The sequence below is a fragment of the Rana temporaria genome, chromosome 5 (genome assembly GCF_905171775.1).
Source record: "Rana temporaria chromosome 5, aRanTem1.1, whole genome shotgun sequence".
NCBI lineage: Eukaryota > Metazoa > Chordata > Amphibia > Anura > Ranidae > Rana > Rana temporaria.
The window spans coordinates 360,269,388-360,341,476 of record NC_053493.1 but is presented as its reverse complement, the minus strand read 5'-3'; the positions used below and the strand labels follow the sequence as shown (position 1 = coordinate 360,341,476).

Below are 72,089 nucleotides of genomic sequence, written 5' to 3'. Positions count from 1 at the left end.
ATCTGTCCATATTGCTATTCATAAGGAACCATTAAAAAGCTGCCGCACTTGTCACATACAAGACTGGAGAATGGGATACTCCGGATGTATGAGTTTATCTGTTGAGTTATGCGTGTATACACGGTCGGACTTTTGACCATACAAAAGTCTGCTGTGAGTCTGTCGGAAAGATAGAGAACAGGTTCTCTATCTAAGGTCCGTTAGACTTCCGACATAAAAAGTCGGACGTAGGCTACACACAGTCGGACTTTCCGAGAAAAAAAAGCCCGTCTGACTTTTTTTCTTGGAAAGTCCGCCCGTGTGTACAAGGCATAGTAGTAATTACACATGTTTTGGGGATACTATGGTCATGGACGAGCAATTTATTCATGGCATGAAGGGGCGGACGGAAAGATACAAGTTGGAAAATACAAATTGAGCTTTGAACAACATCGGTCAGCAGGTCAGGACAAAAAAAAAAAAAAAAGGCATTTCATAGAACCAGGTCCACTTTAAATAAATGTAACCATCAACGAATTTTTTTCAATGCGTTTACATTTGTAGTCAGGTAATGACTAAGCTCTAACATTTGCACGGAACACATCTACCTCTTTGTCCCCTGCTCCATCTATCAACCACTTGTCATATGAAGCTTCAAAAAAGGATTTTTGGAAGTGTAGCTGCCCGGAATTTTTTATTAATTGGCTGCGCTGCTATCAATATATCCAATCAGTACGCGAGACACCAGCTAAAGCTGGTTTGCTCATCCCCGGGGAGAAGAAAACCGGGTTCAGGTAAGTAAAACGGGGGCACTGGGGGGCTGCAGCACTACAGAAGCTTTTTCACCTTTGGGGGATAGAATGCATGAAGGTGAAAAACCAAGAGGGTTTACAACCCCTTTAATGCATTCTATGCATTAAGATAAAATAAACCTGTGTGTAGCAGGCACCCGAGCACCCCCGAATACTTACCTGAGCCCCAACTCTCTTCAGCGATGTCCACAAGTTCCTTGGCCATCCGGGTCTCTCTCCCTGATTGGCTGAGACACAGCAGTGGTGTCACTGGCTCCCACTGCTGTCAGTCAGGGAGCGGGCCAGAATCGGGGCTCAATGGATACATGGATCTGTGACTCGGCTCGGGTGCTCAGTTGCACTCGACAGGAGCCAGGAGAGCCCAAGAGGGAGCCGAGAAGAGGAGGATCCGGGGTGCTCTGTTGAAATCTACTGCAACAGAGCAGGTAAGATTAACATTTTTTTCCCCCCTCTAAAAAACAAACAAGAGACTTTACAAAACATTTTAATTCATCAGGTTGGATCTCCAGGGAAGGGAGCATTACTTGTGATAAGTTATCAAAATATCTCTCAGGATACCGACCTAACTACAGGAAACAAGCACAGGTTAAAAAGTTCCTTACTTGCTCCTGCCACGTTGTTCTTGTGTTTCATGGATATCCTGCATCAGCTCCCTGTTTTTGGTGTGCCCCTCTTATTCCCAGGAGGTGTTTGAGAATATCTCCGCCTCTCTATTGGCTCTCAAGCAAGATGGTTCTGCTGCCAACCTTGGGAGAGAATGTAGAAAGATGTTGGGCTGAGTCAGGCTATGCTACATTCACTGTGCCTTACCCATCCCATTGGTCGCATAGTGGAGTGTTGATCAGAGGGCCAGCCTGGCGGTTCCTGTGGGATCATCCATAGAGGATACTGGCTGGATGTTGCTGGCAGGGGTGCACATCCGCTGGGATTCTCCTCTGCCAGTTAGGCAGGTTAGAGTGGAGGGTTGCAGTACTTCTGCTATCCCCCCCCCCCAGTTCCTATCTAGAGATGTGTTATGTCAGGGCTATACACTGTTGCAGCACTTGAGGTGGGTGTGTTCAACAGTCTTTGGAAATATGTCACAACAAACTTGTAAGGCAGGCTTTAAGGCCCCTTTCAGACGTCCGCTCCGCCTGTCCGTTTTTACAAGTCCGTTAACGGACTTTTAATACATCCCTATGGGATCGCGTCCATTAGCGGATGGAGCATCCGCTAGCGTCCGCGTCCGTCGGGATCCGGTTTTCGGACGGAAGAAGACCCTATTTTTCTTCCGTCCGGCGGAACGGAACTGATGCAGACGGACAGACGGTCCGTCTGCATCTGGTTCCCCATAGGGCAGAGCGGAGCTGAGACAGGGCGGTCCCTGCACTGTGTGCGGGGACCGCCCTATCCGCCGACAGCTGAGCGGGGATCCCCGCTGAGCCGACGGAGACACACGGAGCGGACCCAGAAACGGTCCGCTCCGTGTGAAAGAAGGCTTAGGCTCCAGGAATAGCATGAGCAGCTTTTAGATAAAGAAAATGGAGGCTCTCTTGTGGAAAGCTTGGGAAGTAGGGGGCCTTAGCCTTTATGCTCTACATGGCAAACGCTTATGAATTTTGCCTGCAACAGTTGCAGGGCCACTTTAGCTTATCTGACTGACAGGTGAAGAAATATGGGACTCCTCTCTAAAGTGGTAGCCTACATGGCAAACACCCCAGCAGAGGCTGTCTGAATGGTGGTTCATACTATAGGATCAATCAACGCTACATGCAGGATGCTGCTTTGAGACAAGAACTGATGAGAGTGCATCCAAAAATTGATCTGTGCATTATCCCCTTCAATGGAAAACTGCTTTTCGAGGTAGACTTGAAGATACTGGAGAGATCAGCAGAAAAGGATAAAAAGGGTTTCTAGAGACAAATAAAAACTACAAGACACTTTTTCATCCCAACAAGTCAAACAGCTTTCAGACCAGAGTTTCTCAACCTTTTTAGTAACACCCTTTAAAATTAAGGCAAGGCATCCAATTCTAAAATATAAAAGACGTAAATAGTTTTACATAACGCAGCAACATCCACATATGTAGGACACCCAACATCAGAGGGGATTTGTTTTCTTCAAATACACCTTTGAACATTGGTACTGACCAGTATTCCAAGGCTTCACTTCTGCCTCAGTTTATCTCCCTCATTCAGCTAATGTGACCCCAGTGCTGATGGAAAGGACAGAGAAGGGACAAACAAGGATGTTGTGCAGGCGCTCGAACGCCTTTGGCTTTGTGCAACTATGCAGGCTTAAGCTACCCTCTGGCTTGTATACAATTTTTGGGGGAATTTTTAGGCTGTTTTGGACAGACAAAAATTCAAGGCAGAAATAAAAAACGAGTCTTCAACCAACTCAAAAAAGGAAAAAAAAGCTGATTCCCATTTCACACCGCTCAGTTCTGCTAACAAAGTCCATGTGACACTAGACTCAGAATTGGAGGGAGGATTAAAAGGGGGCAACTCCCACAAAGGGAAGAAGTCTGCTCAAACCACTTTGTACTGCAGATTTTCAAATCAAGATACACCAGTCAAGATCCAGAAACCCCCCCCCAAAAAAAAAAAAAATATTCCTTGCAACAAATTTGCCAAGGGATGCTACAAAGAACAAGGCGATGTCGTAAGTCAAATCAGTTCTGCTCTTTTTTGCAGTGCCAGCAGATAATCACCCAGATAACCCCGTCTCACCAGGGCTCAGGTTTTCACTCGCAAGTTTTAGGGGTACAACCTTCAGGGAAGCATAGTCTCATACTGAGCAAGACAATCAATTGCAGTAAGTTTAACGTTGAGAGCATATTCACTATAAAAAAAAAAAAACTTCTACCTTCGTAAGTGTTCTTGCTGACCTTGGATGTCAAGGATGCTTAGCTTCAAGTTACAACAGATCAGAGATATAAAAAGTTCCTCAAAATGTGTCATTCAAGACAAAATAGGTACTCATCACTTCCTATTTTGGTTGTGCCTTGGCTCTTTATGTATTCACAATAAATGGTCATCAAAGTCTACAATAGAGTGTCTACAATATCCTATCCTGACTTTTTATGTTCACCAATCCAATGGAGCTACAGAAAATAGACATGTGCAAAACCACTGCACAGAGCAGGTAAGTATAACAGTTTTTGTTTTGTTTTTTAACCAAAAAACAAGACTTTAGTACTACTTTAAACTAGAATTTGTCAGTGGTTTTAGCAGTACTTAAAAAAAACTCCTGAATACAGTTCATTGAAGTACCCGACCTCTAAGCTGGCCTAAGCAAGCAGGAAAGAACAGAATAGCATGCAAATTTAAGCAGGGCCTGTCATCTGTCTACTCGACGATGCCATCAAAGACTTGCATGTTAAAACACAGCAACACCCATACCTTGCATTGTGTTTTTTTTTTTTGCCAGATTCGGTGCAAGAATAAGCCGCCTTAACACACAATAACCCACAACAGAAGAACCCATGGATGTGAATTAAGCCTGAACATTCTTATAATATTAACTAAAACTTCTGTCTTTAGAAAGACTTCCCCAATTTCAGCAGGCTGACAATATTTGGCTTAAATAGTTTTCTTGAAGCAAGGCATCCCTCTAAAACTCAAATGTCATCTGTTTACATTTCAGGTTCATATGGTCACTGTTCAGTCCCATTAGGAATGAGCTCTAGATTACACAGTGGGGTGTATACAACTGAATTGTATAGATTGATAACATATAACAACATTCCAGTTCAAGTACAATCCGAGATATACAGTTGTGCTCATAAGTTTACATACCCTGGCAGACATTATGATTTATTGGCCATTTTTCGGAAAATATGAATGATAACACACACACACACACTTTTTTCACTCATGGTTAGTGTTTGGCTGAAGCCATTTAATATCAATCAACTGTGTTTACTCTTTTTAAATCATAATGGCAACAAACTACCCAAAAGTTTACTTACCCCAGTTCTTAATACCGTGTATTGCCTCCTTTAACATCAATGACAGCTTGAAGTATTTTGTGGTATTTATGGATGAGGCTCTTTATCTTCTTAGATGGTAAAGCTGCCCATTCCTCTTGGCAAAAAGCCTCCAGTTCCTGTCAATTCTTGGGTTGTCTTGCATGAACTGCACGTTTGAGATCTCACCAGAGTAGCTCAATGATATTGAGGTCAGGAGACTGAGATGGCCACTCCAGAACCTTCACTAATCTGCTGTAGCCAATGACAGGTCGACTTGGCCTTGCATTTTGGATCATTCTCATGTTGGAATGTCCAAGTACATCCCATGCGCAGCTTCCTGGCGAATGCAAATGTTGCTCCAGAATTTTTTGATAACATACTGCATTCATCTTGCCATCAATTTTGCCTAAATTTCCTGTGCCTTTGTAGCTCACACATCCCCAAAACATCAGCGATCCACCTCCGTGTTTCACAGTAGTAATGGTGTACCTTTCACCATAGGCCTGGTTGACTCCAAATGTAGCATTTATGGTTATTGGCAAAAAGCAAAATTTTGGTCTCATCACTTATTTTGGTCTTTGTGCCAGAAGGTTTGAGGCTTGTCTCTGTGCTGTTTGGCGTATTGTAAGCGGGATACTTTGTGACATTTACGTACTTATGGTTTTCTTCTGGCAACTCGACTATGCAGCCCATCTTTCTTCAAGTGCCTCCTTATTGTGCATCTTAAAAAACAGCCACACCACATTTTCTGAGAGTCCTGTATTTCTCCTGAAGTTATTTGTGGGTTTTTCTTTGCATCCCGAACTATTTTTCTGGCAGTTGTGGCTGAAATTTTAGTTGGTCTACCTGACCGTGGTTTGGTTTCAACAGAACCCCTCATTTTCCACTTCTTAATTAGGAGTTTGAAAACTGCTGATCAATTCCTTGGATATCTTTTTATATCCCTTTCCTGTTTTATACAGTTCAACTACCTTTTCCCGCAGATCCTTTGACAATTATTTTGTTTTCCCCCATGATACAGAATCCAGAAACATCAGTGCAGCACTGGATGAAACAGGCAAGGGTCTGTCGGGAGTCCAGAAACTCATTGACCTTTTATGCACACACACTAATTACAAGCAAACAGATCACAGGTGAGGATGGTTACCTTTAATAGCCATTCAAACCCCTTTGTGTCAACTTGGGTGCATGTTATCCGGCCAAAATCACCAGGGTATGTAAACTTTTGATCAGGGTCATTTGGGTAGTTTCTGTTGTCAATATGATTTAAAAAGAGTAAACACAGATGATTGATAATAAATGGCTTCAGCTAAACACTAAAAATGAGTAAAAGGAAACTTTTTGTGTTATTTATATTCTCTGAAAAATGGCCAAGAAATCATAAATTCTGCCAGGGTATGTAAACTTATGAGCACAACTGTATATTAAGATAGCTGTAGAGGGGCGTAGCAAAAAACTGTCCAGCACGATTTCACAAAGGTCACCAAGTCATCCCACCTATATACAAAAACACCATATTAAAAAAGTACAACTTTGTTTAAGGAGGACCTACTCCCCCCTATTGACGGTCACAAATAAAAAAATATTTTATGCTGGTCTGTGCCACACATGTCCAACTTTTTCAATACTGTAAAACAAGTCCCAAAACTGTAGAAACATAAACACGATGGAGGAAGTTTAACAGGTTACAAATAACCACATTTGATAGATTTAGCTTTTGAATACAATCCTTGGTAAGGTCTATACAAGCTGATGAAAGACACCGGAATTTCGGCCTGTCCATCCTTCTGTAAAGAACACCAAAAGAACAAAAAGTAAACAATAACATGTAATTGTATTCATAAATAGGAGCCTACTCTGTAGGATTACAAAAAAACAACCAACAATTACAGATCACAATACCAGCATATTGCCCATTTTACTTTTAACAGGGTAACAGCACAGATTCCCCTGCAGTGTTGTAACCGGTTGGGCAAAGTGCCATCACACAGGCAGACGTGTAAAGCTGGCCATAGATGGATCGAAAATTCAATCCATCCATGGCCATTCCAGTTTGAGAGAAGTCAACCTAGCGATAGATTTCTCTTGAATGGGACTGTTGGAAAATTTGTGTTTAATCAACTGCAGCTTCGATGAGTGTATTCTGACAGCGGTGGAGTCCCTGCTGTCAGAATACAATAGCACACTGGGGAGGAATCCTCCATCCACCTTAAATGTGTAGATGGGGGAATTCAGTTTCTTTTGATGAATGTATGACAAGCAGGAGTTGTAAAGTCTCAAGGTTTTTCACCTTAATGCATTTTACGTATTGAGGTGGAAAACCTGTGGTGCAGCTGCCCCCCCAGAGCCTACCTTTTTCTTACCTGAACGCGATCTTTCCAGTGACAAGAAAAAGTCCAGCTGCTGTCTCGGGTCCTCATTGGATAGATTCATAGCAGCAAGAGCCATGGGCTCCCGCTTCTGTCAATCAACTCCAGTGACCTGCTGTCTGTAAAAGGACGCAGCAGCACGACTCGGGACCATGCTCACACGAGTGCCTCCATGAAATGTGTCTCTCCGTGGGGGCACTCGATGAGGAGAAGGAGCGCCACACCCTGGGGTTGATTTACTAAGGGCAAATACTGTGCACTTGCTCCAAAGCATATATATATATATATATATATATATATATATTCACACATGTTTTTTTTTTGTGCTCGTTAAATGGGCTTCAGAGTCCTGGCCTTCAGTGTAGTGTCAGGAGGGGGATTGAAGAGGGCATGATCCATCACTTGGACCCAGGGAAGTTGATATAAAAATAAATAAAATTCCCCATTCCAATATAGATGCACTTCAATACTGTAAACAGATTTAAAGGTCAACTACAGATGTCCCCATTAAAGTGGATGTAAACCCGAATGTTTTTATTTTATTTTTTGCTGTCACAATGTAGAGTAAAAGACTTCCTATCATCTGTGTCCAGTCTTGCCACAAAGAGTTAATCCAGCTCTGAGCAATCCTCTTATTGTTCAGCGAAATTAAAAACGGACTAACAGAGAAAAACCTTGGTCCGTTCCGCCCCCTTGCTGTGCATGGCAGGTTATTTACATATCTCATGCACTAGCCTGGAGACGGGCAGTTTTTTAATTTCCACTCCCCACTCCATTTCTGAAGTCATGTGGTTACTTTTCTGGATTTTGACTGGATGTTAAGCCCTGTACACACGATCGGTTTGTCCGATGAAAACAGACCGATGGACTGTTTTCATCAGACAAACCGATCGTGTGTGGGCCCCATTGGTTTGGTTTCCATCGGTGAAAAAAAAATAGAACGTTTTAAATTTCTCCTATGGATAAAAAAAAAACGGTCTGTGCGGAAGTCCATCGCTCAGAATCAAGTCGAAGCATTGAACTTCATTTTTCTCAGCACGTCGTGTTTTACGTCACCGCGTTTAGGCAGGGCCGGATTTTTGACTGATGGTGTGTAGGCAAGACTGATGAAAGTTAGCTTCATCGGATATCCGACGAAAAAATCCATCGGATTAGATTTCATCAGATATCCGATCGTGTGTATGAGGCTTTAGTGATCACAGCAGAATTCAGTGTAATACATAGAGGTGGGCAGGGAGTCTACTGACATCACGACTCCACCCACCGAGCTCCAGACAACAGATCCACCCACAGAATCTGCAGTTTTTCAGTTCTTATAACAGACAGAGGGGAGACATTTGACAGGTAAGGATACATGCAGGAGGCATCTATATCCTTATAGATCAGCACTATGGCAGTAGTTTAGAAAAGATGAGAGTGCGTTTACATCCACTTTAAGCTTCTATTGACATTTTTTTTTTACATCCCTGAGGGCATAGCTGTCCAACCAGGAGGAAAGAGTAGGGCGTGGGCCAGCCGCACACCCATGCCTGTCGAGTGACGCATCCGACACCACATTAAAATCACCTAGCAGGAGCAGCGGACCCTGTGCCACCTGCACTGCAGCACTAAGGACCTCTTCCAGGACCTGGAAAGAGAAAGGAGGGGGGATATACACACATACCAATGTCACACACACCCCAAATATCTGACATACTAGGATAGCATATCTTCCCTTCGGATCAGTTTTAACTTGCAACACATGCGCAGCTGCCCTCTTAGTGATTAAAATGGCCACCCCCCTAGAATAGGTGGAGTACTCAGCGTGTATAACCCTCATAATATTAGCCTTTTTCAGCGCTAGAACCTTAGAGCCTTGGAGATGCGTCTCCTGTAGCATCATAATATGGGGTTTATACCTTTTTAAAAAGTCAAATACAAGGGAGCGCTTTATCTTCGAGTTCAAACCCCGTACATTCCAGGACAGTATATTTATCTTACCCGCCATTCAATGAGCAGACACATCAGTGATATGTGTTGAGGAACTCCCTGGTCCACCAAAGGAGAACCAGTACTTGCAACCTGTGGGGATCGAGAAAGAGAGAGACAGCAGCACACGGCACCAACCAACAGAAAATGAACAGTTCCCCACCCCCCACCCCGCACACAGCCCCAACATGCCATGTGCCTGTATCCCATAACCACAAAAACAAAATTACTCCAGGGGGTTATAAGGCCTCCACCCTCTTTCCACCAACACCCCCTAAGGAGCACGTAGTTCACAATGTCAGTGCCAAAGGCACAGAGTCGTTATTCCAACAAAGGGGGGGGGGGGAAAAGGAAGAAAAAGGGGCAAAAAAACCAGGAACCGATTCAGTCAAATTACCGGCAGGACCGGCAGGACCGGGCAAGGCATAGCCCAGGAAAAAATTTAACGTCAGAGCAAATTGCAGAGCGGAACAGATCCGCAAAAGTTCAAGTGCTGCAGGGCTAAGAGGTAACCAGTAAAGGCCCATAATAAGGGTCGGGCAAACGACAGTCTTTCAGTGGCCATTTCTCTGGCTAGGGCGCCCCTTAGTATCCAGCCATCTGGAAGCCTCTGTAGGAGAAGTGAAGAAGAAGACTTTACCCTCATCGACCACTCTAAGCTTTGCTGGATACATCATACTGTAGGCCATATGTGCATCCCTCAGCCTCTTCTTAACATGCAGGAAGCATGCTCTCTGTTTCTGCGTAGCTGCAGAAAAATCAGGATAGATGGAGATTCTGTTCCCATTAAATTGTAGATCACCTAGCGTGCGAGCTGCACGGAGGATATTTTCACGGTCCCTGAAATGTAGGATACGTGCAATCATCGGGCGTGGATGAGATCCCGGGGGGGGGTTTCGATGGTATACGGTGGGCCCTCTCTATAGCAAACAAACGGGAAAATGTAGTATCTGGGAAGGAATCTTTAAGCCACAGTTCAAGGAAGTCTTCAGGCTGCTTGCCCTCCACCTTTTCAGGGAAGCCCACCAGGCGTATGTTATTCCTCCTTTGGCGGTCTTCCATGTCCCATAGCTTGTCAGTATGAGCCCCCACTTCAGAGTGGACATCATGGAGTTTGTTTTCTAAGGGACGGACCACATCTTCCAGGTCACTTATCCTCCGTTCAGCTTCACCCGCCCGTTCCCTGATAGTCTGCATGTCCTGTTTAAGGAATGACATTTCTGTCTTAATGCCATCTATATGTTCGGTCAGCGTGGCCTGGCAGTTACAGATGGCCTCCATGATCTGCTTCAGGGAGGGCTCCCCCCCGCCTGTGTCAGGAACCTCATCCCCCTCCGCCTGCGGCTGCAATACGGCTCGGTGTGGGCCCTTCTTCTGTCCCTTAGTTCTGGGGGGCAGCTGGCTTACCTGGCTATCTGACAGAGGAGGCCAGTCATCGCCATCAGGCTGTGCAAAGCTGGGGCCTTGTTCCTCTGCCTCGTGGCCGCCGCCATCTTGGGATCCCCAGGCAAGCTGGGAGATACGTTTCCCGGGGGACTCCACCGGTGTCCGGCCGTATTTAACCATCGCCGGGTGATCAGCACAGGTCCAGGAGTCTGCGGCTACCGGTGTCAATGAGAAGTGACGGCTCTGACGCCCAGGATGTATGCAGGATCACTCTGCCTTGCACGGAGCTCCGGACCAGCGCTGCCTACATGTCGGCCGTTGGCTCCGCCCCCCTTCTATTGACATTTTCAGTATTACCTTTAAAAACGGGAATGAAAATCCTGTTACTTACCTCCTGTAATGTGACCCAACCATCTCCACCACTAGGTCATGTAATTGACCCCAAAAGGCCAACCATGTCACCTATTCCCAGGCTGCCTTGTTCTAGTGTACAGCACTACAGGAGAAGCTCTTAGCACAGAGGGCCACATTTCTTGTAGGAAAAAGGTAAGCTAAAGTACTCAGCACAAAGTACACATCCAAAAATTCAGGAATCAGGTCATCTAGAAACATGTTCCCAATGAACATGCAATGCACTCGGGGAGAGAGGTGGCCCGTTTCCATCTGCGCTCCAGTAGCAAGGCAGCTGTGCTATGCACCAGTCTAGTCACAGTCTAGCAGAGGATGCTACATTTCAATCTGCTGATTCACCACCAACATTGCATCCCATCATCAGCTGGCTACACTACCGCTAACACTTCCTTTTTTTTTCTCTTTGTTTGATACTTTGAGTTGTTGTGGACTTTTCCCAAGTGGAATCTATCAGTATAAATTTTTAAGCAATTTTGGAGAAGCATCGCTGTAGCTCAAATTACCAAGTTGATGATTCCAGTAATTACCGCTATACCCTAAAGACATTTTGTTTGGATTATGAGGGGCTTAAATTATTAAGGCATTATGAGAGGGCGGACCTAGATCCCAGTCTTACTTTTTTAGTTAATGCAATGTTGTATATTACCTTTGTATATTAACTTTTTATGTGTGTTTTTACTGTCTTGTAAATGTTTTGTAGGAACTTCTCCGCTTGGGATGGTGTAACCACCCCGGACAAGTTTGATATATTTTTTCACATTCACCAATAAAAGTCCTTTTGCTTAGAGCTGTTAGTTGTGGTTGATTCACCTACAAATTTTCTGTTGGGATCCTTAGTCACATGAAAGATAACTGGTTGCAGCCAGTACCACAGGGAAAATATGGAAGGCTGCTGCAGGAAGATTGGGGTCGATTTACTAAAGGCAAATCCACTTTACACTACAAGTGTACTTGGAAGTGCAGTCGCTGTAGATCGGAGTGTGACATGCAAGAACAAAGAAAACAATATTTTTGCTTCTACATGATTGTATGATGGAAAAATCAGCAGCGCTTCCCATTTCATTCTTCCCCTTCAGATCTACAGCGACTGCACTTCCAAGTGAGCTTATAGTGCAAAGTGGATTTGCCTTTAGTAAATAACCCCTAATGTGTTATGGGGGTCATAGACATACTCTGCTCACCAATTAATTATACAGACACTTTATATAAAAATAACAAATTGGACACCTGCAAATACTTTAAGACAAACTATCTTAAATTCACAGAACACGGCTTTGGCTTTCCTATTTGAACAAACATTACCAATGTAAGCTCAGATTAAAAAATAAATAAATAAAACACACAACACTGAGATGAGGTTACCGCGCTTGTAAAGGATTTCATTATACAACAAATATGTCAGAAAGTGAAGCACGTAAGGGCAACCAAACAAGTTAAAAGCAGAAACCACAGGTCATCTGGACTTTTTCCCATAAATTCTCCTGTTCATACAGGACAAGCTTCTCTCAGTATGCAAACCAAAGCTTAGTTCCAAGTCAGAGATCTGGAATGTGTTTAGTATCACTCAGTGAAACGTGCATGCTTTGCTGACATAGAGTGAAGAGGGGGAAAAGCATTTGCAGGATCCTTGTGGTTCTTTCCTGATCTTCATACCAAGAAAACCTGTAACAGTACGTCTCTACCCAGCCTGCACGCCAACTGCAGGCTCATTCAGGTAGCTACATCTTTATTATGCCTTGGGAATTTTGATATGCAGGGCTTTCGATTATGCAAATAGCGACTTTTCTTATAAGTCAGTTCATTAGGTTACCCTTACCTATTTTTTACTACAGGCTCTGGGCAACCACAAAGATTTAAACACCTGCAGCTGTACTTCAGTGGTTAGTTAGTTAACCACTTGACAACCGGGCCTATTTTGGCACTTCTCTCCTTCATGTAAAAATCACATTTTTTTTGCTAGAAAATTAATCAGAACCCCCAAACATTATATATTTTTTTTTAGTAGACATCCTAGAGAATAAAATGGCAGTCATTGCAACTTTTTTTCTCGCACGGTATTTGCGCAATCATTTTTCAAACACCTTTTTTTGGGAAAAAAAAAACGGTTTCGCGAATTAAAAAATAACAAAAACAGTAAAGTTAGCCCAATTTTTTTGTATAATGTGAAAGATGATGTTACGCCGAGTAAATAGATACCTAACATGTCACGCTTTAAAATTGCGCACACTCATGGAATGGCGCCAAACTTCGGTACTTCAAAATCTCCATAGACGATGCTTTAAATTTTTTAACAGGTTAATATTTTCGAGTTACAGAGATCTAGTGCTAGAATTGTTGCACACGCTCTAACACACACGGCGATACCTCATATGTGGGGTTTGAACGGCGTTTACATATGTGGGCGGGACTTGCATGCATGTTCACTTCTGCGCGCGAGCTACCGGGGATAGGGGCGTTTTCAATTTTTTATTTTTACACTTTTATTTTATCACTTTTATTTCTATTACAAGGAATGTAAACATCCCTTGTAATAGGAATCAGTGTGACAGGTTCTCTTTATGGAGAGATGTGGGGTCAATAAGACCCCACATCTCTCCTCCAGGCTTACAAGCATGAAATCGGTGAAAAAACATTCACCGATCTCACACCGACAGCCACGATTGCGGCTTTGTTTACTTTCGGGTACCGGGCGTGACGTCATAACGTCGCGCCCGGACCTCCGACGGTCATAGAGATGACTGTGACCGTCTGGTCACCAGTCATCCCTATGGTTCTTTAGCGAGCGCCAGACGATTCGCTCTTCGGGCCCCCGATGGCACGGGAGAGCCCGGAGAAGCACCGGATGGTGGCGGGGGACATCCCCTCCCGCTGCCTATAAGAATGATCAAGCATCGGAACTGCCGCTTTGATCGTTCTTATTGTGCACAGATTCGCCGGCTGAAGACGGTGATATCTGAATGATGCCTGTAGCTGCAGGCATCATTCAGATATCACCGCACAAAGGGGAGGACGTTAATTCTCGTACTGCGGTGGGCAAGTGGTTAAAGCAGTATTAAAGTGTTACTAAACCCAGGACCCTATTTTCACTATATCTGATCTCCCACAGTACAGGCATACCCCACTTTTAAGTACACAATGGGACCAGAGCATGTATGTAAAACGAAAATGTACTTAAAGTGAAACAATACATTTTTTCACTTCTAGGGTGTAGTGGGGGGTCAGAGACTGTAGTGGGGGTGTCAGGGGCTGTAGTTGAGGTCTCAGGGGCTGTAGTGGGGGTGTTAGGGGCACACCGGAACAGGGCGGGCTATGCTCTCGGAGCTTCAGCTCCTTCTACTGCGGCTGCAAAATGTCTGTACAGTACTTGTAAGGCACTTTACATACACTCACGTGTATGTCCTTACTCGCGAGTGTATGTAAAGTGAGTGTACTTAAAGCGGGGTATGCCTGTATACAGAAATGCTATTATTTTAGCAAATATAAAAACTGCCAAATACCTTTTCTCAGCAGTATTGTGACTTCTATCAGAGTCTAGTTAAAGTGGTTGTACACCCTGTGACTCCAATCCCAAGGTTTGAGCGGTCCTCGGGCCTTTCCAAACGGCGCCTTTCGGCTCTGGCGCCGCCCCCCCCCCCCCACACACCCCAAATGCGGTACTGCAAACCGCTTTGGCCTGAATCCTGCTCGAGTTGCAAGACAACACTCAAACAGAGTTAGGATTTTTTTAAATACAGTGCTCGTATTGCGAAACGCTCGTTAACCGCGTTACTTGCAAGTTCTAAGTTCCACTGTATTAAAGTGATTGTAAAGGTTTGGATTTTTTTTTTTTAAATAACAAACATGTCATACTTACCTACACTGTGCAACTCATTTTGCACAGAGTGGCCCCGAACAGCATTTTATGGGGTCCCCCAGCGGCTCTCTCGGCTCCTCCCCGCCTCAGATAACCCCCTTTGGGAAGCGCTCTCCATAGCAGCTGAGTGCAGGACTGGGCCTCGCGTCATTGGATTTCATTGACAGCAATGTGAGCCAATGGCTACACTGCTATCAATCTATCCAATGAAGAGCCAAGAAGCCCGGGCAAAAGAAGAGCGCATTCGCGACGTGGGACTTACCAGGGCTCAGGTAAGTAAAATGGGGGGGCTGGTAATCGTAATATGTTTTTTCACCTTAATGCATCCTATGAAAAAACATGAACATTTACAACCACTTTAAGACTTACCTGTAGGTGCTGGAAATATCCATTTACAAGAAATGTACGGCGCATGCACACTTTAGAAAGGGCAGATCGTGCCATTTCTAAAGGGGTCATGCCGTGACTGGAGGCTCCCGTGCGTATGAGCTGGAGTGACATCACACGAATCCGGCCAGTCACAGAGACGGAGGTCATGGCCTCGGAAGGAAGAGGGGTGAAGATGGACACTCGCTGCCAGTGGTGACATCGCAGGCTTCGGTTTCAGGTAGGTGACACATAATGGGCTACTATGCGATGCATACCTTTGCAGGGAAATAAAGAGGAAGTAAAACTCATCAGGGTTTACTTCCTCTTTAAAGCTTGTAGGAGGAGTTTTCTCCTACAAGCTTGTCCTATAGTCAAAATTGTCCTACGAGGAAAAAATTTAATAAAAAATCCCCCTTTCAAAAAAAAAAGGTAAAACTAACACTACCACATTTAATGATTGGCAGGCCGCAAGATTTCATTTTTGGCTTTGTGTTTAATTAACGCTTTAAATGTTAATTAAACGGATACATGGTAAATATCCATATTAGGATAAAGCAAAGACGGCCTAGATGAAAAGCTCAATATCCAAACAGCTCTTAAAAAAGGGGGGGGGGGGTCAATTTACAGAAACCTGACTTCAAAAAGAAGATCTGAGAAGCACAGTGAAAGCTATCATGTGTCCCAGCAGATGCTGGATAGTTACAGTTTGCATAGTTCTTATATTAACCACTTGGGATCCGCCTGCCGTCAATTGACGGCTACAGTGCGGATCCCAATTTCCAAACTGCCGTCAAATGACGGCCGCCCCTTTGGGCGTTCCCCGCGCGCGCTCCAGAGCGCGCTGCGGGGAAAATCTGTGTTGGCCGTGTCCCTCGGACACAGCCAATTACAGATCGCCGCGAACGGCCAATCAGAGTGGCCGTTCGCGAGGCGATCTGTGCGGCCAATGAGAGAGGATCTCATATGTAAACATATGAGATCATCTCTCATTGCCGTTTTACACAGAGACAGCGGTGCTGTCTCTGGAGAGGAGACCGATCTGTGTCCCTTGTACATAGGGACATAGATCGGTCACCCCCCCAGTCACCCCCCCTCCCCCACAGTTAGAACACTAAGCAGGGATACATTTAACCCCTTCCTCACCCCTAGTGTTAACCCCTTCAATGCCAGTCACATTTATACTGTAATTAGTGCATATTTATAGCACTGATCGCAGTATAAATGTGAATGGCGCCAAAAATGTGTCCGATGTGTCCGCCATAACGTCGCAGTCCCATTAAAAATCGCAGATCGCCGCCATTTCTATTAAAAAAAAATAATTAAAAAAAAATAATTCTGTCCCCTATTTTGTAAGCGCTATAACTTTTGCGCAAACCAGTCGCTTATTGCGATTTTTTTTTTTTTTTTACCAAAAATATGTAGAATACGTATCGGCCTAAACTGAGAAAAAAAAATGTTTTTTTTTTTTTAAATTGGGATATTTATTATAGCAAGAAGTAAAAAATATTGTATTTTTTTCAAAATTGTCTCACTTTTTTGTTTATAGCGCAAAAAATAAAAACCGCACAGGCGATCAAATACCACCAAAAGAAAGCTCTACTTGTGGGGAAAAAAGGACGTCAATTTTGTTTGGGAGCCACGTCGCACGACCGCGCAATTGTTAGTTATAGCGATGCAGTGCCGAAAGCTGAAATTTCACCTGGGCAGGAGGGGGGTATATGTGCCCAGTAAGCAAGTGGTTAAAAGATAAGGGAAATTATAGTTTCTCTTTATTGAGCACATTCTTCCATGTTATAAATGCAGTATTTATCTTAGATTTTTTATTCCGTTTTTAAATGCTTGCTCTTCCATAGTTTTGTTATTTATCAAAGCAGTCATTTGTGACCAGGGATCCATGGAATTCTAGGGTTCCTCTAGAAGTTGCTGGGGGTTCTTTAAATTTAATTTAATGGGGTCTACATAGTTCCACGGCCAACACCACCTAGCAGAGCCTACTAGCTGCATGACAATGATAATTTTATCAGTCTGTAAAGGTAGCTTTCTGACCACCACTGCAAGAAGCAGATCCCCCCCTAACTACAAAATCTAAGTGCCACTTTTTCCCCACAATGAACAGTTTTAAGCAAGGGTTTCCAAAGACCTGAAAATTATTTCAAGTGTTCCTTTGGGGTTATAAGCTAAAAAGCTACATTAGAAGTTTGTAGATTAACAAACTCTGCCTCACGTAAACCTTTCTCCTTAATAACTTTGAAAAAAAACCTCTCAACACGAGGTTGAAATTTCAATGTGTTGGCTAAACAATATACCGGTATTTGCATTCTCAGAAAGTAAGGAATGAGTAGCATACGAAACACGAAGCAGAGCCCAAGAATGTAATTAAATTATATACCGAGCTCTGGTGCAATTAAATTACAAAATTATACACAGAGATTAGGGTTGTCCCGATACCACTTTTTTTAGGACTGAGTACAAGTACCGATACTTTTTTTCAAGTAGTCGCCGATACCGAATACCGATACTTTTTTTTAAATGTGTCCCCAAATGCAGCGATGTCCCCCCACAGATGCAGCCATGTATCCCCCCATCCAGCCATTGTCTCCCCCCATGCAGCCATTGTCACCCCCCCCATCCAGCCATTGTCACCCCCCCATCCAGCCATTGTCACCCCCCATCCAGCCATTGTCACCCCCCATCCAGCCATTGTCTCCCCCCATCCAGCCATGTATCCCCCCCATCCAGCCATGTATCCCCCCCATCCAGCCATTGTCTCCCCCCCATCCAGCCATGTATCCCCCCCATCCAGCCATTGTCTCCCCCCCATGCAGCCATGTGTGTCTCCCCCCATGCAGCCATGTGTGTCTCCCCCCATGCAGCCATGTGTGTCTCCCCCCCATGCAGCCATGTGTGTCTCCCCCCATGCAGCCATGTGTGTCTCCCCCCCATCCAGCCATGTGTGTCTCCCCCCCATCCAGCCATGTGTGTCTCCCCCCCATCCAGCCATGTGTCCCCCCCATCCAGCCATGTGTCCCCCCCATATGCAGCCATGTGTGTCTCCCCCCATCCAGCCATGTGTCCCCCCCATATGCAGCCATGTGTGTCTCCCCCCATCCAGCCATGTGTCCCCCCCATATGCAGCCATGGCCCGCTTACCTGCTACCGCCGACTGTGTAAAGTACTACGGCCGGCCAGGAACATTACAGCTTTGAATAGCTTTGTAATGATTGGCGCCACGCTGCGTGTATAGACACTCCCCCTCGCTCGGGATTGGACAGTTCACCCGAGCAAGGGGGAGTGTCTATGCGTGGCGCAAATCATTACAGCTATTCAAAGCTGTAATGTTCCCGCCCGTATTACAGTCAGCGGCGTAACGGCGGCGGATCGCAGCGGCGAATTGCGGCTCCGGTGGCGGCGGCGCGGGGGGGGGTTAAGTATTCTATTTGTGTATCGGGGCGGGGTATCGGCGTCTGACTACCGCCGAAAAAACTCGGAATCGGTCCCGATACCGATACTAGTATCGGTATCGGGACAACCCTAATAGAGATGATTAAAAATACAATAAAGTATGTCTGATGACAGTGGCTGGGTATGTGGGTCATCACAAGTTTTATAAAAGTTCTTGATTCAGAATAGGTTACTTTAAGTTATAAATCTCTTATGGAAAGTACAAATATTAGTTGCAGTTTCTAGCCACAGAACCTTTTGTTGATGGTTCTACAGGACCTAAAAAGTGTGAAATGTTGGTCTTTTGCTCCAATAGCTCCCTGCAATAGAAAAGCATTCAAGAACATACAGGAGTAAATAAATAAAAAAAAGGGTTCTCGAGTTGAATTAAAATAACAATTTTCATAAGCATTTTCCAGCTATACATTTTTCTTCAAAACAAAAATATATCCATTACAGAATGATGTAACCCAAAGTCAAAGGTTTAAATTAGGCACCAAGCCCCCGGTTACACCAGCATGGTTCGTCATGTGATTTGACAGTTTCAAATCACATGACAAGTCACGCCCTATCGTCAACATTGGAAGCGGTTAAACGGGGACGCGATTCCGTCAGTGGCATGGATTTTGAAAGTAGTACCTGCACTACTTTTTGCAAGTTCAGGTGCGATTTGCATAGACATCTGTGCATGAAGTCACACGGAAATACTACTTTGAACTCGTGCTACTTAAAGTGAGGTAGCGCAATTTCAATGTCGCGATCAGTGTGACCAGGGTGTAAATGACAGTTTACAATACTCAAAAACATAAAAAAATTGCAAAGCGTCATTTGGCTTTTTGATACTGCCAGCACATTCTCAAAAACTCTGATGGGGACATCTTTGCATTTGAATTTTCAGACCAATATGCAGAGGTGTCTGTTCGGTATCTCCAAGGTAGATTTAGACATGCATCTAAGACCCCTTTCACACAGGGGCTGTAGCAGTGCTAAAGCACTGCTCGTTTTAGCGGCACTTTTAACCCCCTAAAACGAGCGGCACTTTAGCGCTGCCACAGCCTCCGTGAAAAACGGGTCTTAGATGCATATCTAAATCTATCTCAGAGTTCCCAAACAGACACCCCAGCACATTTGTCTGAAAATTCTAAGGCAACGATGTCCCCATCAGACAGTTTCTGAGAATATGCTGGCAGTATCATAACCCAAATGACACTTTGAAACTTTTTTCGTTTTTGAGTATTGTAACCCACCCCAAAGCTGCTGCTTGCAGGACTAATGCCAACGTCCTTCAAACGCACCTCCCCAGTGTGAAAAGTCACACTGAAATCAATGGGCTGTGGTTTTCAGGCGCTATTTCTAGGAGATAAAACGCCTGAAAACCGCCTCAGTGTGAAAGGGGTCTTAGTCGCTCTTGCCTCTGAAGTTCGATCTGCGCTGTAAAGGCTACTGACAGGCGGTGAGGAAACAAATGCATCAAACATTTTCACACAATTTTTTCAAATAAATGCACTGCAACTGCAAGCATTTGCTGCACTTCCTGCTGACTTCTGGGTAAAGTTTGGAGGGCTTGCCACCCATCATTAGCTACAATATGGGTCAACTTTTCTGTGTGCGTGAAGCATCGCAGCCACAGCATGTAAACACCTCGGCCTTCTGCACATTGCAGCTTAAGGACGGGGGCGATTTTTTGCCGCCCTCCAACCACAAGTTTACACAAGGGCTAAAATACAAGGTGCCAACCGGTGACCAACTACCAGACCATAGTTCTAACCAAAATATCACTTTTGGGTAGATTAATCCTTTAAAGCAGTGGTCATCAACCTTGTCCTGCAGGGCCCACTAACAGGCCAGGTTTGCAAGATAACTGAAATACATCACAGCTGATATCATTTGCTTCTCAGTGATTGCAGTATTCTAGTCTGCATCTCCCCAAGGTAATACATAAAACCTGGCCTGTTAGTGGGCCCTGCAGGACAGGGTTGATGACCACTGCTTTAAAGGTTGCATTTTTCCCAATTAGGGAGTTGAGAGTCCATAATTTTCCGGTACAAATGTGTTTCAGGACATAAATGATAAATCACAAAATAAAGACAGATACCCCAATTAGTATACAGAAAATGTAGGAGATTTTAATTTAATTTTACTCCTGACCCATGGCAATAATGGCTTTGATAAGAAAACGTTAAAAGAAATGTGGCAATTGATTGGTATTTAAAAACGATAAATCTGGGTTATTTAAATGCAAAGCCACATAAGAAAAATCATAATATGGTTTAAATATATAATGGTCAAAAGAAAATCTGAAGAATCTAAAACTGAAATTTTGAGTTTTGATCTACATTACAGAAAACTTCCTCTTGTGTCAGGTCTTGACTTGTATAGAATTTTTACATTTTCCTTACTAAGCTTCCTTTAATACTTTTCAAAAAGTATCCTGCAGAACTGCTATTCTGGGCCCTAAAATTGTTCCAGCTCATGTTGTATCCAAAGCAGCAGCCACAATCTTGGCTACAATTACACTGTATGGCAGGAATGGTAAAACATGATTGAGAAGGGCAGGAAAACAACCAGCCAAACACGTTCTACTGTTTTCTGAATGACTCATCTACATAAATATGTAAAAAAAAAAAAAGCAGAACAGTCACAATGGTGAATTACAATTTCATTCTGGGATATTACATTTAGGACAAATCCACGATTTTGCAATGTGGCAACACACCTTTTACAGTGCACCAACCCCCCCAATCAAATGGTATACAGTACATGCATTGAAAAAAAAAAAACTGGGTGCAGCTCCTGCGTCAGCCTGATCTCCTGGGTCTTTCTCCCCATTGGCTCACACAGCGGTTGGAGCCATTGGCTCCTGCCAAGTACAGCTAGTGAGCCAATGAGAAGGGAGAGTGGTGGAGAGCCCTGCTTTGTGTGTGAAGGGTCAGGAGTGAACCTGCTTAAGAGTACCCCCATAGCTATTGGGGGCACTTGGAAGGAGGGGGGGACTCAGAGAAGAGGATCTGGGCTGCTCTGGGCAAAACCATTGCACAGCTGAAAGGTGAAATCTCGCAAACAGCTGCTAGAGGTATTTGAAGGAAAAATAAAAAAAACACTCATGTTCAAAGCGTAACTCCACTTTTGTCGAGGAAGAAGAAAAAAAAAAAACCACACCATTCACCTCTGGGTGATCTATGTACATAAGGATTTTAACAAACTTTGTTGCAGATTCCCATCTTTTGTTATTCTGAAGACATCATAGTTTTCCTCTGTGCCGAGTGAGAGTCTAATAGAAGTGGTTTCATAAGCATCAACCTATGCATTTTTTTAGTGTGTTTTCAGTTTTGCAAAAACACTACAGTCCATTTAACATGGTTTCCTATGGATGTAGTTCACATCTGTGAATTTTATGGAACAGGCCGGGGATTTATTTCCTGGTTTTTGGTTCTATAGACTTCAATGGAAATCAAAAATGTGTATTGAAAAACAACTGGAATATGCAACCTGCACCGGTGTGAACCAGGCCTTAGACGTTATTTCCTATTGGGAGAATCTCCCCAAAAATTTAATTTGTTGTAGGGAATATCACTTGTGTGAGCCAATCGCACAAGCAGGAAATGATGTTTCTGGGGGGTGTTCTGTTCTGTATACAGAACATCTCCAGGTAACCAGATTGCATTTTACAGAAAACTACAGTGGCTGCAAATTAGAAAGGTAATTTTTAATAACATTAAAATTGCAATATGACTTGTGTCACAATTTTATACGCTACATTATTTATTTATTTTTTTCTTTATTTGCCCCCCTCCCCATGTATGTGGAGCTATAATGGAGAACTATTGTTACTATAGTTGTAGAGAATACAGATCCACCTTAAAACTAGCCAAGAGCTGACACGCACAAATAATGACATGCTTAGAGGTCAGTAAGCCCGCTTCTGCCATCACACTACTATCTACTGCCGATGACAGAATCACACTTGGGACAGTAAACAGTAAAAGTGGTTGGATTTCCGATGAGAGAGAGAAAAAAGAAAAAAAAAACCCTTAAGTCTCGTAAACACGACCGGTTTTCCCGGCAGGAAAACTGCTAGGAGAGCATTTGGCCAGGAATCCCGGCCGTGTGTATGCGCCCTAGCAGTTTTCCCGTCAGGAAAACAGCTGAGAATCTGACGGGAAAATAGAGAACCCTGCCGAGAAAACCGGTCGTCTATATGCTTACCTGTCCCCAGGTAAACCCACCCATGCTCGATAAGAGTTCAATGCATGCGCGTTAGCATACAAGTTTAGTGTGGGGTGTAGCAAGATGGCGGCGACAGCATCGAATGTAACGAGCGCTAGCTCGTCATAGTTGACGTCACCGCGTTCTTGCCATGCAAAAGAACGGCAGTTCTTTTGAGTGGCCGTCTGTATGCACGGCTTTGCAAGACAAGCTTGCCAGGAATCCCGTCAGGAAAACCAAATATTTTTTCCTGACGGGATTCCCGGCCGTGTGTACAGTCCTGATTCGCACTGGTGCAATTTGACATGTCAAATCAGCGGCATTTGATCCATCCTAATCAGTGTGACGCCACATCTGCGGCGCTGCACTGATTTCAAAAAGTAGTTTCTGTACTACTTTGTACAATTTCGGCCCGCAATTTACATTGACATCTGTGCAGAAACCCGCACAGATGTCTGATCGCAGCCGAAATCGGGACTGACCAGCAGGAGTAAAATTGTGCGAGTTTAGCTGAACTCGCACGGCTTCATTCCCGCAGCCCAGTGTGAACCTGACTTACTGTACATCATTTTGCCAGGAGAAGCATGGCCCACAACTACAGAGGCCTTGAAGACATTCTTTAAGCCTCCTACACACTATCAGATTTTTTGACGATTGTTCGTCCGTTTTTCTTTTTGTCGAATGCCGAAAGTGAAGAGGTTACTCACCATACAAAAATTCTCGTACGACAGAATACAACTTCAGAAGTGACGTAATGTGTTGACTAGTTTTGTATGTATTTTTCGTTTCCGAGCATGTGTAGTCTTGCTCTTACAATTTTTTTGTATGAAAACCGTACTAATTAAAAAGGAAAAATCAAAAGTTGAGTTCACGTACGACAAATTTTATAGTCTGCACATCCAGCTTTTGACAGATGAAAAAATAAATAAAAAAAAGTCGAAGGCACCATACTAACAATTTGAAAATCATTCAGACTAAATTTTACTTCCGATTTATTTTCGTATCGTGTGTATGGGCCTTTAAGTGCTTTGGTTCTCATGTCAGGGCTAGACAAATCCCCAGGAGCAAATTAATTTTTATTGCTGTGAAATTAAAGACATCCCTGGATTTTAAGACTAGGCTGGCTACAAAATTCCACTGCATATTACACATCCTTGCTAATATACAGATTTACTGATCCAAAATTAATTTTACAACAACATGACAAATAAAAATAGCACAAGGGATGGGGGGCTAGTATGCACCAAATCTTAAAGAGCTAGGAATAGTTTTTGCAAGCATATGACTTGGCTCATGAACATTTGTAATACAGGGTAGGCATCATAGTCTGTTACAGATATGAGTTAGAAGGATAATACAGTGCTAACAAGTCCTGAGTTTGAAGATACAAAGCTTAATATTCAGGTAAAAAGACATTTCAAAAAGGAGGAAAAAGGGCTTTTAAAAAAGATCTATAAATGAATATTTTATTCTTATATAAGGTGTCTGACTATGCACCAACAGCGGGAAGTCACTTCTTAGCACTAATAAGGCACCTCAGATCACTGACTGTATTCCGTCACTGTTCTGATTTATAAAACCACAACAAATAGAAAATCTCAGAAAAAAAACACATTTCTTAGACGTGATAAACATGAAAATCTACCTGCAGAAGCTTCAGAAAGACAGTAAAAGCTTTACAGGTTTATAAAGTACTCCCTGAAAGAACCAAAACACGATTGTTATATCAAGGCACAAGTAGTTAAATATTCTCAGGCAAAGGGTAATCAACAACTCAGGGGTTGCACAGTGTGTTGTGTGTCCACTTTAAAACAGTAAAAAAAAAAAAAAAAGCAGCACAAAATTTCTTTATTCCACTCGTCACCCCTACAAACCAATCCTTCCAAGGTGTGCTTTAAAAAAAAAAAAAAAAAAAAAAAAAAGGATTCAGTCACTGCTGTCATCATCGTCGTCATCATCATCAGATAGGTGATTGGTTGTTTTGGGGGAATTGGATAGGGAGTCTGATCTGGTTGACTGATTGGAAGACAAATCTCCGCTAGACAAGCGGTCGTAGCAGAAATCACAAACCCGTACGGCCTTCGAAGACTGGTTCGGCAAAAGGAACCTTTTCTCAGAGCAAGGTCCACAAATGACAAAGCCACATTTCCGACAGTGATGCCTCCGGCTAACAGGTGTAAACTTCACTTTCTTACAGCGCATGCAAGTATGAGCCTCCGAATCTGGAATCCACACGGCCGCATGTTCGCTATTTGGGGTCTTTCCACTTTTGGAAATCAGATCGTAAACACACTTGTTGATATGATTCATCCATTCGGACTTTTCTGTTGCGGTGGCAGCATACACTGCAAATGATTTGGTAGGGGTTTTGATGAGCCACCCATTGCGCAAGTCCCCCTCATCTGGTATGGTGTCTATTGTAACGTTTTCAAGAGGGATTATGTGCTGTTTGTTGTACTTCTTCTTTTGAATAACAATATTGCCGTACACCAAAATGTCATTGAAGAGAAAGAACTGACGGGCTTTCGGTTTCTTCCTGCAGAGTTTTGTTAACACACCTTCCCCAATGAGAACTCTGCCTTCAATAGCCAGTGGTTGGCCAGCTGTTCCAAAGCAGCCTTCCACTACATTGATACGCTTTGAATTGGCTTCGCTGTTTGCTAGACGATCCACCATTTTTCCCCTCACCAGATCTAAAATATTAAAACAAAAAATAAAAATTATTATTATTATTTTAAATAATGAAAGCTCTTACCAGAGACTAAAGATAGTTTATACGAGATTCCACCTCCAGAAGCTCCCACCTTATATATGCCCTAGCAATTCAAGCTTTGGCTTTGTTGGCATGTCTGTGATTGGCTTTACCCTCCGCAAAAAACTGCTAAAGGGTTCTTCACCCAACAATTGAAGTGAAACACCTTTATATTAGCATAGTCATAAAGGTTTGAAAATTAAATCTTTCTGGGGTGCTGTTAAACCCAACAACATATACCTATAAGTGTTTTTTATTTTATGACACACACACACACACACACACACACACACACACACACACACACACACACTTCCAAATAGTTGAGTCACTAGGAAAAAAAAAACCCTACATAAAAAACAGAATGCAATACTTTGCAAAAACCCATTTTATTCACAATAGAAAAAAAAGCATATTAGCGTCAGAAGGGTTGATTTACTAAAACTGGAGTGCAAAATCTGGTGCAGCTCTGCATGGTAACCAATCAGCTTCTAACTTCAGCTTGTTTGATTAAAGTGGTAGTAAAGTCAGTTATGCAACTTTTACCTAAAATTTATATCTCCTAAACATGCAACGTTCGGGAGATATTACAATGACTAGCAGCCGGTACTCTCAATGGACAGCATGCATTCAAGCAGCCGAAGCCAGTGAGCCCAGAAGGAAGACCGGGTAAAGATGGAAGACCTGCCAGCGAACCTCTGGAGAACTTTGTTTTACAGGCAAGTGCCTTATAATGTGCTAGCATATTATGACATTCCATTTTTTTTATAAAGCATTTACTACCGCTTTGACAAAAAAAAACGGTCCTCCTTCACTTACTTCATCCTTCCATTTTGCTTTTAAAGGTCCTTATTTCTTCTGAGAAATCCTCACTTCCTGTTCTTCTGTCTGTAACTCCACACAGTAATGCAAGGCTTTCTCCCTGGTGTGGAGTGTCGTGCTTGACCCCTCCCCTGGAATACAGGAGAGTCAAGATGCTCTCTACGTGGCAGATAGAGAAAGGATCTGTGTTAGTGGGCATCCACGACACTCCACACCAGGGAGAAAGCCTTGCATTACTGTGTGGAGTTACAGACAGAAGAACAGGAAGTGAAAATTTCTCAGAAGAAATAAGGACATATAAAAGCAAAATCAAAGGAAGAGGTAAGTGAAGGAGGACTGCACCAAGGTAAAGGAAACTATTTAGGATTTTTTATTTTTATTTTACCTTTACAACCCCTTTAAGCCCCGTAACATTTTGTAGCTAAAGGACCAGGCCCCTTCTTGCGTTTCGGCACTGCATCGCTTTAACTGACAATTGCGCGGTCGTGCGACGTAGCTCCCAAACAAAATTAATGCCCCCCCCCCCCCCCCCCCCCACAAATAGAGCTTTCTTTTGGTGGTATTTGATCACTTCTGCGGTTTTCATTTTTTGCACCATAAACAAAAATAAAAGCGACAAAATTTTGCTATAATAAATATCCCCCAAAATATATAAAAAGATAAAAGTTTTCCTCAGTTTAGGACGATACGTATTCTTCTACATATTTTTGGCAAAAAAAATTAAAAAAAGTCGCAATAAGCGTTTGATTGGTTTGTGCAAAAGTTACAACGTCTAAAAAATTGGGGATTGTTTTATGGCATTTTTATTTATATATTTTTACTAGTAATGGCGGTGATCAGCGATTTTTATCGTGACTTCGACATTATGGTGGACACTATTTTGGAGCCATTGTCATTTTTACAGCGAGCAGTGCTATAAAAATGCACCGATTACTGTGAAAATGAGACTAGCAGTGAAGGGGTTAACTTGTAGGGGGCGCTAAAGGGATTAAGTGTTTCCTAGAGAGTGATTACTACTGTGTGGGGGCGTGGCTTGGCATGTGACGTCACTATTCGGCGTTCCCTATGACAGGGAACAGACAATCAGTGACACTCTCACTCGGAAGAACGGGGAAAGGTTTGTTTACACTTACCTCTCCCCATTCTTCATCACTGTGACCCGATTGCGGGACACTGGCAGCTATCGGGTCCTGCGGTCACGGAGCTCAGGACCAGGTCGAGACCAACGGCTGGGCTCTTAAAGGCGACGTACCTGTATGTGCTTGTGCCCAGCCGTGCCATTCTGCCGACGTATATCGGCGTGAAGGGGTCCTTGAGTGGTTAAAGCTCAATTATGCAAAGAAATTTGCAATATCTGAACATGATCCAGAAATGCCATCTTCTCTGGGCCAAAGCACATTTAAAATGGTCTGTTGCAAAGTAGTGGAAAACTGTTCAGTGGTCAGACTAATCAAATATTGACATTTTTGGCAAGCATGGGCGTCTTGTCCTACGGACTAAAAAAAAAAAAAAAAAAAAAAAAACACTCACCTATTGAAATTATTTGCATATTGAAATTATTTGCATCTTGAAATGAAAAATACAAACGACAACCCAGGACTGTTGAGCAGTTAGAGCCGGTTCACACTACCGCGACCTGGGGGGGCGACCCAATTCGGACGACATGTCAAATTACATGTTAGTCAAGCCGCCTTAATGTACATTACTGAAGTCGCTCCGACTTCAGGAAAGGTTCCTGTACTACTTCAAGGCGACTTCTACCCATTGATTTCAAAGGAAGTTGTCTCCAAGTCGGATCTCTGTCTTAACTGAAGCAACTTTACAGGAAGAGAAACTAGTTCTCAGGCAAACGTCTTCCTCCCACAGAGCTGATTGTTGTTTGATTGGCCACATCCAAAAGTAGCCTTGTAAGTCGCGTTGCAAAATCGTGTTGCCCCTTTGTGAACCGGCTCTTAGAATCATCTATATCAGGCAATAATGTGACAACATTCCTCTCCCAAAACTCCATCATCTGGTCTCCTCAGTTCCTAGATGTTTATGGAGTGGATGCTACACCATGGTAAACATTTTACCGCCACCACAACTTGAGACATCAATTTCAAAATTACCCCCCTTTTTTTGTTAAGATGGATTATTTTCGGTTTAAATATTTAATAGGTTTTCCATTTTACATAAAATATGGATTTAATGCGATTTTTAAATCATTGCATTCTGTTTTTATGTAGATTTCTAACAGCTTTCCAACTTGTTTGGCATTGGGGTTGTACATGATGCATTTCTGTTACCCCAATATTTCATATACCCGACAAGTGCCTGCTGTACCATGTACTTGTATGACCATGTATCCTGTCCTCTTTGCATTACATCCCTGGTGTTCCTGCAAGTCCCTCTGCTTTCTTATTAAAAACGGATGCCGCTAAGCAGGAGAACACATCATGGTCAGTCTCTAGCTATGCTGGGAACACAGCCTTCTCTCCAACAATGATCATACTTGTCCCGACACTCCCCGCCTGCTCCACATTTCACTGGAAAGCTTAGTGTACTGCTGTTTGCCCCTCCCCAGCCCTTATGCAGCTGAGAACAGAGGGAACGGCGATTATGCGATCACTTAAAAAAAAAAGTCTGTTATCTAGTCTCCGTGACATGTCAAACATCAGCACTTCCTAGTCAGCAAGTATGTATTATGCAAGTTAAAGGAATCAAGATTTCACTTTCCTCTCTACCACAGCAACACTTTAAAGGGGTTGTAAAACCTTGTGTGTTTTTTCACCCAATGCATCCTATGCATGAAGGTAAAAAAACCTTCTGTCATGCAGCAGCCCCCCAGACCCCCCCGCCTTACTTACCTGGAACCACGCTCCCTCACCCCAGGGACGAGTGCACCAGCTCTAGCCAATGTCTCGTGTCCCCACTGAGTAGATGGCAGCGCAGCCATTGGCTCCCGCTGCTGTCAATCAAATTCATTGACGTGGGCATGCTGTCTGTGTCAATAGATGCAGCAGCAGAACACAGGAGCATGCACGCCCGGGTGTCCCGATAGAGCTCTTCTCCGATGGGGCACTGGAGAAGAGGAGGAGCCACAAGCACAGCTGAGGGACCCCAGAAGAGGAGGAACAGGGCCACTCTGTGCAAAACCAAACTGCACAGAGGAGGCAAGTATGACTTTTTTTTTATGGGTTCAGTAACCCTTTAACCACTTAATGACCGCCATACATCCGGTCAGCAAGTGGCAACAAGATCATGGCTGCAGATACGACATTCATATCCGATGAATGCAGTGGTTCTCAGGGTCTCCCGTTTCTCCAAGGACCCTAGAGCTGTGGTGAATGGCCAGGATTGCTTTACACAGAGGAGAGGGAGGAACAGCTGTTGTGATAGATGAAGCTGGAAACTACGACCGTCACTTTTAGGGGCAGGGTCATCCGGGGTCTCAGACCGGTGATGTCTCCATAAAGAGGACCTGTCACTGCCCAAAGTTATCACATGGGGGGGGGGGGGTTAATATCCCCTTGTTATAGCAAGGTAAAGGCCAAAAAAAAACAAAGATTAAATCGAAGATTTGATTTTACCCATATTAAACTGTCAATTTAAAGCAAGCAGCTGTCTTTTAACCACTTGGATAAACAAGGGTGAATGTTTGCGTGTCACAAGCAACTGTACAAAATATTTCGAACAGCCAACCACTTAGAGAATCAGGAGCAATAAACCAGAACAGGTGTCACGGGAAAGCTAGTAAGAGGTAACATAAGCTCTCTGAGAATAGCTGACTGACTGCACGCCCAAAGCATACTTTACATTGTAAACCTTTTAAAACAGCCAGACCTGTTCAAATGTATGCTTAAATTATGCAGCAGCACTGGAGTAGCACATTATACATGCGATTGTCCTTCTGTCTCTCCTGGTGACATAACAGACCTGTCCTCCCAGCTGCTATGAAGCCACCAGAACCCTGCTCCATACTATATTCTGTCCAACAGGTAGCTGTGATGAGCAACAATAGCGAATGGTCAGTGCCTACTCAATAGTCTCATGATTCACACCTTTGCAATGGGGAAGGAAGGGACCACATACACCAGCAGCTAGGTTGTGCCCCCTTCAGAGTGAGGAAAAGAATGGGAATAAGGGAAAAATAAAAACAGGGGGGGGGGGGGGGGAGAAAGAGGAGAAAATGGATGAGACCATGCAAGGAACTATTTTTGGTCCTGCGGTCACTGAAAATGGTGGACAGTGCCGTATAGGTAGATTTTACCAATGGGAGGTTTATATTGCTTGTAAGCGCTTGGCATGTACTACTGAAGTCAATCCCAGGAGCATGTGGGGAAGGGTGGCTGCATTCCCACAAGTGGAATCATGTACACCAAAGGTAGCTAGCTACCCTGTTAATGAAAGTTTGGGCAGCACAATTTAACCACTTGCCCACTGCCTACAGCACTTTTACTGTGTCAGGTCGGCTCTATTGCGTGAAACTATGTACCTGTACGTTATTTTTGTTCAATAGACCCTGGGGGGCGTGATCGCACGCTGATTGGACACAGGTGATGCCAATCTCCGGGTCCAGCGGACCCGATGCCCGTCAGCCACCTACGATCGCTCCCCAGAGAGGCAGAGCAGCGATCTGTAAACAAGGCAGAACACTGTTCTGACAGGGAAAAAGATAGAGATCTTGTGTTCAACTGATCTCTCTTCATTCAGTCAGATCAACCCCCACACACTTACCAAGCACCAGCTAGGAACCCATTTAACCCTTTGCTCGCTCCTGATGTTAACCGCTTCCCAGCCAATGTCATTAGTACCGTAACAGTGCATATTTTTAGCACTGATCACTGTAATAATGTCACTGGTCCCCCAAAAAAGTGTCGGTTAGGTGACCAATTTGTCCGCCGCAATACCAGCTCGCAATGATCACCACTAGTAAAAAAGAAAGATGGCATAAAAATATCCCATAGTCACAGATAGATCTCCCAATAAACACAATGAATGACCCAGAACACAATGCCCCAACCATGTTGCCCACTACCCTCCGGTCATGGTTTTATTCTATTACAACCTGAATTATTCACTTTTTTCATTCAGACGTTTCCTTCTCATAGACCTCAAATACATGTTTTAAAATGTACAATTTAATACTTGTGTCCTTTTGCTACGCAATGACTCTGTACACCTACTTGATTCTGTATACCGATTGTAATGTATGAATTATATACAATAAAATTCCCTTAAAAAAAAAAAAAATCCCATAGTTTGTAGACGCGATAACTTTTGTGCAAACCAATCAATATACGCTTATTGGGATTTTTTTTACCAAAAATATGTAGCAGAATACATATGGGCTTAAATTGATAAAGGCACTAGATTTTTTACATTTTGATTTTTCCAAATTGTTGTTCTTTGTTTATAGCACAAAAAAAAAAAAAAACCTGCAGGTGAACAAATATCACCAAAAGAAAGGTTTGTGGTAAAAAAAAAAAAAAAAGGGGAACATAAAATTTTATTTGGGTACAATGTCGCACGACCACGCAATGAGTCGTCAAAATAACGCAGTGCTGTTGAGCAAAAAATGGCCTGGCCATCAAGTGGTAGTAAAACTTTCCGGGTGCTTTTTTTATATATATATATATATATATATATATATATATATATATATATATATATATATTTTTTTTTTTTTTTTTTTTTTTTTTTTGAGAGTGTGCAAGCTGACACTTACCAGGTAAAGGTCATCAGATTAAAGCTGGACATAAAAGAAAATTAATCACTTGTAGTGGGGCTTCTCTCACATTCCAAGGGTTAAAGTGGATGTAAAGGTTGAAGATTATTACCTTCGGGCATTTTATTCAGTGCGCCGCGCTCCCCCACAGCCCCCCTAATACTTACCTAAGCCCAATCTCGATCCAACAATGTGCACAAGAGCAGCATCTCTCCCAGGTCTCTTCATTAGCTACCACTGCTGTCTCAGCCAATCTGTCAATCACAGACAGTGAACCAATGAAGAGAGAGCAGGGGCTGGGCTGAGCTCAGTGTGTAGTTGGACAGACACTCGGAAGTGAGCCTGCTAGGGGGCAGGAGGCAGTTGCACTGGTGGGGGGACCCCAGAAGAGGAGGTTCGGTGCTGTTCTGTACAATACCACCGCATAGAGCAGTAAGTATAACAGGTTTGTTATTAAAAAAAAAAATTTAAGAATAAAAGAGCAGATGAAGTATAACAACCAATCCATAGCAGCGTTATTCATATTGTGTGAGCGATCACCATAGGAGTGACATACTATATTAACATGGATGTCCACCCTGTCTGCAGCCCCGATGACCTCTTTTTACCTGGTAAGGGCAGTGTTACCACAAGCTTTAATGACACAGTAAGAATTGTGTATGGACTCCACATGACTCTAGTTGTAGAAACACACACCCCACCTTTAACTAGACATGACTAGGAAAGCTGGTGTCAGCGCTATATAAAGCTCAGACAATGATTGCAACACTTTCCCTTCTCAACTATCTCTGTCAGACATCCATGTGACTTGTAACACTGAATATAGTTAGTTCAGGAAATTGCAGAAATGTAGTACCAATGTGAGTAAAATTAGAACCAAGGGAAATGCAAACTTTTATAAAGCGGTGCTGTGAGAGAGAAAGGGAACAACATGGTAAACACAATCTTACACAGACAGATACTTTCTGTACAATACAAATAATTGTGTAGAACACCAACAGTGACATTTTAGGACTAGCTGTTTAGCAAGGAATTTGGGGATTTGTGGAAGAAATGCCTAACATGAATCTGAGCAAACAAGCTGTCATTTTAGATTCATAGCGCAGACCGTGTAAGAGAAGGAACAGATGGAGACCAAGTACAAGAAATAGATTTAATATTTCAGAATTTCAGATGCCTTAGCAACCAGGTCTACAATACATGACGTTAAATAAGCGTCATTATGGTACTGTTCCAATAGGCGGTAAAACCCAACACCTCTCTACAGTTATCTTAAACCAGGTTTAAAAATGTAAGCAATAATTTAGCTTCCTCATCTGTACATGCAACTTCAGCCCCCCTATACTGCGCATTGACGTCTTCAAGGTTCTCGCTCCACTAGTTTGAAGTTGTGTGCAATTGATGCGAGTGCCGCTGTGAGATTTTAGGATGGTGCAGGTAGAAGTTGGATGGTGCAGGTAGAAGTTGGCTTTGTAGAAAAGATCTCCTGCCTGTGGGCTCCAGTTACAACAGAACTGCAATTTCATGCACAAAGCATAGAAGCTGGTAGCAAATGTAATACCTTCCACCCCAATATAATGTTTTTTTTTTTTTTTTTTTAACTATTCAGGCTGTCACCAAAAGTATCTGGAGAACCAGCCTGACACTTCTGTTAATGGAGTGACAGTGTTGCCCATCACCTCTATGCAGCGACAGTTTTTCCACCTGAAGTTCAGGTTTCTGCCATTGAGTACAAGTTATCCGACCAACATGTCCACCTTTGGTCAAGAGAATTCCTTAGAGACAAAGGGGCAGATTCACATACATTTGCATGGGCGCAGCGTATGTGAGATACGCTACGCCGCTGTAACTTACTTTTCAAAGCTTTGAATCCAGTAAGAATTTGCGCCGTAAGTTACGGTGGCGTAGTGTATCTCTCGGCGAGTAGGGGGCGTGTTTCATTTAAATGAAGCGCGTCCCCGCGCCGAACGAACTGCGCATGCGCCATCCCTAAATTTCCCGCCGTGCATTGCGCTAAATGACATCGCAAGGACGTCATTGTTGTTGACGTAAATTACGTCAAGCCCGATTCACGGACGACTTGCGCAAACGAAATAAAAAAAATTAAAAATTTGACGCGGGAACGACGGCCATACTTAACATTGTGTACGCCACCAAATAGCAGCTTTAACTATACGCCGAAAAAAGCCGAACAGAAACGACGTAAAAGAGTGCGACGGCCGCTCGTACGTTCATGGATCGATGGAAATAGCTAATTACGACGGGAACGCCACCCAGCTGACGCTGAAGAATTGCATCTAAGATCCGAAGGCGTACGCCTGTCGGATCTAACCCAGATACCGTTGTATCTTGTTTTGAGGATTCAAAACAAAGATACGACGCGGGAAATTTGAAAGTACGCCAGCGTATCACTAGATATGCCGGCGTACTTCCTTTGTGGATCTGCCCCACAATCTATTCCTCTAAATTACAGCGGCTTCTGGGGGATTGAAATCTGCAGCTGCCGCTAAAAACTGCCAAGTGTGTGGTCCTGAGACATGCCTGCACAGTATACTAGAGTGCACAATATGCACATTTGGAACTCAAAGTTGACAGTGGGGTAGATTTACTAAAACTGGAGTGCTTTGCATGGCAGGCAATAGAAAATGCTTTTAAAATAAATGCCTGGGGAAGATCTAATAAAACTGGACCACCCACAACCTGGTGCAGCTGTGCATGGTAGCCAGCTTCAAACTTCAGCTTGTTCAATTAAGCTTTGGCAAAAAAAAAAAAAGCACACACACACACACAGGAAGCTGATTGGTTTCTATGCAGAGCTACACCAAATTTTGCTCTCTCCTGTTTTAGTAAATCAACCCCAGTAGGTGCAAAAAGTAGTGCTGCAAATGAAAAGTAATCTAATCCAACCCATTTTGATTATTATTATTATAAAGGATTTACATAGCACCAACTGTTTGCACAACTCTTTACAACATGAGGATTTAACCACTTCAGCCCCAGAAGATTTGGCTGCTCAATGACCGGGCCACTTTTTGCGATTCGGCACTGCGTCGCTCTGACATTTGCGCAGCCGTACCCAAACAAAATTTACATATTTCCCCCCCACAAATAGAGCTTTCTTTTGGCGGTATTTGATCACCTCTGCGGTTTAAATTTTTTGTGCCAAGATGAGATAGATAGGAGAGATAGAGAGATTGAGAGATAGAGAGAGAGAGAGAGAGAGAGATATAGAGAGAGAGAGAGAGATAGAGAGAGAGATAGAGAGAGAGATAGAGAGAGAGATAGAGAGAGAGATAGAGAGAGAGATAGAGATAGAGATAGAGAGAGAGAGATAGAGAGATAGAGATATATAGATCTCTATCTATCTCTTTTTGCTTTAATATCCCACACCCCCCCAAAAAGTGACATCACTCGTTGACCACGCCCCATGCCTATATTAATGGTCGCGCACACAGCATTACAGCGGGAGAGCTTGTCGAGTCAACAGGAGAAAGAGGGACGAAGATGGCGGAGAAGACCGCGCCCCCCCCCCCCCCCCGCTAGTAAAAGAGCTGCAAGAAGATAGTGGAGGGGCCCAGCAGAAGGCACCGGAGAAAGCAGAAAGTCTGAAGAGACCCCCGGAGTCGGAAGAAGACCCCTGGAGCTGCCTAGTTACTTTAAAAACCGGTGTAGTGTGTGTTTTTTCTTGACACTTTTCACCCCCCAGGTGAATGGGTAGGGGGCGGTTCGCTCGTCCCCACCCCCTTTCCTGACCGGCCAGGCTGCGTGCTCAGATAAGGGTCTGGTGTGGATTTTGGGGGGACCCCATCGCCGTTTTTTCAGCATAGGGGTTCCCCTTTAAATCCGTACCAGACCCAAAGGACTGGTATGCTCTTGGAGGGGGAACCCATGCTGGTTTTTTATTTAAAATTTGGCGTGGAGTTCCCCCTCAAGACCAGTGTGAACCCAGCCTTAGACCCCTTTCACACTGAGGAGTTTTTCAGGCGGTACAGCGCTAAAAATAGCGCTGCTATACCGCCTGAAAAACTCCTGCACTGCCAACTCAATGTCAAAGCCTGAGGGCTTTCACACTGAGGCGATGCGCTGGCGGGAGAGAAAAAAATCTAATGCCAGCAGCATCAAGGCAATATATGCAATGCAATATTGATCCCAAGTCGAAAAACTGCACCAATATTGGGGAACTGCTTAAAATTAGTAATTTGCTTACATTATTTCACCTGCAATGTAAATTCACTTTAGATGTTATGCAAGGTCTTTATTTCCTACAAACCTGAACATGCCAGATGACGAGGGCATAATTAGGAAGACATGGACATCTAATATGAGCTATATATAAAGCTTGAGAACATCATATACACACAGCTTGTTCTATGTATATATACCAGTCACAAATTAACCACTTCCATACCAGGTACTTACGCAGCTTCCCGCCCAAGCCAATTTTCAGCTTTCAGCACTGTCGCACTTTGAATGGCAATTGCGCGGTCATGCTACACTGTACCCAAACAAAATTGGCGTCCTTTTTTCCCCACAAATAGAGCTTTCTTTTGGTGGTATTTGATCACCTCTGCGATTTTTTTTTTTTGCGCAACAACTAAAAAAAGGCTGAAAATTTGGAAAAAAAATTACGTTTTTATTTTTTTCTGTTAATTGTTTTGTAAATAAGTTTTCTCTTTCAATTACGGGCACTGATATGGCGACACTAATGGGCACCGATGAGATGGCACTGATGGACATCGATGAGGTAGTACTGACGGGCACAGATGAGGTGGCACTGATTGGCGGCGCTGGTATGCGACACTGATGGGCACACATAGGCGGCACTGATGGGCACACATAGGCGGCACTGATGGGCACACAAAGGCGGCACTGATGGGCACTCATGGGCGGCACAGATGGGCACTCATGGGCGGCACAGATGGGCACTCATGGGCGGCACAGATGGGCACTCATGGGCGGCACAGATGGGCACTCATGGACGGCACAGATGGGCACTCATGGACGGCACAGATGGGCACTCATGGACGGCACAGATGGGCACTCATGGACGGCACAGATGGGCACTCATGGGTGGCACAGATGGGCACTTATGGGTGGCACAGATGGGCACTTATGGGTGGCACAGATGGGCACTGCTAGGTGCGCACTGGGCATGGATGGGCACTGTGGGGTGGCGCTGATGGACACTGGGGTGGCAGCACTGATTGTTGCCAGTCAGTGCCCATTTGTGGGCACTGACTGGCATCTTTTTTCTTTATGGTTTTTTTTTTTTTTTTTTTTTTTTAGACTTTTTTTTTTTGGCTTTTTTTTGCCCACCCTGGTGCTCCAGGGTGGGCATCCCTGGTGGTCCAGTGTGGCGATCCGAGGGGGGGCTGCGCTGATAAACAATCAGCGCTAACCCCCCCTGTCAGGAGAGCCGCAGATCGGCTATCCTCTACTCGCGTCTGTCAGACGCGATTGAGGAAGAGCCATCGGCGGCTCTTCCTGTTTACATCGTGATCAGCCGTGGTTGGACACGGCTGATCACGTGGTAAAGAGTCTCCGCCGGAGGCTCTTTACCGAGATCGGAGATGCAGGGTGTCAGACTGACACCCCGCATCACCGATCGCCGCGATGCGCGCCCCCACGGGCGCGCGCGGCATGAAATCCTGCAGGACGTTCTAGAACGTCCTGTCAGGATTTCATAACCACTTCCCGGACGTAAATCGGCCATAGGCCGGGCGGGAAGTGGTTAAAGTTATCATAACAAATGAAAGGTCTGCTTATCCTTTAGACCAGGGATATGCAATTAGCGGACCTCCAGCTGTTGCTGAACTACAAGTCCCATGAGGCATAGCAAGACTCTGACAGCCACAAGCATGACACCCAGAGGCAGAGGCATGATGGAACTTGTAGTTTTGCAACAGCTGGAGGTCCGCTAATTGCATATCCCAGCTTTAGACCAATGGTCTCCAAACTGTGGCGCGGGGTCCAGATGCAGCCCTTTGCTTTCCTTTATCTGGCCCTTTGGGCACTATTCCTCCCACTGACATCAATGATGGGGCATGGTTACTGACACCAGGACATTTTCTTCTCCCACTGGCCACAGTCTGGCCCCTCTAAAGTCTGAAGGATAGTAAACTAGTTTGGAGACTCTGGCTTTAGACCTTTCCTCAGGTAAAATGCTTATAGGCCCATATTTAAAGTGGTTCTAAAGCCTAAGGGGCAGATCCACAGAGCGAGTACGCCGGCGTATCTACCGATACGCCGGCGTACTTTCAAATTTCCCGCGTCGTATCGTTGTTTTGAATCCTCAAAACAGGATACGACGGCTTCTGGGTTAGATCCGACAGGTGTACGTCTTCGTACGCCTTCGGATCTAAGATGCAATACTTCAGCGTCCGCTCGGTGGCGTTCACGTCGTTTTCCGCGTCGGGTATGCAAATTTGCTATTTCCGACGATCCACGAACGTACGAGCGGCCGGCGCATTCCTTTACGTCGTCTCTAGTCGGCTTTTTCCGGCGTATAGTTAAAGCTGGTATTTAGTCGCGTATAGTTAGACTTGCCATGTTAAGTATGGCCGTCGTTCCCGCGTTTAATTTTAATTTTTTAAAAAAAATTTGCGCAAGTCGTCCGTGAATCGGGATGGACGTAATTCACGTCTATGTTAAAAAAAAAAAATGACATCCTTGCGACGTCATTTAGCGCAAAGCACGGCGGGAAATTTAGGGACGGCGCATGCACAGTTCATTCGGTGCGGGGACGCGCTTCATTTAAATGAAACAGCCCCCCTAATCGCCGAATTGAATTCCGTGCCGTTATGCCGCTTGAGATACACTACGCCGCCGTAACTTACGGCGCGAAATCTTCCTGGATTCGAAATAAAGCCAGGTAAGGTACGGCGGCGTAGCGTATCTCATATACGATGCGCCGGGGCAGATCTTTGTGGATCTGCCCCTAAACATTTACCTTAATATATTTCTTGTATTAGGGTAAAAAACATGTTAGACATTGATTTTGGTACCTCACATCTGCAGCACTTCTCTCCCCTCACTTCTGTGTCTCACTGGCTTTACCAGGAGCCATTGGCTCCCAGTGCTTTCTATCAAAGCCAGAGATTAGGGAGCAGGGGCTCAGGAGCAAGCACACTTAAGTGCCCCCCTATGGGAATCGGCTTTCCGTTGGGGTACCGGACAGAAGAGTGAGCGGGGTACCCAAGAAGAGGAGGTTTGGGCCACTCTGTGCAAAACCATTGCACAGAGCAGGTAAATAGAGATATTTGTTACTTTAACATGGGATAACAAGGAAAAGTAAACCTTGCAATTTAGATGCAAACCCAATACCTGAATGAAATGTGCTAAAAGCACCGTGTATAGTAAATAGGGGTGCAACGGATCAAAAAACTCACGGATCGGATCGATCCTCGGATCAGGAGTCACGGATCGGATCATTTTCGGATCAGCAAAAAAAAAAAAAAAAAAAGACAAATCTTGTTACACCCACCAGAGTTTTAGATTTCACAGTTCTTCTCAACACAAAACTGAGCTTATGTGCTTAAATACAGTGTTTGTTTGGAAATCCGACGGACTGTTTATTGCTAATATGACAGAACACCTCTGATTTTCACATTTAAACAGTCCGTCAGATTTACAAATACTGTATTTAAGCGTATAAGCTCTGTTTTGTGTTGAAATAACTGCATCTCGCAATACTTATATGTGCAGCCAAGTGGAAGTCGCAGCCCCATGTACGAAAGTGGTGTCACCAGTTCCCTACTGTGACCTGAACTATTCCAATCATCAGATCCCTTTAGTGTCATTGATCGGCGGGCTGAGTGTCTAGTGAAAATCCCCCCTACGTGCTCAGTCCATACAGATCCCCCCCGATCGCCTCCTCTCTCTTCTCTGGCAAGCAGCGGGACGCCGGGTGCGGCGGCAGCAGCGGCTCCCCGTGTGGATTCCTCAAGGTGCAGCATGGAGCTCATCGCTGGGCTGTTAGGAGTCAATGACGTATTGAGCTCAAGTGCCCACAAACTTCCGAGGAGCAGCCTGCATCCCCCGCGCCGGGTGGACCTCGATGGCCGCCACTTCGATAGCTAGGCCGAAGCCGCGGCCTTTCCTATGGACCGGGAGGCCCGTGGATCGCCGTGTGTCCCGACCCGAAGGTGCTGATCCGTACGGATCAGTTGCACCCCTAGTGACAATACTTGATGTGTTCCCACTGTCATATGGCATTCTTGTGCCACAGTGCCTACACACCGTCACGGTTTTATCCACTAACCTCTTTCCTTCATCATTATATTTGACAGGGAAGCCAAAATGCTCCCATACAGGGGATTTAAATGACGCGGGGCATTCAAGCTCCTCCGTTCGCCATGACCACGCTGTGTGTGGACTGAACATGCGCAAATTATTATTATTATTTTTTTTTAGAAAACAATCCTCGGATCACGTGTGTGCGGTTCGGATCAATCTTTTTCGGTTCGGATCACGGATCAATGACGATCCGTTGCACCCCTAATAGTAAACTTCCATTATTAATGCAGAACTTTTGTGGAGTTTAGATTTTATTTGCTTCTTGAAGGGTTCGTTCATCTTTTGTGCATTTTTCCCCAGAACATTACATACCACTGCTCACAGTGGACTCTTTTCTAATGAAGCGCCAACATTTCAGCCGCCGAAAATAGTTTTCAGCGTTGTGCCAAAAGAATGGCTGTCAAATATGCCCGCAATTTTGCTGCATTTTCACTGTGCTTCTGGTGTGTGTTTCATAGGTCAATCTCTCATGCACGGACCGACGTATGGGTACATCGGTTTGCGCAGGAGAGCCGCGCATGTTGAAAAGAGTGCAGAGCGGTAATGCAGGTGACAAGAATGTGTTATGTTGGTGTTCTTTCTTTTCATACTGTACTTTGTTTCATATTTTTGTGGTTCAAAAAACAAACAAAAAAGTTCAGAACGTGTTAACCTGATTTTCATTGAACCCTATGGGAAAATTTGCCTCAGTTCACGAGTCGTGGAACAAATTTAAGTTTGTGAACTGAGATATCACTGTACTTTTACCACAAGCTTTGGCACGCATATGTTATCTAGCTGCATTGGGATACCATTAAGAATTGGGGCTGGTTCACACCAGATGCAGTCCAATGTTTTTTTTTATCTTAAAGCGGTTGTAAAGCGATGCACCTTTTTTTTTTTTTTACCTGCAAGGCAAAGGCTTAAAGGGTCACTAAAGGATTTTTTTTTTAGCTAAATAGCTTCCTATACCTTACTGCAGTCCTGGTTTCATGTCCTCATTGTTTGTTTTTGCTTTGATGTTGCTGTAATTCCTCTCTGTTCTGGACACTTCCTGGTTGTCTGTTTCCTGATCACCACAGTACTGGGAGATTTCTCACTGTGGTGACTAGTTAAGGAGGTGTGTCTAAAACCCCTCAGCACCACTTCACTGCCCTCTATTGGCTCTCTGGCTCTGTACATCAGAGAACCAGGAAACAGCAAAAACAAAACTAAACGGCAGGTACATTATATGATTGTTTTTTATCTATTTTTAAAAGGAATCAGTTAACTATTATGTCTCTATACCCTGTAAACAGTCATTTCAGCAAAAAAAAGTGTTTTCCTTTAGTGACCCTTTAATGTCAGGATGGCGTCGGTTGTGGCGGGGCGCGTGGGGAGGAGCGTCATGCTGACGTTGCCACGTTCACGCAGGTCCCTTAGGGACAGGCTGCAATTGAGGGCCGGCATTGTATTTTACTGCTACATTTGTTCGTATGAATTGAAATCTCCCAGTACTGTGGTGATCAGGAAACAGACAACCAGGAAGTGTCCAGAACAGAGAGGAATTACAGCAACATCAAAGCAAAAACAAACAATGAGGACATGAAACCAGGACTGCAGTAAGGTAAAGGAAGCTATTTAGCTAAAAAAAAAAAAAAAGTGCATCGGTTTACAACCGCTTTAAGATAAAAAAACATTGGACTGCATCTGGTGTGAACCAGTCCCAATTCTTAATGGTATCCCAATGCAGCTAGATAACATATGCGCGCCAAAGCTCATGGTAAAAGTACAGTGATATCTCCGTTCACAAACTTAAATTTGTTCCACGACTCGTGAACTGAGGCAAATTTTCCCATAGGGTTCAATGAAAATCAGGTTAACACGTTCTGAACTTTTTTTTTTGTTTTTGAACCACAAAAATATGAAACAAAGTACAGTATGAAAAGAAAGAACACCAACATAACACATTCTTGTCACCTGCATTACCGCTCTGCACTCTTTTCAACATGCGCGGCTCTCCTGCGCAAACCGATGTACCCATACGTCGGTCCGTGCATGAGAGATTGCGCATGCGCTGCAGAAGCTTGTCCGCCGGCGATCGCTGTACACAGAGGCAGAACGGGGATCTGCCTTTGTAAACAAGGCAGATCCCCATTCTGACACGGGACATCTCCGAGATCTGCTGTGCCCAGTTCCCTGGAATAGCGATCTCTGTCATGTCCCAGGCAGCTTATCCCCCCTACAGTTAGAACATGCTGATTGAACACATTTAACTCTTTGATCGGCCCCTAGTGTTAACCCCTTCCATGCCAGTGACATTTATACATTTATTAGTGAATTTTTATAGCACTGATCAATGTAATGTCACTGGTCCTCAAAAAGTGTCATTTCAGGTCAGATGTGTCCGCCGCAATAATCCCAGTCCCAAAAATAAAAATAAATAGCAGATCGCCGCCATTACCAGTTAAAACAATTAGAGCCCTTTCACACTGGTGCGTTTTTGCCGTGTTTTCGCGGTAAAAATAGCGCTATTAAAATGCTCCACAACGCCCCTCTCCATTGAAATGAAAACGCTGTAAAATCGCAGTGTTTTACCGCTATTTTAACGCTCCGCTATAGGCGTTTCCGGTGTGAAAGGGCTCTTAAAATAAAATTCCCTAAATCTATCCCATAGTCTGCAATAACTTTTACACCAAAAATCAATCAATATACACCATTGTGATTTTTTCTTACCAAAAATATGCAGAATACATATTGGCCTAAACTGATAAAAAAAAATTGGATACGTATTGTAGCAGAAATTAAAAAATATTTTTTTCTCAAACTTGTCGTCCTTCGCTTATAGCGCAATATATATATATAAAAAATGCAGAGCTCCATTTGTGTGAAAAGGACATCAAATTTGTTTGGGTACAGCGCAGGGCAGGTGTTCGTTAAAGTGACGCAGTGCCGTATCACAAAAAATGGCCCAGTCATTAGGGGGAAAATCTTTCCGGGGCTGAAGTGGTTAAACAAAGCCTTGGCATCTGTGAGGCTGCCTAGCTTCTCTGTCCTGTGAACACCTAATAGCGGTCACGTGATCAGGAGGCCTGTCTCTTATCAGAAGCTGTGACAGATGGGTGAGTGCACACCAAGCATCCATTTATGTGCTCAGGAGACACAGGCGCAGTGTCAGCAGCCTGTCTAAATCTATGATGGCCGGATGCTGCACTGAAAGGTACAGTTGTTTAGTCCTGTCTGCTCTAAAAGGTGTGTGTCCAGATTGTGGGCACAAGAAAACATTAAGACTTAACGTACATGAGCTAAATACCTAAAAGGCCTTACAAATTTTCTCTCTTCTCCAATTCTGACTTCCGGGTGAATCTGTTGCCTTGCAGGGTACCATGGAGCCGCCTTTATGTGCGCGCTTTAGCCTGTGACAGAGAGAATGTGCCTCATCATTAGGGATGAAGGTGGTCATGTGACCATAATGTAGCCACATATGAGGATTTTAATCAGGAGCTTGCTGCTTGTGTTAACTTTAGACTGAGATAATAGTCGGCGCTGAGCCGCTCAGTCAATGGATGCAGATGGGCGGCTCAGGAGCGAGCTCCGAAGAGGGGCCTGGAGGGCCAGTGTGGGACCCCAGAAGAGGATCGGGCTGCTCTGTGCAAAACCATTACACAGAGCAGGCAAGTAGAACAGGTTTTTTTTTTTTATATAAAAAAAAAAAAAAAAAAATATATAACACAGACGCTTTAGATCCCTTTCACACGGAGGCAGTTTTCAGGCATTTTAGCGCTAGAAAAAGCGCCCAAAAACTGCCTCCCATGCCACCCGAGTGCTTTTACACATGGGCAGTGCGCTTGCAAGATGTTAGAAAAAGTCCTGCAGGCAGCATCTTTGGGGCAGTTTGGGAGCGTTGTATACACTGCTCCCAAAACGCCCCTGCAATGAATGGGCCGCACTTTGGAATGTTCTTTAACCCCTTCTTCGGCCGGGGGTTAAAAGTACCCCATTAGTGGCAGAAAAGCGCCACTTAAACACCACTAAGGCGCCACTAAAATGAGCGGTGCTTTAGCACCAATGCGGCCACGCCCCCAGTGTGAAAGGGGTCTTAATGTTACGTTAAAGTGGTTGTATAGTGTATTTTTTTTTACTTTTACCTACAGATAAGCCTATAATAAGAATTACCTGTAGGTAAAAAAAAAAATCTCCTAAACCTTTACGGTTTAGGAGATATTCCCCTCGCAATGAGCCGCATACGCACAGGGGATTCTCGGCTAAAGGCTCGGCAGACGCCGGACCTTGCCGGAAAGAAGTCTCCTGCGCGGGAGTGAAGACATTGCGGCTCCAGCCACTCACAGCGCTGGAGCCACGATACCCGGAAGACACGCTGAGGCAACATGTCAGCTACCTCAGCGTGGACCAGGTGAGTTACTGATGCCTCGTTCTAAGGCAAGCATTTCATAATGAGCTAGTATGTGGTGCATACTAGCTCATTATGCCTTTTGCCTTACAGGTGCCAAACATTTTTCTAATTTTTGACTATACAACCGCTTTAACCCCTGCAGCAGCCCAGGCACTGCACCTGTACTTTCTGGTTTAGAGACATGCACACCCCCCCTGCTGATCTGTACTGTAATCGGACGCAGCATGTGTTTGTCAGCAGGTAACAGCCAATGATTTTGGCTGTATACCTACTAATCCGCTGTGGCCAATCACAGCACAGAAATCTGGGTGTTGGTAAACACATGATACACAGATCTGGCTGGATTTCTCCCTGCTTTCATACTGTTCAGAACTGAAAACAGGGAGAGACTTTTAGCCAGATCTATAAATAAAAGCAGCACACATACACTTGTTAGGCAAACAGTTAGATAACCCCCATCACCCAGCCAGTGCCATTAGTACAGTGTACAGTATTATCACTGCATTAGTGTCACTAGCGAAATCAGTGTCAGTTGGTCAGTTAGCATCCCTCCCAGCCAGTGTCAGATTTCCCACCACACATCACAATCACACTAGAAGTCGCTGATCCCCGCCATTAGTATAGTGTCTGTACGGATCAGTATCTTTATCATGTTTAGAAGTATACCAGTGTCCCCAAAACCGCAGCTTCCTTTTTATCAAAGACATGTAGCAGAATACATTTGGTCTAAATTTATGAAGAAAGTGGATTTCATTGGACATGTTTCATAACAGAAAGCAGAAAATATGGTATGTTTGTTTTCTTAAAATTTCCAGTGTTTGAGTTTATATTATTGTTGCAATGATACCAGGTCTGATCGGTGCGATTTGATCCCATATCAAATGAATGGGCTCAAATCGCACTGCAAAGAATTGCATATGATGGGAACAGAAGTGCGGTGGTCCAGATCGCACACAACTCCTGTGTAAACCCAAGGCTGAAGTCATTATGACAATCCTGGGTCACACAAGAGTGGTGCGAGAAACCACATGCGATTCGGTCAGGAATCGCCTCCCATTCCTGTTCAAAAATCCCATGCAATTCTTGTCAGTGCAACTTGAGCCCATTCATTTTATATGGGCACAAACTGCACCACAAAAGGTAGTGATAATTGGTATCAGCAAGTACCACAAATATCGGTACTCGTCAGTACAAAACAGGTTTCGGTGCATCCCTAGTTTATATAGTTAAAAACGCAGTGGTGAGTGATCGAATACCACCAAATGAAAGCTCTATTGGGGGGGGGGGGGGGGGTAATACATTTAGTTTGGGTAGAGTGTTGCATGACTGCGCAATTGCCAGTTAAAGTGGAGCTCCACCCAAAAGAAAAAGCTTTGCTTATTTGCCTCCACCCCCCCTGCCACATTTGCCACCTTTTTAGGTGGTGGTGGGGGGGCGGGTACCTGGTTTTGACAGGTACCCACTGTCGGCAGAGCTTGCCAGGGCGGACTCAACCAGAAGTTTGGCCCCTCCTCCTTCCCCCGCAGTCGGCCCATTTAGAGATCGCTTTGCACATGCGCAGTAGGGCTTACCTTAGCCAAGATGGTGGCGGCAGCACCCGAGAGCCAATTGGAAAAAATAAAAAAAAAATCAGCAGGATTCGTGAACAAGCAAGTGTCCTAATAGTAAAAAAGTCAGCAGCTACAGTCTTTTTTTCTGAAGGAGTCTGGAGCTCCTCTTTAAAGTGGAGTTCCACCCAAAATGAAACTTCGCTTTTCAGAACCCCCCCCCCCCTCCGGTGTCACATTTGGCACCTTTCACGAGGGAGGGGGGACAGGCATTTGCACCCACTTCCGGGCATAGACTCCTGTGGGAGTCATGCCCCCCACTGTCTCCTGGGAAACACACTGTTCCCAAGAGAGAGCGGGGACCAGTGAGGATGGGCCGGGCGGGGACTTCACTGCCCGATTCCCTCACCGAGGATGGCGGCGGGGGCAACCGAGAGATTGCTCATCCTTGGCTGCCGACAATGGACAGGTAGCTGCTGGCTTTTGAAAAAAATAAAAATTCGGATGGACCTCCGCTTTAAAGTAGCATTGTTCTGAATAGCAAAAAATATCCTGGTCATGAAGAGGGGGGTAAAACCTTCCGGAGGTCAGATGGTTAATCTGCATCACAAAAAGCAGGCACAGTGTTCTCAATGTATTCCAGTGGCCCTACGTTACACCAGGGCAGTCAACAAAAGCAGGACCTGCTGAATTTATTCTGTATGGAACGCGTCTGGCATGCGGCAAAATGCATCAAAAACGCATTGAAATTGTGGCGTGAACCAGCCCTGAATGCGCAGTGTCACCCTGAAGGGCGTGTTGTGTTCCCCTGCCGCCTCCCCCACCTTCCCCTATAAATAGTAATAGTTTTGTGCTGCAAATCATGAATGAACACCTATTGGTGAACCTGTTTCCGCCCCTTTTGTGTGCGCAGAAGTGCGACACTGCTTGGGTACTGAACACCCCGTGGCGCATCTGGGCATGCGATGGGCATTCGCGCACACACAGGGGGGTAGATTCACGTATGTCCACACAATTATACGGTGGCGCAGCGTATATCGTATTTACACTACGCCGCCGTAACTTACAGGAGCAAGTGCAGTATTCACAAAGCACTTGCTCCGTAAGTTGCGGCGGCGTAGCGTAAAAGGGTCCGGCGTAAGCGCACGAAATTCAAATGTGGAAGGGGGGCGTGTTTTATTTAAATTTATGATGACCTGATGTGATTGACGTTTTGTACGGACGGCGCATGCGCCGTCCGTGTACATATCCCAGTGTGCATTGCTTCCAAGTACAGCGCAACAACGTATTGGTTTCGACGTGAATGACTTACGCAAACGACGTAAAAAAATTCAAATTTCGAAGCGGGAACGACGTCCATACTTAACATTGGCTGCGCCTCCTAATAGCAGGAGCAACGTTACGCCGAAAAAGCCTTAACGCAAACTACGTAAAAAACGAACGCCGGGCGCACGTACGTTTGTGAATCGGCGTATCTAGGAAATTAGCATATTCTACGCCGACAACAACGGAAGCGCCCCTAGCGGCCAAAGTTATATTGCCCCTCCTCCTTCCCCCGCAGCCGGCCCATTTAGAGATCGCTTTGCACATGCGCAGTAGGGCTTCCATTTAGAGATCGCTTTGCACAAAAACGAACGCCGGGCGCACGTACGTTTGTGAATCGGCGTATCTAGAAAATTAGCATATTCTATGCCGACAACAACGGAATCGCCCCTAGCGGCCAAAGTTATATTGCACACAATTCTACGCCGCCGCAATCAAGTTACGTCGGTGGAGGAAGCCTATTTTTTCAGCGTAACTGCCTTTGAGAATGGGTGCAACGCTACGCTGGCGCGGATTTCAAATTACGGCGGCGTATCTGGAGATACGCCGCTGCAAAAGGTATGCGAATCTACCCCAGGGTTTTCCCACGCTGTCAGAAAAACGTTCCTGTCTTTACACACAAGACCGAAGGCCATTGGGTACACCAACGCATACATCATAATGGTGGCAGTGGAGGGCGGAGTTCACTTGCGGTGAAGTTGCATGTTATTGGTGCAGAAGGGGGAGGAACTCCGCCCACAAATGTAAAGCCCATCATGATGGGGCGCTAGTACAAAGTGTGAGGCAGAGTACAGCCCACCTCTCTCTCTCTATATATAATATAATATTATATATATATATATATAGGTCAGTCTGTACTCATTAGACGTCATTAGTACAAGTTCTGTCCTCCATGACTGTTCCTGTCATATAACCACATACAGGACTATTCTCCCGGGTCAGGGGCTGTGCCAGTCCTAGTACAGTGTGCCCCCCTGTAGGGGGAAGGGGGGTCCATCATGGCGGCGGTGGTGATGCCAATGGGAGGAAAGTTTTCCCCTCAGCAGAGTTGGGTGAAGTGCACGGAAAGCGCGCTCCCTACTCACCGGAATGTGCGGGAGTTCCGCCCAGGGTGTGTCCCGGCTCTCCCGGAGCTCTCACCGTCCAGCCGCCCAGATCCCGCAGCCTCCGGTTACCGCGGAAGGAAGCGCGGCGATGTGATAATAACAGCGGCCCCGCCCCTCGTCACATGTCGCCAGGCCCCGCCCTCCCGACGGGCACACCGCGCACATGCCAGGAAACAGACTGTTATGCCATGAAAGCGCGCCTCCGTCACGCGACTTCTACTGCGCAGGCGCGCTCTGGGTCTCTGCGCGCTGCCGCGGGGATTTGTCAGTATCGGCGGAGCTTTGGGTGGGTTGGGGAGGATTTGTAAGTTTTACAACTTAAAAGGGTTGTAAAACCTAAAAAAACAAAAAGCCTGTAAGACAAAGGCATAATGAGTTAGTATGCTAGCTCGTTATGAAATACTCACCTTAGATCGAAGCCCCCGCAGAGGTCCTGGCACACTGTGCCCTGCGACATGTCTCCCGGACAGTGCCGACTAGTGCTCAAAATGTTTGGATGGGTGCAAACAAACATAAAAATACTGAAAAAAAGACGCTGGGCCATCAAATGCAGCCACTGTGCCCATTTAATGCAACCACTATGCCCATTAAATGCAGCCACTGTGCCATCAAACGCTGCCACTGTGCCATTAAACACTGCCACAGTGCCATTAAACACTGCTACTGTGCCATCAAATGCAGCCACTGTGCCCATCAAATGCTGCCACTGTGCCCATCAAATGCTGCCACTGTACCATCAAACGCAGCCACTGTACCATCAAACGCAGCCACTGTGCCCATCAAATGCTGCCACTGTGCCATCAAATGCAGCCACTGTGCCCATCAAATTCTGCCACTGTGCCATCAAATGCAGCCACTGTGCACATCAAACGCAGCAACTGTGCCATCAAATTCTGCCACTATGCCATCAAATGCAGCCACCCTGCACATCAAATGCTGCCACTGTGCCATCAAATGCAGTCACTGTGCCCATCAAATTCTGCCACTGTGCCATCAAATGCTGCCACTGTGCCCATAAAATGCAGCCAACGTGCCCATCAAAGTCTGCCACTGTGCCATGAAGTGCCACTGTGCCCATCAAATTCTGCCACTGTGCCCATCAAATGCTGCCACTGTGCTCATCAAATGCAGCCACTGTGCCTGTCAAATTCTGCCACTGTGCCATCAAATGCAGCCACTGTGTCATCAAATGCAGCCACTGTGCCCATCAAATTCTACCACTGTGTCCATCAAATGCAGCCACTGTGCCCATCAAATGCAGCCACTCTACATAGTGCTCACAGGTCACCTTTTTTTTACGCCTATTAGAGCCTATGTCTCTAATCAGCTGCTTCAAAAACACCCCCACGGCTGTAATTCAGGCCCCTGAAAAAAGGCTGGCCGCTTTAATGGGGAGGGGGGGCAGTGGCGGCCATGGATAGATTCATGCACCACCACTACTCCTGGAGTTACTTCTGGGTATCGCGGGCTCCGTCGCTGTGATTGGCCAGAGCCACAATGACGTCATTCCCGCACATGCTTGCGGGAGCCACCTGTAACAGCAGATCAGCTGAAGCAACGGAACGAACGAGCTGTTGCTTCAGTGCGCATGTGCCGATGGCGTTGGCACATGCTGATACAGGGGATATCTCCTAAACTGTTCAGGTTTAGGAGATATCCGGGGGAGTTACAGGTAAGCCTTATTATAGGCTTACCTGAAGTGAAAACTGGTCTGTAAGGGTTTACAATCACTTTAATGACCGGAAGGATTTGCCCCCTTTAATGACCAGACCATTTTTTGCGATTCGGCACTGCGTCGCTTTAACTGACAATTGCACGGTCATGCAACGCTGTACCCAAACAAAATGTACGTCCCTTTTTTTTTTTTACCGCAAATAGAGCTTTCTTTTGGTGGTAGTTGATCACCTCTGCGGTTTTTATTTTTTGCGCTATAAACATAAAAATACCGACAATTTTGAAAAAAATATATATATATTTTTTACTTTTGCTATAATAAAAAATGAATTTATTTTTCAGTTTAGGCCAATATGTATTCTATATATTTTTGGAAAAAATAAATAAATCGAAATAGGCTTATATTGATTGGTTTGCGCTAAAGGTATAGCGTCTACAAAATGGGGGATAGATTTATGGAATTTTTATTTATTGATTTATTTATTAGTAATGGCAGTGATTACTGATTTTTTGTGAAACTGCGATTTTGCGGCAGACAGATCAGACACTTTTGACACTTTTTTTGGGGCCATTGACATTTATACAGCGATCAGTGCTATAAAAATTAACTGATTACTGTATAAATGTCACTGGTAGAGAAGGGGTTAACACTAGGGGGAGATCAAGGGGTTAAATGTGTCCTAGGGAGGTGTTTCTGAAGGCCTGTTCACACAATACAAAAATCGAAAGTAAACTTTCATCCGACGAACGATCTGCTGATTTTCGGATCATTCGAATGGTGCTTTCGACAGTAGATTCCGACACTTTTAACCCAAAAAAGGGTTAAAAATCCCAGTTTTGCAGCGCTTGCGAATCGCTATTCATTCCAATGGGCAGGGCGTTTTGGGGATGCTAAATACAGCGCTCCCAACTTGCCCCAAAGATGCTGCTTGCAAGCGCACCGCCTGAGTGTGAAAAGTCACACTGGAATGTATGGGAGGCGGTTTTCAGGTGCTTAGCAAAGACTATTTCCAGCGCTAAAATGCATGAAAACTGCCCCAGTGGGACAGGGGTCTTACTGTGGGGGGAGGGGACCAGGGCTTTTTTTCAGGGGGAACTTGGGGGAACTCAGTTCCACCACCTCTGGCTCAGACCCTTTGGCCCTGTACACACGAGAGGATCTATCTGCTGGAATTTATCCGCGGATCAGTTTCAGTGGATAGATCCGCTGGTGTGTACAACCCAGCGGATATTTATCCGCAGATATTTTCCGGGCGATGGATTTCCAGCGGATAAAAATTTCTTAGCATGCTAATTTCTTAGCATGAATCCAGTCCAGCGGATTGATCCGGTGGTCTGTACAGACTCACCGGATCAATCCGTCCGATTCCATCCCTCGCATGCGTCGTAATGATTCGACGCATGTGTGGAAGTCCTTATATTACAGCGTCGCACACGTCGCCGCGTCATCATCGCGGCGACGGCACGACACATCACCGCGGAGGGAATTCCGCGCGGATTTTGATCTGATGGTTAGTACAACCATCAGATCAAAATCCGCTAGAGGATTTATCCGCGGAAACGGTCCGGAGGACCGTTTCCACGGATAAATCCTCTCGTGTTTACGAGGCCTTTGGTGCCTGCTCACCACAATTACTTGTAAACACAGAAGTCTGGTTTCTGTGTTTACAAGTGACAGCTCTGCACTCTGTATGTAATGCAATCCTGGTATTTAAGGCCCCTTTAAGACCCGTCTACTGTTTGTGAAATCTGAACAGGGTCGTGGTTGAGTTCCTGCACCTATTTTCTGAGAAAAAAAGCTCTGGAGGGGACTGACCAGTGTTGCCAACCGTCCGTATTTTTAAAGACAGTCCGTAAAAACGGGCACTTTTCCCCCCTGCTCGTAAATGTCAGTGGTTGCGGGAATGTGCCATTAAAAATAGCCGAGATCGGTTCGGCTTGGAACTGCGCATGGAGATTGGAGGCAGGGGGTAATTGGAGGCAGGGGGTGATGGTGGCTGCGGTGGCACCGCAGAGGGGGATGGAGGCAGGGGGCAATGGAGGCAAGGGGAGATTGGAGGCAGGGGGTGTTAGTGGCAGGGGGTGATTGGAGGCAGGGGGAGTTGGTGGCACCGCAGAGGGAGGATGGTGGCACCGCAGAGGGAGGATGGTGGCACCGCAGAGGGTGGGGGGTGGAAACAGGGGTTGTTGGTGGTACTGCAGAGGGAGATGGAGGCAGGGGACAATGAAGGCAGGGGGTGATTGGAGGCAGGAGACCTGGGTGAGATTAGAGGGAGTTTGTGGCACCGCAGAGGGGGTGAAGGCAGGGGTGTAGGTGGCAGAGGGGGATGGAGGCAGGGGGTGATGTGACTAAATAATTTGCCCTTATTATATCGAAAATAACAAAAATATGTTTTTTTACCTTATGGCCTCATTCACACTTGGCGGACTCCCATCGGCTCAGCGGGAGATCAGTCCGCAGATCTCCGCTGAGCTGATGGATGACAAGCTCCTCTCTGCTCACTGAGCGGGGAGGGGCTTGTCGGGCACCGCTGTCTCCTATGGAGCGATCTGATGAAAACGGACAGCATGTCCGTTTTCATTAGATCTTACCCGATCCGATCTGCATGGAAGGATGGGGACGTGGCCCCCATACGTCTGTTTTCAGTGGATCGGAACGGGTCGGATGTCAGCGGACATGTCCAGGGGAGGGCTGGCAGCCTTAGGCCTGGGGGGCAAGTCCAGTCAAGTGGCCCATAGAGCGTGGAAAAGTGATGGATCAAGGAAAACAGTCTAAGATTTTTCATTATCACAAGAGTCCGCACAGAGGCTCCCCTTACATCAGAGTCCGCACAGAGCCTCCCCTTACATCAGAGTCCGCACAGAGGCCCCCCTTACAGTACATTAGAGTCCGCACAGAGGCCCCCTTACATCAGAGTCCGCACAGAGCCTCCCCTTACATCAGAGTCAGCACAGAGCCTCCCCTTACATCAGAGTCCGCACAGAGCCTCCCCTTACATCAGAGTCCGCATAGAGCCTCCCCTTACATCAGAGTCCACACAGAGCCTCCCCTTACATCAGAGTCCGCACAGACCCCATATACATCAGATCTGATGTAAGGGGTGTTCTGGGAAACTTGATTTAAGGGTGCATGCTGTAGACCAGTGTTCCCCAACCCCCACGCCGCGGACCGGTAACCGGGCCGTGGCCCTTCTGCAGCCGGGCCGCGGGTGCGGGCGGACGGCATGAGAGAGCACAGCGGCCGGCTGTAGGAAATGGAGTTCCTCGGATCGGCTTTACAATTGCGGGGAAGGTAAGAGTGAACGGGGAGTGTCTCTCACACGGACACTCCCCGTGCAGTGTGAATGGACGTGCCCAGGCGCGGGATGGGCGGAGATTTCCCCCCAAGCCGGCGTCTACATTATCTTTAACAGCCGCTGGGGTGTCTGTAAAAAAAATTGAATCGAGTAACGCTGCGAGAAGTCAGCCGCCGATTGGTTGGCTGGAGTGGCTGCTCCTGTGCAGGCTGCGCTGCATGGTGGGAGTTGTATTCCGGCCGCGCTAAAGATAAGTTACTTATCAGCGCAGGCACAGCAAACTACATCTCTCACCTCCCAGGTCATGTGGCACGTCAGGGGACTGGGGACGAGCAGCATCACGAAAGTTACATGTGACTTGCTGAGCTTGTGAGTTGGGGCCGGGGCAGGAGAAGACAAGACGTGACAGAAAGAAATAACCTCCTCTCCCCCCCTGAAGAGGTGCAAGGACCTGGCTCTGCACTGAGACACCCAGCCTGAAGTAAGGTGTGAGTGAAGTTACAATCCTTATGCAATACTCTCCGTCAGCCCACCCCCCTCTCTGTCAGCCCCAGCAGGGTGCACTGTGCCAGCCACCCAACCACTGACCCACAGCAGGAAGCCATGCCAGCCACCTGCAGCAGAGTGCACCATGCCAGCCACCCACCCACTAACCTACAGCAGGGAGCTAGGCCATCCACCTGCAGCAGGTAGCCAGGCCAGCCACTTGCAGCAGGGTGCACTGTGACAGCCACCCACCACCCTGCAGCAGGGTGCCAGCCACCCACTGATCCACAGCAGGGAGCCAGGCCAGCCACCCACAGCAGGGTGTACCGTGCCAGCCAGCCACCCACCCACTGACCCACAGCAGGGAGCAAGGCCAGCCACCCACAGCAGGAAGCCAGCCACCCACGGTGACCCACCCACAGCAGGGAGGGGTGCCAGCCACCCATGATGACCCACACCAGGGAGCCAGCCAGCCACGGCAGGGAATCGGCCAGCCAGCCAGCCACAGAGGACGCAGGAGCCAGCCACTCCCAGGAGCCAACCAGCCACGATGATCATCCAAAGGAAGGGTGCCTGCAAGATAGCCACCCACGGTGGCCCACCCACACCAGGGAGCCAGCCACAGCACGGTACCAGACAGCCCCCCACAGGAACCAGCCACAGAGGATGTGGGAGTCAGACAGCCACAGAGGATGCGGAAGCCAACCACAGTACCCGTAGTTAAGGTAAGAAGATTACTACACAGCTACCTTCATCTGTGGGGGGACTGCCTTCATCTGTGGAGGGGGGGCTACCTTTATCTGTGGAGGGGGGCTACCTTCATTTGTGGAGGGGGGCTACCTTCATTTGTGGAGGGCGGCTACCTTCATTTGTGGAGGGGGGCTACCTTCATTTGTGGAGGGGGGCTACCTTCATCTGTGGAGGCCTTACCACATCTGGTGGCAGGCAGCGTGGCAAGTGACATTCCGTATCTGGTGGAAAGCGACATGGCAAGTGACATGCTCAAAGCTCCCACTGATTCTGCATTATGGTGGGTAGAACTATTTCATTTATTACTACAATGTAATAATAGAAATAATGCGCTGACAAATTGCCCGCGAAAAATCGCTTACCCCCCGCGTGCCATCACCAACCTCCCCCCAATTGGGCCTTGGCACAATTTTCGTCCACTCAGCCGGTCCCCGTTGCCAAAAAGGTTGGGAAACACTGCTGTAGACTATTGTGCAAAGAGGGTCTCTGCTCACCAAAGCCTGCCCCCCCTCCCCTTTAACAAAGTCCACAGAGCACCCCTTTTTATACACTGGGAGGCAGGAGAGACTAGAGAGGGTGAGCTTACCAGGATGGAGGCTGAGGCGCAGGCAGGCTGTCTGATGCTTTTTTGGGTTCAAACTTCCTGTACAGTGCCCACACATGCCTGGGAGTGTGGGCAGGGTAGACTCAGAAGGAGGAGGAGCAGATGAGCTCTATCTCTCCTCGTGTCTGTGCAGAGAGAGAAGGGGATGTCAGCGATGGTGTGCGCTGAGGCTGAGCTATGTGTGAGACGAGACATAGCTCAGCTCTGCAGCCATCTACCTCGGAGCTGACACAGGCACGGCTGCACAGTGGGAGGTGAGCAGCGGTCGTGACCTGTGTTAACAGAGCTCCAGCAGGCATATTCCTGCTCTGCAAAAACAGCATTTGGTAGTGGCGGCCGGTGGCTGTGCATAGTGTCACCAGCCCGGGGGGAGATTTCCACCCTGCCCCCCCTGCCAGGCCCCCACTGCATGAGAGAAAAAACGTTTTTTATGGTGTTCTTTACGATGTCTGTTACCTGTTTTGCTCAGTAGATGAAATACAAATGATTTAATTGGACCTTAAAACGCCACTATATTGTATATAATCATTGCTGTTTATGAGACACAGTTATTGGCTGGACTTTGTAATCTCCATGTAAACAGCTAGTAGGTAAAAGGTCCTGGAAATACTGTATGACGGGGAGATCACAATGCAGGAGAATGCAAGAGATGTAAAAATAGTATGGACTCACATCTCAAATGAACAGGCATGCTCCCAGCTGCAAAAGTCAGCTATTGTGTCCCTGGATATGTAAATTGTCTGTGCCAACTGTGCAAACAAGATAACTTTTCTATGGCACTTGGCAGCTCTGTAAATGTTTGGGCTTGCTAGACTAGCTGACAGCTGCAGTGCTGTTTATGGATTAGTAGAATGACTGTTAAGTAAGGTAAGTAAAATACTGTAATGCCGCGTACAGACGATCGGAAATTCAGACAAAAAAACTTGGATTTTTTTCTGACGGATGTTGGCTCAAACTTGTCTTGCATACACAAGGTTGTACAAATGTTGTCGGAAATTCCGAACGCCAAGAACGTGGTGATGTACAGGACGTACGACGGCACTATTAAAGGGAAGTTCAATACCAGTCGTGTTAGTAGAAGTTTGGTGAGAGACGATTCGCGCTTTTCAGCCTTGTGCTTTTCAGTCCGTTACAGCGTGATGAATGTCTCGTACTTGATTAAGAGCATGCATGGAATTTTGTGCGTCGGAATTGTCCACACACAATCGGAATTTATGAGAATGGATTTTATTGTAAAAAAAATTTGAGAACCAGCTCTCAAATTTTTGTTTTCGGGAATTCCGACAGCAAATGTCCGATGGAGCCTACACACGGTCGGAATTTCCGACAAAAAGCTCCAATTGAACATTTGTTGTCGGAAATTCCGACCGTGTGTACGCGGCATAAGTATGAGGAAAGGTACAGGGATGGTAAAGGTTGCAAACAGGTTGAAAAACAGAAAAGCAGAACATTGGTATAAATGATTAAACCACTTATTTGTGGGAGTACTCCAAAGGGTCCCTGGTTTTTATTGGTAAATAGACAGTGGATGAAAATCACTTAATAAATGGCAACCACAGAAAGTGTTTAAGTCTTTGAAAAAAAAAAATCTTGTCATGACAGGGGCCTCAGAGCACAATAATTCTTATGCTTGTGCAAAATATTATAGCATCGCATCTTAGATGCCAACTTTCCCAGATTTACCAGAACAGTCCCGCATCTTGGACCTCAGTCCTGATGATGCTGTGTCCTGGGCGATGTCATTATTTGAGTTACTGGGCATGCACCTCCTGCATAATTAGAAGTGTTACTTGAGTGGCCCACTCCTGTAAGTGAGTGGAGTCTTGGTGGGAGACTGGGTGGGCCTGAGGCAGACTGTGGGTGGGGATAACAGTGTATTGGGAACTGGGACTGAAATGTTGGGTATCGAATCACAAAAAATGAAGCCAAACCTTCTTTTCTTTGTTTGTTTCTCAGGGGTCACTGCATCAGGAATAATGGGAAGGTCCTCCAAATGCTACATTAACAAAACATTAATAGCAAATTTACAAAACACTTCTATTGTCCAGCACTCTGGATCACACTTGAGGCCCCCTATATTTACCAAGTTAACAACTAAAAATGTATATTAAAGTGGACCTTGCACCTAAATGGCAAGTTCCACTTCTTTGATAAGCCCCTCCCTCTTCCATTGTGATACAACACCAATTTAAACTTTAAAATTACCACCTTTGGGGGAAGAAAAGTCAGGTACCTAACCACTGGCTTTCTGCTCATGGTGCCTACATGAGGGCGATGTCATTATTCTGCCAGTGATGTCATCATTCTGCTGGGATGTAGTCCCAAGGGAGGGGACGAGCACGCTGACTAACCCCCAGCCAGAACGGCTCGGATGATGGGGGCAAGCTTACTGAGGAGAAACAAGAAGTGAGAAATTCAGACTTCTAAACATTTAGAAGGGAAATCGGAGGAAAGGGTACGTAAACCAACAATGCACTAGCTTAAAGGAACCTATTTAGAAAATAAAAGACAAACTTTTACAACCCCTTTAATGAATGAAAACTAAATTAAAATGTGAGGCAGGGACGTTTCCATGGAACTCTGCCTGCTTCCTCTGGATGGAGCCCGGCATTTGTAGATAGGAGGCTGTCCGAGCGGATGGTTAGACCATCAATGACTGTTATCTGCAGCCTGAAGTGGGATGTTCTATTAGGATGGCGGGGGCTTGGCTGTGTAGTTAACCCTCTCGCAAACTGCCTCTGTAGATACACGCCTGCATGGCTGATTGGATCTCTACTAGTCCAGTGAGGTAAGAGCAATGTATCCTGGAAGACAGAGGGCCAGATCCTCAAAAGGGATAAGCCGGCGTATCTACTGATACGCCGTCGTATCCCTGTTTCTATCTTTGGAACTGATCCACAGAATCAGTTTCCAAAAGATAGGCAGAAGATCCGACATGTGTAAGGGACTTACACTGCCGGATCTTAGGATGCAGTACCGCATCCGCCTCTGGGGGCATTTCGAGTCGAAATGCCGCTTCGGGTATGCAAATTAGCACTTACAGAGATCCACGAAGCTTTTACGCTTCGTTTTTTCTCCGTAAGTATTAAGTTGCATGTGTAAAATTAGGGCTGCTTTTACAAAGTGTAAACTGTTTACACCTTGTAAAAGTAGACCCTTCTTACCCGCGACGCTGTTATTTTTATTTTTTTAATTTGTTTTTTCCCGCCGTATGTTTTTTTTTTCCGACGCAACTTTTTTTACCCGGCGCGATTCACAAAACTCGGCGTAACGTAAAACCGCGCTATGCACGTCGGGAAAATGACGTCGTGAGCATGCGCAGTACGTCCGGCGCGGGAGCGCGCCTAATTTAAATGGGACTCGCCCCCCTGAAAATAGGAACGCCTTGCGCCGGACGGATTTAAGTTACACAGCCGAAAATTTCTAGGTAAGTGCTTTGTGGATCGGGCACTTAGGTAGAAATTTTGCGGCAGTGTAACTTAAATCAGAATATTTAAGTTACGGCGGCTCTTTGTGGATCTGGCCCAGAGTGCTCTGATCACACTGATTGTCCACTACAGGAGAGTAGCACACCATCTGATCTGTGCAGGATTAACCCTTTTGCTGCCAGAGCTGTTTTTGCACCCATGCTTAAAAAATCTATTTAGGCCTGAAGATTACATACCCCCCCCCCCCCAAACATTATATATTTTCTGAAAGCAGACAGGTTCATGTAAATGTGCACTGCATGGTGGCATCATCACACAAAGATTATTTTAACGTTACACTTCTATCAAAAAAGCAATATTCTTGTAACGAAACTTGGTTTACCTTATAACCTTGTATAATAACTAAATCCATGTCTGTAATGCATGTTCAAACCTTAATATGATAAATAATAACATATTCGATTTTTCACTCCACATATTAGAGCAGCGTACTGTCTACTGATCTAACCCAGAGACCGAACATCTGAAAGTCACGCTAGCCAAGTTGACCGATGCTGACTTGAGGATCGGTTCACAAGCACCTGTACTGATCATACCCTTTAACTGAATACCTTTGGATTACAAATAAGTTAACGTGCACCAACGAATTTACAAATAGACTTCACCACTGAGGAACATTCTGGAGTTATCCAAGTCAGGCCCGATCAAGATTACTAATGATTGCACTTAAAGGGATTGCCCACTAGGGGAAGCTCGCGAGCATAGACTATTTATAGCCACTTGCAGACTTTATAACATGAACATTTTTAGTTTTGCTCTTATTGACTCTTGCAAAGGGCCCTTGCAGAGTCAGCTATATATATATTTATATATGTATAGTTAATCTGTTGTTTGATCTTTTATCTTCCTTATTACATGCCAAGTAAAGTTACCCTTGATTGTGTGGGGTGTGTTTGCTCCTGAGGACTGCATTCAGAAGAAGGTAACAGCATTATTGCATGTCATTGTATATTTCACATGTGTTATTGTGGTCTTAGTCAAGCAGGGGATTCGCAATACATTTGCATTTGTCTGGTGTGCCAAGGGAGGGTTCGAGCCTATTAGAAGCGTGGATAGGTCAGAGAGTACACCCAAAACAAACCAGCAGCTCCTTCGGGGGTACCGCTACAGACGTTTTTTCCAACTTCATCATTAAAACAATGTTGCCCACACACCATCGTTTTAAAAAAATGATCTAGCAAAGCGCGGTGACGTACAATACGTACAACAGCACTATAAAGGGGAAGTTCCATTCGCCTTTGGGCTGCTTTAGCTGATTCCGTGTTAGTAAGACGATTTTGTCTGTTACAGCGTGATGAATGTGCTTACTCCATTACGAACGGTAGTTTTACCAGAACGAGCGCTCCCGTCTCATAACTTGCTTCTGAGCATGGGCAGGTTTTTAAAATCGTTTTAGCCCACACAGGCCCACCAGGCCTTAAGCTTTGACAAGAAAACCTAGAAGCTGATTCTATGCAGAGATGCACCAGATTCTAGTTTTAGTAAATCAATCCCCTTATGTATTTTGCCTCAAAGCCCAATTTTACAAAATGTTTTAATTTATAATATGGGTAGTTTAGCCAACATTGCAGAGATGAACAGCTGTGAATAGTAACAGCTCTAAATAAATAGTATATATTTTAGTGTATTTTTAAAAAGGAAAATAAGTTGCACAAAACCTACATTGTACGTCATGCATTATTTACAAAATCCTGTGCACATTTCCTCATTCTTTCATAAAATTGTAGCTAAGCAAAAAGTCCGAGAAATGTACAGGAATGCTAAAGTTACATAGATCGCCTGCCAGTAAATTCCAGAGAAGGTAAAAGGTTCAAGATAATTTTTAAGCCTTCTGCACACTGGAGATTCATTACTCTGCACATGAGATCCTATGTTTTCATGCAGAAGGCACAGCCAGGAAGGCCCGGAATGGATAGACCCAAAGAAAAAAGTAATGCAGGGCAAGGGGGAGAGTAATGGCAAGGCAGGGGTTAAGCTTAGGAGTGAGGGAGCTTAATGGAGGAGGAGGAAGGATTGTGTAGCCGGTATAAAAGCAATGGGCGGGAACGGAGGAGGCATTCGGGGAAGTTTAGCAAAGAGAGAGGAAGCTTTCCCACCCACCCTCCGTGTGTTTTTTTTTTTTTTACATGCAGTGTTTTCCGTGTTGTTGGTTTGTTCTTTTTATTTCAGGGTTCTGCATTCGGGACGTCATAACAGCTGGAGAAGGCGGGTGTCTTTGGTTTTTGACGGTGGCTAAAATCAGATGGTATGGTAAATGGTGGGGGCTCATCGGTGTGATGTTCCCCTCGGTTGTATTCCAGTGGAACAGTGTCTGCTGGAATATGGTGATGGTTGCACTGCGGGAGGGGGTTGTCTCCGAGCTGGTTATGGCTGGAGGCCTGGTTATGGAAAATGTATGGCCCGCAGTGTAGTGGTGAAAAGTGAGAAGTTTTCGGGGTGCCGTCAGAGACCAATAGACTGGGAGTAAAGAAATGAAATTTAAAATGTGGTTTTACATGTTAATGGTTTTACATGTTAATGGAAAGTTATTTGATTAAAGTTTTTAAGGTGGAGTTAATTTTTGAATACTGGTTAATAAAAAAGGCTGTTGTGGTCATTTATACTCCAACTCTGGTGTGGTCTATTACTATTATTCTTAGGATAAGATGGGGTATGGTTATGGTAAAGGGTATGGAGGGGAGGTAATATATTGGGTCTTTAAGGGTGATGCAAGTTGGGATTATCTCTAGTGCACTGGTCATGCTGTTGGCAGCTTGTAAAACTCTGTGAGGCTGAAAGTTGCTGGGCTGGACAGGGCTGCACAGTGCATTGATTGGTACTTTTAGGTCAGTACACACTCAAGGACAAATGCTCAGAAGAAAAAAAAATCAGTGTTCTGGGCATTAATCCTTGGGTGCATAGCCCTAAGGCCCCTTTCACACGGGGTTGATCTCTTGGACGAACTCCAATAGCTCAGCCGGGGATCGTTCCATTAATCCCAGCTGAGCAGGCGGATGACAGGTCCGTCTCCACTCACTGCACAGAGACGGACCTGTCAGAGCACCGCTGTTCTCTATGGAGTCTACCAGTCTACCCTGTCGAATGCTTTTTCCGCATCAATCGACAGGAGTAGACCTGGGGACCCATTCTCTTTCAACTTCCGGAGGAATAACAATGCTCTCACCTCATTGTCCCTCCCCTCTCTTCCAGGGATGAATCCCACCTGGTCCGGATGAACCAGTGTGGTCATCAGCCCTTTCATTCGTTCTGCTTATACTTTCGCATACAATTTAGTGTCTGCTTTAAGCAACGAAAAGCATTTAATCTTTGCCTTACTTCAGAATTACTATAATCGTAACTGCTAGAGCCTCCCTGCTCATTTCATATTCGGTCCCTAGTCCGTTGAAATATTGACATAGTCTTGGCATCAAAATCTCACTACACCTTTTAAAGTAGAACGTTGTAAACCCATCTGGGCCTGGGCTTTTGCCCAGGGCTGAGTCCACCAATGCTCCACTGATTTCTTCTTCTGTTATTGGTTTGTCCAAGATTGATCTTTCGATCTGACCGATAATGGGCAATCTTGCTCCTTCTAGGAACCTTTTTCTCCCCTTTCCGCCAGCTCTTCTGCTCTACAGAGTACAACCCCTCGTAGTAGTTTTTAAAGGTATCTGCTATCTCCTTTGTTGAATGTACTACCTCTCCCTTCTTCTTTTTTTTTTTTTTTTTTTTTTTCTATATCATTTCTGGTTTTCTTTTTCTGCACCATTTTTGCTAAATGTTTAGTAGATTTATTTCCCCACATGTATCTTGTTCCATAAGTTCTTTAAGCGCATCTCTTTTTATGACTAATTTGTGATATAGCTCTGTTTCCCCTGTTGTTTTTTATGTTATTGTTTAATTTTAAATATTTCTTCAGTCAGATCATTTAATTTCCTGCCTCTCTCTTTTTTCTTCCTTGCCCCCTCCGATATCAGAATCCCTCTAATATAGGCTTTGTGTGCTTCCCATAAGGTTGACCTTGATATTCCTTCAGTTTCATTTACCAAAAAGTATTGTTTTAACTCACTTTTCACCCTTTCTAGTCCTTGTTCATCCCGAATTAATTCTTCATCTAGTCTCCAAGTAAAAGTTGGCCTTTGGTGTCCAGGGATATTAATTTTCATGCTTACTGGAGCGTGATCTGAAAGTGAAGCAATTTCTATTTCTGAGTCTATAATCCTTTCCAACAATCTATGGTCTACCATAATGTAATCTTTTCTAGAGTACGTCCCGTGTACAGGGAAGTAGAACGTATAATCCCGCAATTTTGGGTGCAGTATCCTCCATATGTCCACCATCTGGCTACTATGCATTTTTTGTTTTATCATTTTTAGCTGTGCGTTGTTTGTCCCCTGTACCCGGGACGTACTATCTACTTACGGGTCCATACAGAAGTTCAAGTCTCCCATCAAGATCACAAACCCTGCCCTGAAGTCCTTCAGTTTTCCCAAGATTTCACTAAAATATTTAGTTGGGCTCACATTAGGAGCATAGATGTTTGCCAAAGTACAATCCATCTCACCTAATTTACCTTTTAGGAAGAGAAATCTTCCTTCTATATTCGTCTTCCTTGCCACTAGTGTGAACCGAACCCCCTTAGCACATTCTATTGCCACTCCCCTTTGATTCCAGGGTCAGGTGAGTTTCCTGTAAGAAGACTACCTCCACTCTGTACCGTTTGAGCTCTTTTAAAATCTTGTGCCTCTTGGTGGGAGTATTTAATCCTCTGACATTATAGGTCATAAACTTAATTGCTGTCATCAAATCCTATCTCTTTTTTTTATTTATTTTTCCTTTTTCTGACCTGTTCCCCTTTTGCCATAGGATTTTACCTTTCCATTATGGAGAATCAGTGAGGTAGCTCCGCCCCTCCCCTCTCCCCTCCCCAACCCCTGCCCCCCCTTCAAACCACCCCTTTCCCCCCCTCACCCCCCCCCCCCATCTTCCCTTTGGCCCATTGTTGGCTTTAAAACCATAAGTGGTCCCACCCACCTCCCTCACCACTTGTTCTCTTATTTGCAGGTGTGACTCTGATCATAACGTCCACCCCCCCCCCCGCTATATGTGGGGGGAGTAGGAAGTGCCGGAAACAGAGCATAGGATCCCAGTAAGCCAATTTTCAACCCCCCTTCACTCCCCCTACTCCCCCTCCTATAATTCCTTAGTGGAGATTTTGCCCCAGTCTTGTCAGCCCCGGGTCCAGTCCACTTCCTTTTCTGTTTTTTTTTTTTTTTCCTGCCCAGCCTGGCAAGTTTGGCACCTGCAGATCGAGTTTGTTACAGAATCCTGCCAGCTCTTCGGGGAACCTTAGTCTCGATGGCCTTCCTTCTTTCTGGCCTATTAAACAAGCAGGGAATCCCCAATTATATTTAATATTCTGTGCCCGAATTTGTTCCAAAAGTGGTTTCAGGAGTCGCCGTCTTGCGAGCGTTTCTGGGGCCAGATCTGTAAAGATTTGTAACTCAGTCCCTTCATACTGTAGAGGTGGTTTTCCTCTTAGCTTCGTCCAGATTTCTGCTTTATCTTCATATAGCCGGAACCTCACAAATATGTCTCTGCTTCTGCACTTTTAGGTTTTCCTATCCGGTGTACTCTTTCGATCTTAAGAGGGTCATCTGTTCCCTTACCCAAAATAGGGTTAAATATTTTATTCATAATTTTTCTCAAATCTTCTCCTTTTTCTTCTGGGATCGAACGGATTCTCAAATGTTGTCTATTTTGGTTCTCCTGATTTTCCAGCCTATATAATATATTCCTCTGGCTCTGTTGCGACCGTCTAACTTGCTTCTTTAATTCTCTCAATTCCTGGGCGTGTTTATCTGTTCTGTCTTCCATCACCTCTACTCTTGTCAGGAGGTGCCCTAAGTCGGTTCTTAATGAGTTAATTTCTACCTTGATTGCATTTTCCAGTCGCAATAGCATCTCGGTCATTTCTCCTTTTGTTGGAATTTGGGCATCTGCCCATTGTTCGTCCTTTCTGCTTGTCTCAAGTTCGCTCTCTGTAGTTAGATCGTCTCTGGAAAGGTCCGATGTTTCCCCTGTTTTTTTTTAAGTACTCTTTTTTTTGTCTATTCTATCTTGCTGTTGCTTACCCAATCCAGGACTTTTTGGGCTTGTGTCTTGAGTCATGTATTGCTTTATCGAACAAGTCGTTGCAATATTTTTCGGAGTTTTTGGGACGCTGCCCTTCGTGGTTTTACTCGTCGTCTTACTCATGATGTTTTTATTAACCGCTCTTATACGCTTCCCAAGTTTGAAATTAATTATTTTATTTTCTGTGTGTGCTTGTCTATCTGATCCCCTTTCTCAAGGAATGTCTGTGTCAAATAGGGTGTACTTCTGTAGCTATTAGGGGGACACCGATATACAAATTACATGTTTGTGTAATTTACACAGTGTTGCCCAGAATCTGGGACTCAATCGCCAGCTGACGATTGTATGGCCCAGCTATTGTGGAGCAGGCAGATAGCAAATCTACTGTGGGTATGTAGAGATGCAGGCTACGGGTTTACAGAGGAATATACAAAGATACTATCCCATTGACCCTCAATCAAACAAATTGTATGTACAATTACCCGTGTACACCTTCAAATAAGCATTTCAACCATTCACCTACTCCATTCCAGGTCTACAGCCATCCGCAGTTCAAAATTTTCCCTTTGTTTTACTCAATCACGGTGCAAATCAACTTCTACCGGCCAGACTAGTTCACTAGAACTGAATGACCGTGTCAAGTGGGATATGCTTCCGTGAATGTAAAAAGGGACCCAAGTATATAGACTGTTTGTCTATATGCTTTGCACAATATTACCCAAAGTAGAGGGGCCGCTGGACCTGCTGTCGGTTTTACCCAAAATATTTGGTGTGATTCAACTCCACCCGGGCAGGCTAGTTCGCCCACATGTCAATGCTCCCAGTAAACGCAGGTTATTTACTTAATTGCAAGCCGGTTGACAGGTCTAGTGTCGTTCAACTCTAGCTGGGCAGGCTAGATCACTATGAGGGGACACAAAAATGCAGGCTGTCCGTTTATAGATTTTACACAATAATGTCAGGGATACAAGAGCCGTTTTCGCCAGCAGATAGTTATGCACAATATTTTTGATGCGGTTCGACTTTAGCCGGGCAGGCTAGTTCAACAGAGCCATATATATGCTTCCATGGCTGTATATGGGGGCACAAGTTTGCAGGCAGTCCATTTATGTAGTTTTCACAGTATTGCCCAGGATAGAGGGGCCGTTTCGCCGACTGGCGATTATATAGCTTAACTATTGTGGAGCAAGCAGACCAGCAAGTATATATATATATGGGTGCGCAAAAATTCAAACTGTGAATATACAAAAGAGACCTCTATATTTATGGGCAGATATATAGTTGTCACTCAATTTAACTAATTGTATATGCAGACTTCCTTGTGTGCCTTCTTGTAAACTTTTCAACGTGTATAAGCATTCATGCTTCAGAGTCACTTTTGTCTTAGTTCAGCTGTTGACATTAAGTAAAATTTTCTACCAATTTGCTTTATTTCTGCAGTCCAGTCAGCCTCTAGTTGCTAACAGGTCTCTGGGGGGTTAAGCAGCCAAGTGCTGTTACATTATACCTTTTAGATTTATCCCCTTACGGAGAACCAGTTAAAGCTGGGCACATGCAGGGCAGTTGAATGGTAAAACAGTCTTTAAACCAGTCCTTAAAGCACTATTATGCTATGGTACCTCCTTTTTCTGCTCCTCTGTTTTACTACCTTCGTTTTACTCTGAGTAGTCCTCAGCCCGTCTGTGTCACAGCTACTTCTGGTACCTCTCAACCCCATGAGTTGCAGGTCCTCCAAGCAGTAGCTTCATCCCGTACATAGGCGTCCTGTCAGCTCCACCGGGTGATAGTAGGAAGGATCCAGATGGTGGCGGGGGTGTCATCAGTGGCGTCCCCGCAGCCTCTTCCTGGGTCCCCAGCACGAGCTCCGGCCGGCACTATCAGGCCCCTCCCTCCATGAGGTATGTCACGTCCTCACGTCCGCATCCCTCCACCCCAGATAGGACACTTTTTGATGCTGCTTCAAACTTCTACACAGCTTTATCTTTGACCAGTCTGTTCCAGACTGTTCCTTGGCCTTCATGATGCTGTTTGTTCACTAATGTTCTCTAACAAGCCTCTGAGGGCTTCACAGAACAGCTGCATTTATACTGAGATTAAATTACACACAAATGGACTCTATTTACTAATTAGGTGGCTTTTGAATGCAATTGGTTCCACTAGATTTTAGTTAGGGGGCATCAGAGTAAAGGGGGCTGAATACAAATGCACGCCACACTATAAAACCATTTATAATTTTTCTTCCACTTCACAATTATGTGCCACTTTGTGTTGGTCTATCATATAACATATATATTTAAAAAAAATAAAAATAAAAATAATTACATTTCTGGTTGTAACATGACAAAATGTATGAATACTTTTTCAAGACACTGTATGGCCCTTGCAAGCCACTGATGAAGTCTGGCCCACAGGATGTAATGCGTATGGGGGCGGGTCTTAGTTCATGACATCATCCCACGGCAATAGTGGAACTGCTGAGTGATGAGAGTGGTAAATAGAAGGAATGCCATTTATAGTGTAAAGTGCTTTTTATTCTGTACATGTTTTTAATCCTTTTCTTGCAAGATTAAAAGTATACAGAGTGTATTATTCGGCCTCTTTTGTCTTCCACATGCTTTATATTTACTTGAGCGGTGTGTGAAGTGGAGAGAAGCTGAGTTTGGATATCCAGTTCCCTGCATCAGCCCAGAGGGTGGGCGAAATAAAGCGCATTTGACCTCAATATACATCAAGAGGTCAAAGTAAGAGGTGAGCATTTAATCATATCACATGATGGAATACATGCATGTCACAGTGGATGCATGATACAGTATGTAGAAGAAGACAGATCTCACGTTTGTTACTGTGGTGATTGGAAGCACCTTGTTTTTTAGACTTTATATATCTGTTTCAGACATTTATTACTATTTATTTTGAAGTTTATTATTATTTTGGTTCTTCGAGAAATTTGCTTTACACTTTAGGCCCAGTTCACACTGGTGTGACATACGCTCCAACTTTGGGAGCACATGTCACATGACATGACGTGTATAAATCAATGGTTTCCTATGAGAGCCATCTTAACTGGTCTGACTTGTGTCGGTCCGACTTTGAAAAAGATTCCTGCGCTACTTTTGTCCAACTTGGGCACAATTTCAGCCCATTGATTTGAATGTAAGTCGCATACAAGTCGGATCATCATCTTAATCTGACATGTGGCATGCGACTTGTGCTCTGAGGATCTTGAAGGGCAACCCCATGCCAGAATAAAAAAAATGGCGTGGGGTCCCCCAAGACCATACCAAACCCTTCTGTCTAGTATAGTTTTTAAGGGGAACCCCCACGGCAAAATAAACAAACAATGGATGGCGTGAGGTCCCCTCAAAAACCATACCAGACCCTTATCCGAGCATGCAGCCTGGCAGGCCAGGAAAGGGGGGCAAGAGATCGCCCCCTCCCCTCTTGTACCATACCAGACCACATGCCCTTAATATGGGGGTTGGGTACTCTGTGCCCCCCACCCCAAAACACCTTGTCCCCATGTTGATGGGGAAAGGGCCTCTTCCCCACAACCCTGGGTGATGGCTGTGGCGGTCTAAAGGGTGGGGGGATTATCGGAATCTGAAAGCCCCCTTTAATAAGGGGACCCCAAGATCCCAGGCTCACCACATGTGAATAAGTAGGGGTACATTGTACCCCTACTCATTCACCCAAAAAAGTGTCAAAAATAAATGTCCCTCATCGTAGCTCCAACATGTCTTGTTTCTCTAGTGATGTTTTCCCCCTCTGGTCTTCTCCCTCTGGTTCTTCCCCCACCGCTAATGTCTTCTTCCTCTGGTTCTTCTACCAGTTCTTATCCTTTCGCTTGTGTCAGCTCCTGCTGTCTGCCATTTGTTATATAGCCATGGGGCGTGGCCATCCGGTGACATCATCTGGAGACCCCTTGGGATCATGTCATCATGCCTTGGGTGGTGACATCTCAAGGGGGGAGGGTCTACGCATGATGTCACCAGACGGCCACGCCCCATGGCTATATAAGAAATGGCAGACAGCTAGAAACCGAAAACAGTGGGAGCTAGCATCGGGAGAAGACATCAGCTGAGGGAGAAGAACTGTCAGAAGAACCAGAAGAAGAAGAAGACATTAGCAGAGCGTGAAGAACCGGAGGAAGAAGACATCAGCAGAGGGAGAAGAACTGGGAGGGAGTAGCCCAGAGGAGAAGACATCACCGGAGAAAGAAGACATGTTGGCGCTACGACAGGGGACATTCTTCAATTTTATTAAAGGACTTTGTGTAAAACCTGTGTACTATTTTTATTTATTTTTGACACTTTTTTGGGGGGAATTAGTAGAGGTACAATGTACCCCATACTCATTCACATGGGGGGTGGAATCTGGAGGCCGCCTTGTTAAAGAGAGCTTCCAGATTTCGATAAGCCCCCACGCCCACAGTCTACCACAACCACCGCCCTGGGTTGTGGGGAAGAGACCCTTGTCCCCATTACCATGGAGAAAAGGTGTTTTGGGGTGGGGTGTCCCTCTGCCCCAAAGCACCCACCCCCCATGTTAAAGGCTTATGGCCTGGCATGATCCAGAAGGGAGTGCGCTCACCCATCCTCCCCTTTCCTGGCCTATGAGGCAGCATGCTCAGATTAGGGTCTGGTATGGATTATTGGGGGTCTCCATGCTGTTTTTTTTTATATTTTGGGGTTGGGGTTCTATTTAAAATCCATACCAGACCAAAGGGTCTGGTATGTCCTTGAGGCAACCTACTTCATTTAAAAAAAAAAAAAAAAATTGGCATGGGGTACCCCCTCAAGATTCATACCAGACTTGAAAAGCCTGGTATGGTCAGATCAAAGTCGAATCCAGTTCAATGAAGTCGCATGGACATAAAGTCATAGGGCATTGTTGGATCGGAAGTCGCCTGACTTCTATGTCAGAGCAGAGTAATTCCGGCCATAATTATATATTTTTGTTTGATTTCAGGGGGTGTTGTGAAATTGTTAGTGTTTTATCAGGCAACTTTTATTATTATTGTTGATTTTATGATATTCACAAAGTCATGTCTGCGCAGATTTCTTTCAATTTGCTGGGTGAACAGATACCGCAGTATCTGTTTTTAGCTCTATGAATCCCATCATTCCCTTTTTCTGTTAGCTGTCATACAGGCACAGAACAGCTTGACTTTTGAGTTCAGAGGTGAAACCATATGATTCATTGCAGGGAGAATGCTAAGTGTTATGCGATCCCAGTTAGATAGCGAATGTAATATAAATGCAAATTGTTGTTATGTCAAGGAAAAGGATTCACACTGTATTTATCATGCCTGACCTGGTGGCACTCATTTCATGCTGGAACATGCTGATAAATCTGCCTCATTTTAATAGACAGTAAGATACTGCTGAAGTTACGGAGATGTTATTAAATGTGTGCTACAGGAAAAAAGTGAAAATTAAAGGATTAGCAAACACAGAATACAAGCGTCCTGTATATTCTTATTTAAATCTTGTTGTGCTTTGTGTATTTCTTCCAGATCTGTGCAATAATCCAGTGTGAAGCTCTGAATCTGTGCAGGAATTTCCTGTAGTATAGACCGCTCACTGGTGCTCTCTCTTCTTGTGCAGAGTGACTGGTCTTATCTCCGCCCCTGCTGTAGCTTTCTGCAGGCAGCCTGTAGTAGGTGAGCCCTGCTGGGCCCCTCCCACAGCTCTGCTCTCTGCACAAGCTATGTACAGAACAGTGATGATGTCACTGCTACTTTTGCAAGGTAATATCTGGGTTGGAAAAATAAATTGCGAGCACAAAAAGTAGATTTACATCCTTTGTGGCTATTGAGGAATATATTTAAAGTGTTACTAAGCTGTATATAGCAGTCTTGTGATTTCTGTCAGTGTCCGGCTGAGCACTTGTTAAAGCATACTGGAGGAGTAATCATTCTCCTCTGGCTGTCCTATGAGGCTGCATGACCCCTGACCCTCTGTCTGGACAGTGCTGATTGGCCCTGTGCTGATCACATGCACCCTCCCAAGAAAGAAAAATACACTCTTTAGCAATACACACCAAATTGAGTATGTGCAGAGTGCCTCCAAGGCTCTGTACTATCAGGAGATGGATTGGGGACTGTAAAAGAAGGAGAAGATCAGAGAAGACAGGATCAAACAGCCTTTGTACACAATGCAGAGGATTAACCTCTTAGGTTCCACAGTGAGTATAACAAGCATGCTTTGCTGGCTGCTGCATATACAGACTGATTTTACTGTTGTGGGTTTAGTAACACTTTAAAGTGATTGTAAAGTCATTTTTTTTTTCATATACAAATAACATGTTATACTTAGAGCCGGTTCACACTTGGGCAGCATGACTTGCCGAGCGACTCGGCAAGGTGATCTGCCCACGACTTCAGAGGCGACTTGCAAAATGACTTCTGTATTGAAGTCAATGCAAGTCGCCCTGAAGTCGCCCCAAAGTAGTACAGGAACCTTTTTCTAAGTCGGAGTGACTTGAGACGCTCCTTTCAGAACGGTTCCATAGTACAGAGTGGAGCGCGATTTCTCAGGTGGCTAAGTCGCCTGACAAGTCGCCCCTGTGTGAACCGGCTCTCACTTGCTCTGTTGCAGTTAATTTGCACAGAGCAGCCCGGATCCTTCTCTTCTCGGGTCCCTTTTCTGTGATCCTGGCCCCTCCCTCCTGTTGAGATCCTCCCCATCAAGCTTGCTATGGGGTCCCCCATGCTGAGTCATTCAGACATAGAGCTACAACCTGACCCCACCCACTCTCTCTCCTGATTGGCTAGCTGATTTTGATTGACAGCAACGTAAGTCAGTGGCACCGCTGCTGTGTCTCAGCTAATCAGGAGGGAGAATCTCAGATGGCTAACACACTCGTGGACATCGCTGGACAAAGAGGGGGCTCAGGTAAGTATTAGGGGGGCTGCTGCATAGAGAAGGCTTTTTATCTTATTGCATAGAATGCATTAAGATAAAAAATCTTCTGACTACAATCCGTTTAAGCACAAATTTGATTTA

At 45.1% G+C, this 72,089-nt stretch overlaps 1 protein-coding gene across 1 annotated transcript; it reads right to left on the bottom strand.

Annotated features, from left to right (window-relative positions):
• Nucleotides 1-23,803: 23,803 nt before the first annotated feature.
• On the bottom strand, nucleotides 23,804-48,792 carry PLEKHF2 (pleckstrin homology and FYVE domain containing 2). Its single transcript, XM_040354727.1, has 2 exons — nucleotides 48,650-48,792; nucleotides 23,804-25,439 (listed from the first exon to the last, which is right to left on the bottom strand). Exon 2 carries the CDS (start codon nucleotides 25,420-25,422, stop codon nucleotides 24,673-24,675), a length of 750 nt encoding a protein of 249 aa, XP_040210661.1. The 5' UTR covers nucleotides 25,423-25,439; nucleotides 48,650-48,792; the 3' UTR covers nucleotides 23,804-24,672.
• Nucleotides 48,793-72,089: the final 23,297 nt, after the last annotated feature.

Bases quoted from the DNA above. Each gene is read 5' to 3' on its own strand.
- PLEKHF2 (XM_040354727.1), bottom strand. From the start codon at position 25,422: ATGGTGGATCGTCTAGCAAACAGCGAAGCCAATTCAAAGCGTATCAAT.